Raw genomic sequence first — 72,089 nt, 5'->3', positions numbered from 1 at the left:
TATGAACACCCTAAAACAGTTCAAGGGTCAAAGTTCAATGATAAAGGGGGGAGGGGTTAGGAGAGGGGCTGATAATGTGATGTCACTATATTACTGTTTTTTTCATTCGCACGTTTGACTGTCAAGGGTTCAGCCTCCAGGACACAAAAAACAATTCCAGGGTGTCATAAAAACGACTCCAGGGTGTCTAATGAAGTACTGTCACCTCATAGACACATGAAAAACTGGAAAAATACAAACATTTGGGCACAAATAATATATTAGAAGCTTTTTATCAAGAATTGATCCATGGTCCACAATACTGTACAGTGCACACTGTACAACAAAAAATAAATCAAAAGGGCACATTGCTGTCCAGAGGGCAAAGGGCAGGCTCTAGCACCACCTAGTTAGTGTCTATCTATGCACGCCATGCACTGAACCTTAATGCATTTCGCAAACCTTAATGCATGGTCGAACTAACGGGAGGTCGAAAGCGGTTTGTTGGACAACCCGGAAGTTACCTCCCTCATGTGTTCCCATCGGATCATATTTCCAATACTTTTTTTGCATTGGTGGCAAGGTATCGTTTTGCTTAACAAGATAATCTCCACAAATCAATTTAGATTATGCCAACAAAGGAGGCTGGGTTCTCCCTGAGATGGACAATCCTGAATACAGTTCTGATTCAGCCATCTATACAAGTGTGACAACATCAGTGTGTTGGGGCTGGATCAATCCTGAATACAGTGCTGATTCAGCCATCTATATCCTGAATACAGTGCTGATTCAGCCATCTATACAAGACAATCCTGAATACAGTGCTGATTCAGCCATCTATACAAGACAATCCTGAATACAGTGCTGATTCAGCCATCTATACAAGACAATCCTGAATACAGTGCTGATTCAGCCATCTATACAAGACAATCCTGAATACAGTGCTGATTCAGCCATCTATACAAGACAATCCTGAATACAGTGCTGATTCAGCCATCTATACAATTAAGACAATCCTGAATACAGTGCTGATTCAGCCATCTATACAATCCTGAATACAGTGCTGATTCAGCCATCTATACAATCCTGAATACAGTTCTGATTCAGCCATCTATACAAGTGTGACAACATCAGTGTGTTGGGCCTGGATCAATCCTGAATACAGTGCTGATTCAGCCATCTATATCCTGAATACAGTGCTGATTCAGCCATCTATACAAGACAATCCTGAATACAGTGCTGATTCAGCCATCTATACAAGACAATCCTGAATACAGTGCTGATTCAGCCATCTATACAAGACAATCCTGAATACAGTGCTGATTCAGCCATCTATACAATTAAGACAATCCTGAATACAGTGCTGATTCAGCCATCTATACAATCCTGAATACAGTGCTGATTCAGCCATCTATACAATCCTGAATACAGTGCTGATTCAGCCATCTATACAAGTGTGACAACATCAGTGTGTTGGGCCTGGATCTGTGGCAGGCACAATCTGGCACCATCTTCGACAACTTCATTATCACAGATGAAGTGAAGGAGGAAGAAGACTTTGGATAGGAGAGACGTGGGGTGCCACAAAGGACCCAGAGAAGAAGATGAAGCAGGAAAAAGATGACCGAAGCGAAAAGAGGAGGAGGAGAAAAACAAGGAACAAGACACTGAGGCTGAAGATGGTGAGGAGGGAAGATAACGAGTGGGAGCACGTAGAAACTGGAGAAGGTGATGCTGCTAAGCTGAATACAGGCTTTATATGTCTGAAAATGATCATACAAAATACAGTAACAAATTAAACCATCTATTAGTTATGTGGACCACGGCAAAAAAAACACATCTTAAACCCCATACGTGGTTGAGCGGAGTCCCGCAGGGCTCTATACTAGTGTATTTGTTTTTGGCCTACATTAAATATATTAGCTGAAAATAGCCGATCGACAACGACAATGTCGATGTGCTCTTTTCTACGAAAGTTTTCCCAGAATATACGCAGATGCTGGGGTTTACGTGGTTAAACACACCCATGGAGAGCAATGGACCAGAATGTGTGCACGACCTTGAAAATTACACCTTGCATTGAGATCTTCCAACAAAACCGTTGTGTGTGCATTAACAACATGGTATACTGTATCTGTGATGATGGAACAATGACAGAGGAGGAGCATGTTTCAGTATAGTAAGTTGGTCAAAAGAAAAGAAAGAAAATAACGGTCGATGCTTCTTTATGATGGGCAAAGTCACGAAGGCTATACTGCTCCCGATTTAATTAAGGAGATGGGGGCAAAACTATCATTCACACAAGGGTAACTACAGTAGCAAAGCTGAGGCCGCCCATCAGCGTGGATCAAAGTGCCATTACAATGCAGTTTTATTACGTAAAAGAAGGAAAATGACAGCCGATAGGAAGGTCATGCAATGGAAGAAACACCCACCAGCCAGGGGAGCTGGAGGTATTGTTGCCTCGGTCTCAGGATCAAATCGTTTTTCAACAAATGACTCAACCAAAGTTAAGACCATCCTTCCATGACCCAGAATCAGATCCATCCACATTATAGCTCATCTCCAGTGCATGGTGGGAAAAGTACCGCTAGGCTACTCACATTTGTGAACAATGTGAATTTGTAAACACAAACTTTGTCCCAACACAAACATTAAATGCCATTGACAATTTATGGACAATTTTGAGTGTTCGTGTAAACACAAACATTGCGTAACACAAACATTGAAGACGAAGGTGAGCACGCAAATTCTGATTGGCCGGAATGAGATGATGTACGATGATAAGAGCGCCCCTCACTTCACACAGGTGAGATTGTCTTTACTTAAGTAAAAGTATAAATAATGCAATATAGTAGTATAAGTCCAGAATTCAAAAAGTACAAAAGTATTGGTATAAAAATGTACTTAAAGTACCAAAAGGTACTCATTGTGCAGAATGTCTCATTTTAAGTTTAGAAATCTTTCAATCTTTTGAAAATAAATCCAACTCTACAAAGTAACAACTACTGTAGTAACTAAAGTTTTCAAATATTTGTAGTGGAGTAAAAGCCTCTGAGATGTAGTGGAAGTAGTAAAAGTAATGGAAATACTCAAGTAAAGTACAAATACCTCAAAATTGTACTTACAGGGTAATTAAGTAGCCTATAGTACTTAAGTAAATGTACTTAGTTACTTTCCACAACTGCTCATTTCTCATACCCACTATAAAACATTATGTGGACAAAAATGCTGTTTTGAGAAAAATGCTGCTCACGCACATGCACACACACACACACACACACACACACACACACACACACACAGGTGTGCGTTTTGAATCAGTGAATGTATAATGCACAATCTCTGTAAAGCGCCTTGGATAAAGGCACTATTTAAATGCACCATTTACCACACACACACCCCTTTACCAATTATTTTGAGATTGTTGTCAGTGTAAAATCCATTTGGTACCGTTTTTGACGGCAATTACTACATCTGACTGATAATTACAGAACAAAGTAATTATTGTCAAGAAAAACAAAATGTAGCTCACCAAAAAAAACCTAAAAACACTAAAATGGTTTACAGTCAAAAACATTCTCGCCACAAAACTATATTCAGACGTTTCATGGCGTAGTTATTTTTCAGTTGCAGCACCATGGTAATGGTTTGTGCAACATTATGCTAATCTCTTATGTTGTCTATTGTAAGGCTTTTTAACCAGATATTTCTGATTCATCTATTGCTACGGTGGCTAAAATCCTAAACCAGTGCAATGAAACCTATATGGATTTATATTTGATTCTGACTATGGGTCATCTCAGTTAATTATTATAAAAACGCTGCACTGCAAACAAACCAATCCATCAGAAATATAGAAAAAACAAGTTGTCTGCAGGGTAATGTGAAATGTCCTCTGCCGGTAATTACATTTTCCCTGCGTGGACTTTGCCTCCTCGCCTCGCTGTTCTGAGAGACAATATGCACTACATTGTTTTGGCAGTTATTCTCTCCAGTGGTGAAAAGTAACTAAGTACATTTACTTAAGTACAATTTTGAGGTATTTGTAGTTTACTTTAGTATCCCCAATTTCCAATACTTTTACTCGTATTGTCTCGGATCCAAATATTGTACTTTTACTCCACTACATTTATTTGAACATGTTAGTTATTAGTTACTTTGTAGATTTGGTTTATTATTACAAAATGAAAACATACAGTAACCACTTCAGCCCTATATACATTTCGGCCATTTGAAAGTTTTTTTATACATTTGAAAACTTGAAATGGGACATTCTGCATAGTGACTACTTTCTACTTTTGGTACTTTTTTATGCCAATGCTTTGTAGAGTATTTCTACATTGCAGTATTGATACTCTTACTTGAGTAAAACATTAGAGTACTTTTTCCACCACTGACAATATGCAGGACATTGTTTTGACATACATTGTCTCACTCCTCAGCCCTCTCTCATGAGCAACCATGATCTATCGTGACATCCAGATGGTGCGGCTTCCAACTGAACCACATCTGAGCCCTCCCTCATGAGAAGAGATGACAGATTGAAATTGTGATTGTGGTGCACACTTACTGATCTCTTCTTATCTCAGATAGGCCTATTCTCTATTATTATTTTGGTCGGATTTCACATTGTTTTTCAGCATGGCAATGTAAATAATCGTTGCGGTCAAGCAGAAACCTTGTACAGTATCTCCCTATTTTGACTTTTCTTTTTGTTTCTCGTGAATGAATGCCCAACTTCATCATACAACGTTGTCGCACAAAAGTAGGGAAAATAGCAGATGGATCTGAAGTGTATGCCTTCAAATGTTCTGATGAATTGAAAATGTATGTAAACAAGTCTTAGTGCCTTTTCATGGTTTTATCCTCTTAGCAGAGCTTGTATTGACTTGTACTTTCCTTGAACATTCTACACACTGTTAATAACATTTTCAATCAATCAATCAGATCGGCTATTTTCACAATTTTAAATAAATTTTAAAACAATCATAAAGTGTTTTACTGTTTTTGGTTTCCATCCGACAGAAAGGATATAGACTATAGAGCTTATATTTAAGTTAATGCTTGTGTTTTTAGGCTACTGAATCAAGTCCCGGCGGTCTGTCTCTAATCTGTCGTGTATCACCAGTTCTCTCTCTTTCACCCCCTTCCTCACTGCAGGCACTTCATTAGTCACACCATACTGGAACATTCCGCTCTAATGCAGTGGTTCTCAAAGGGGTCCTTCAGGGGGTTCCAGGGTTCCCCAGCTAAATGGACCACCAGGGGTCCTTCAGGGGGTTCCAGGGTTCCCCAGCTAAATGGACCACCAGGGGTCCTTCAGGGGGTTCCAGGGTTCCCCAGCTAAATGGACAAAGCATCGAAATAAGTTGAATGACTTTAAACCTACTTTACCCCTCGGTTATTTGAAAATAGGCAATCTACATCCTACAGAGAGGGGGTCATAGTTGTACCATGTTTGGCATTTTCACCAACCTGTGTGGTGGCCAATTTGCGTACAGTGACATAAATAAAAGAGTGACATATACATACATATCAACATACATTTCAACAGACACTACAATATAGTTCCCCACTTCCCCCTTCATGGCACCTCAACTAATAAATATGAAGAAATTCATAGTCAACATATGGCATGTTGTTCCTAAAGGTCTGCTTCTAAATGTTGTGTATAGACTTGCAGGAAACAGTAGAGAGATTTATGTTGTGGAAACTGAGAATGCAGCTCAACATTTTTATAGCAAGATCTATATGGTCACAGTCAGACACATGCAGACAACAAAAGTAAAGTACATCAAATCACTCTTGCACAACTCTGTCTGTACCTGTAATTGTGTTGTTTGTTGCCATGTTGATTGGAGTGACACATAATTTCAGTATTTTCTTTCTAGACATCCCACCCACAGAGACACACAGACACAAACAAATGAGATGCTCCTCTCTTCTCCCCAAAGACAGGGTAGATGAAAGCCAGAACAGAGGAAATTTGACATCAATTCTCATTTCTGTTACCTTGCCTTAAACACTCTCAGATTACTGCCTCTCTCTCACATCCCTTCTCAAACTTTCACCGGCCAACTCCATACATTCTGTATTTAATAACTCTCCCTGTATTTTCTTGAACCCAGTTCTTATATGACACAATCTAAGATTCCACCTATGGGAAATCCAAAACAAAAAATTAGGCCATGGCCCAGGGACAGGGGTTGTGCCTCAATTCAACGCAGGTACGCAGGGCCGTTGAGGGATATCCAAAGAGCACTTCCAAACTCCAACACTTAGCAAGTAGCTCATGACATGTCTACAGTGGACTTTTATGAAAGAAACACTTGAAAGAGGATAATTCAAGCTTTTCAACATTTTCGTACAGCTGCAATGTTGGTGAGTTATGTTGTTAATACAATCAGATAGGACTTTTCTGTTTGGATGTATGGGCTGTCAATGGCAAAGGTAAGGATAGATGTAATGATGAGAAGCCTCTAAGGATTATGAGCATGGGTACCCCATGGGAAATATGCTTGGCCACGACACACACACACACACACACACACACACACACACACACACACACACACACACACACACACACACACACACACACACACACACACACACACACACACACACACACACAAATAAAATAAGACCTTAGTAAGGTAAGTAACCTAGAATCACATTTGTCAGGGGTTGGGTACCTGCACTGTGTTGTGGTAATTCACAAACCAAAGCTTTTTACATAAAATCTGAATATTTGTAAAACATTTATAATATATGGGGTGCTTCGGGGTGCAGAAACCGGACAAATTGACAGATAATTGACAACAAAACACGAGTCAATCCCTACAAAGTGTCTGTCTGTTCTTAGAGGTATTGACGAGAAGTATTCACAATGGATGCACATGCTACAGTACTGTAAAACAACACTAAACTTATCTAAATAATTGTGCCAGTATTGGCTAAATGGGTGCATGTGTTTGGTGAGGTCCGACGTACAAACAGTCCGACAACCTACCCAAAACCCTAACCTCACAGGAAGTCACAGGGTACTTTTAACCTGCCACAGGTTAGTTTTAACCTGCCACGCATGTCGGAAGCCACAGGTTACTTTTAATCTGTCACGCATACAGCATGTCTAACCAACGTATGCACCCCGGCTAAGCATCATTGTGTGATTAATAGCCTAAATGAAGTCATGGACTATACAAATATTTGAATGGAATGATCTTTGCGTGCGTGCGTGCGTGCGTGCGTGCGTGCATGTGGCCCCCCGGAGTGACCATGAGAGAGAAAAGAAAATGAAACTCTCACTTTAAGCACTCAAGTTACTAACTTGAGCACTCGTGTTACTAACTTAAGCGCTGAAGTTACTAAAATAAGTTCTCGAGTAACTAACTTAGTTAAGTTAGTAACAATAAGTTAGTGCTCCAACTCGAGCGCTCAAGTTAGTAACTTGAGCACTCAAGTTAGTAACTTGAGCACTCAAGTAAGCATTTCATTTTTGCCACTCCGGGGCCCCGTAGCATGTGTGTTCACACTCTGACATTTAGATAGATGCACGCACACACACACACACACACACACACACACACACACACACACACACAGTACAGTCTACCTACACAGGCTCACACATGCAGGCACACAGTCAGTCATGGGAATAGATCCTGACAAGCGTGACTTTGGCCTCTCGTCTCTCCAGGAACGTGCTAATCATGGGAAATGAGGTCTGAATTGGAAAATAACTACACTAAAAGGTTATTCAAATTGGATGACATGCTTGAGATTCCAAACCAGCCTAGGAAATAACAGGGAAATGAAATAAGTCGCAGGAGCCTGTTAGCTCTTTTCAGATCATTTGGAAGATGGTGTTTTATTAAAGCCCTCTACTCCACGTATAGAGAAAGGCATTAAAGAGGCCTGTCTAATCTTGTCAAAGGCATGGGGTCAAAGCAGAATAATGTCTGACAATGACAGTTATCCCTGAGACATCAGGGGGCCATTTTTAACCCACACTGTGTGAATTATATTCACTCCAAGGCAAGCTTATTTATGTATAGCACATTTCATACACAAAGGCAATTCAAAGTGCTTTACATATACATACAGTACTGTATATACAGTAGGCTGCATATCCCTATCAAAACAAGACAGGGTCTAATCTAATGTCCTCCATAATCTGCACAAGTGGTGGAAAAAGTAATTTTTACTTAAGTAAAAGTCCGGAATTCAAAATGTACTTGCGTAAAAGTACAAAAGTACTGGCTTCAAAATGTACCTAAAGTACCAAAAGTAAAAGTACTAATTGTGCAGAATGTCCCGTTTAAAGTTTTACAATGCATAATAATCTTTTGAAAATAGCAGATCTGCAAGCTCACAATGTGTCACATCGCGACGCATTGTGAGCTTGTAGATCGGCTATTTTCAAATGGCAATACCTCCAAATTGTAATTTGGAGGTATTTGGTAAATTCCAGGTAAATTCCTGGAATAGTGGAATACAACAGGAAAAAAAAGGTTTCAGCACCACGGAGAGCGCTCTCCGCACTGACAAGGTGCAGCTGGCAATTGGCATGTGAAACTATATCGTGCTGTAATTTGCTTTCCATTTAATGATCATGGTCATGTGAGGAGAGAGAGAGAGAGAGAGAGAGAGAGAGAGAGAGAGAGAGAGAGAGAGAGAGAGAGAGAGCAGAGAGAGAGAGAGAGAGAGAGAGAGAGAGCAGAGAGAGAGAGAGAGAGAGAGGCGTGAATAGAATCATCGTGCGTGCGCATATATGGCACATCTCTCTCATGTTTAGGTAATTGTCACGGAAACTGTGGATATACACGATATACATGCCTTTATCAAATGATATAGAGAGATGGTAGGGTAGTGCCCAAGCCCTGTTAGCCATGCAGCCTATATGATCTGTGGTACGGCTTGCTAGGCCTAGACTCTCAATTAGGGATTTTCCCAGAGGTTAATTTCACTGATGTGTACTAGCCCAAATTTTTAGATTCTCGTAGAGGTTTTTTTCGATTTAAAAATTTGGGCTACATTGTGTTGTGTTGTGTGTATGGGTGGGTGTGTGTGTTTTGCCCCTACAGTTTAAACCTGAGGCAGTGTAAATGTTTAACATGTGTCCATTTGAGAATAAAATTACATTAAAACAAAAAAAGTATTTTATGTATTTGAAATACAGAAAATACTCAATTTGAAAGTATTTAGATACAAAATACATCTCATTTCTTCCATCCCAGCGAAATACAAATTACAAAATACAAAAAAGTATTTCAAATACGTATTTCAAATACTGCCCATCTCTGTTTGTGCCCACGCGCCTACTGTGGCCTCTAAACTAACCGTACACAGCAGATTAAACATCAAAATAATACCAAAAGCAAATAAAGTGCATAGCAGCAACATCTAAACCACATCAATCAAATTGTAATTTGGAGGTATTTGGTAAATTCCAGGTAAATTCCTGGAATAGTGGAATACAACAGGAAAAAAAGGTTTCAGCACCACGGAGAGCGCTCTCCGCACTGACAAGGTGCAGCTGGCAATTGGCATGTGAAACTATATCGTGCTGTAATTTGCTTTCCATTTAATGATCATGGTCATGTGAGGAGAGAGAGAGAGAGAGAGAGAGAGAGAGCAGAGAGAGAGAGAGAGAGAGAGAGAGAGAGCAGAGAGAGAGAGAGAGAGAGGCGTGAATAGAATCATCGTGCGTGCGCATATATGGCACATCTCTCTCATGTTTAGGTAATTGTCACGGAAACTGTGGATATACACGATATACATGCCTTTATCAAATGATATAGAGAGATGGTAGGGTAGTGCCCAAGCCCTGTTAGCCATGCAGCCTATATGATCTGTGGTACGGCTTGCTAGGCCTAGACTCTCAATTAGGGATTTTCCCAGAGGTTAATTTCACTGATGTGTACTAGCCCAAATTTTTAGATTCTCGTAGAGGTTTTTTTCGATTTAAAAATTTGGGCTACATTGTGTTGTGTTGTGTGTATGGGTGGGTGTGTGTGTTTTGCCCCTACAGTTTAAACCTGAGGCAGTGTAAATGTTTAACATGTGTCCATTTGAGAATAAAATTACATTAAAACAAAAAAAGTATTTTATGTATTTGAAATACAGAAAATACTCAATTTGAAAGTATTTAGATACAAAATACATCTCATTTCTTCCATCCCAGCGAAATACAAATTACAAAATACAAAAAAGTATTTCAAATACGTATTTCAAATACTGCCCATCTCTGTTTGTGCCCACGCGCCTACTGTGGCCTCTAAACTAACCGTACACAGCAGATTAAACATCAGAATAATACCAAAAGCAAATAAAGTGCATAGCAGCAACATCTAAACCACATCAATCAATATTAATAATGGCCCAGTATGCACCCATGTCCTCAGCCCAATCATTGCACATTAGGCCATGGGACAACGGCTTCTAAAAGCTTTAGATTTTGAGATAGTTTGCCCCCAGGCAGCACACAGCAAATAAACAAATTAATTAATTATTAAATAAAACATTAGGGCAATAATCAGTGAGGCAAGATACTAAGATAATAAAGTTACAAGTTTATAATTACTAGGGAACATTTGATTATTAAGGTCAAACAAGACAACATGGAAACAGACTAAAGTGCACAAATGAACAATATGGCCAACAGTGGCATGTGCTCAACCAAACAAAAGCCATTAGCAACATTGGCTGCAACCAACAAGGCCTACCATGTGCTTTCTCCTTCACCCTGCATGAGAGGGTACTCCATTTCCTGCAGCAGAGGCAAAATGGCTCTCAACTAGGAGGAACAAGACTTTTGTGCTTCCTGCTGGTCATGTGACTAGGTCAGGTGCAGTAGGTGCACCCATTCACCTGGATTCCCACATACATTTTGACCATATTTGAAAATAGCCGATCTACAAGCTCGCAATGCGGTGCATTGTTTGAGCTTGTACAGCTGCTATTTTCTAAAAAGATAAAAAAGAAATTCAAAAATTCCAAAAACGATGGCTATAACCCATCGTTTTTTTCGTTTTTTTCAAATCCTCAAAAATGATGAAAAACGGCGTGCTATAGTATGCCGTACGATATGGGCTACCTATAGCCCATGGTCAAAATGATGAAAAACTAGGATTAAAAAAAATGAAAAAATGAAGAAAAAAAACTACTAGTCCTACATACTTAAACCTACCAACCCCATTCTAGCCTACTTAGGTTCATCTTACGGTGGACATGTTTGCCTGAAAAGGAATCTTTGAAATGTTTCATATAGTTTTAGAAATATAGTGCTTTCAAATTTACAATGGGGATCAATGGCAGAAATTGGCATGTCAAAAATTACTTTCACCTAGAAACTCCATTCACACTTTTTATTATTCAACTTACTGTGGAGATACCCATACCCATACCCACACTTCACGTGGCACAGTCTAAAAGTCAGTCATACATACTGTACCATACAGTGTTGCCTTTTCTGATGCAAAGTTCCCTCAGCACACACAAAGCTTCCCTTGTAGTCCATTGCGCCTCTAGTGGCTCCAATGAAGTTTGTGCATCCATATAGACAATCTTTGGTTTTAGCCTGGGAGCATACCATTTGGGTTTATGATCCGGTCAGGAGCGGATGATAACTTCCATCATGTTGTAGTCTAATTTGTAGTCATCATCAGGCCGGAACGGACCCCCCAAACCAGATTAAAAATGACCCCAAATAATTCCCTGCATCATAGTTTTAAGGCCTATACCCAATAAAAGCCTTGATGTAACTCATTGGAATAGCTTGTTTGGTATATGCAATTTATGCATATTTTATTCCAACTCGTATAGCGACTGGCGAGACTAAAAACAAACAGGGGGACCATAACTCTATGGGAGGGGGAAGGTTTTTAGTTTTTTTAAGTTATCATCCGGTCTAAACCATGCCTAGACCGGATCACACGGACAACACAGACCAGGCTTTCCTCCGAGGTGGAGAGTCTGTGATGCGACATCATGCAAGGTTACTGTGTTGTTGTTGTTGTTTCCGGTGGTCACCTTATCACCTAAAACCCTATGAATAGGCCTTTATCATCGGCTCTGTCTGACTGACATAGTGCCCAATCTGCCCATCATATAGATATTATGCCAGCCTCATCCTTATCTCCCTGACCTTGTCTGTGACCTGCGGGAGACCCATGTAGATCTATGCATGTGTTTGCAATTTACACAATAAAAGCACTTAAAGCAGCTAATACTGCATACTATATGACCTCTCAAACGAGCTATATTGGGCATGGTTGTTTAGGCTTAGTATAATTTTAGGTGGAATACATAGGCCTATTCTAAAATGCTCCAAGCTGTTTCAATGACTCCCATTGAATCCTTTGCATAGGACTACAGTGCCATCTGTTGGAAAAATAAAGTTAATACATCAGGACTTGACTACTTCCCTGCTGAAAAGCAAAACCAACTTTAATATGATTTTTGGTTTTAGCTTGCTGCTTTTAGTTTGCCAGGCTGGTCAGTGGTCAGGCTGGTCTTTCTGGTTGGTCAGCTGGTCACCCAGTCAGGCTTCTGCTGGTCGAGCTGGTTGGCCTGCTGGCTAGCTGGAATGACCAGCAAAGCTCCAATTTGGTGTTTGTTGTTTATTTTACTTGAGAATTGAACAACTGTGGTCTGTAGCCTACTCTCCACCAAATGTGAACACCACTCATATGAGGGCAACATCGGGCAGGAATGGAGCTATACTACTGGTCAGATGACAATGTACTCATATTGTATGTAAGCTGTGATATTCTGGTCTGATCATGTGATAATAATAACTAGAACTGCACTCTGTCGAGTGCCTACTTGCTTGTTGCACACAAGTAGGTGCGCAAGCAGAGCGTGCAAGTAGGCTACTGTAGACAGCTACAAACTTTCAAATCTCAGCCTCTCTGTGAAGGAACGTTTGCAATATTGAATTATTAGGTTTAGCTATTTGCTACGTTTACTTTGCTTTTGGAGGAGAAAAGGTAGTATTTTGAAGTATGGTATTGATTACTTATGCCTGTTATGGCAGTGGTGTCACCTTTAGTCCACCCGACACTGAAACGTGTCATCATTACGTCACCATCGATAATGTCATATGCTCATATGTCTATATACAGTATGTGTATATGTCTATATGTATGTATATGTAATTTTCTGAGTGATTAGTGGTATAATGTGGTTACTCGGGTGGTTTGATGTCCCTGACACTGAAACATATCATCATTACATCACCATCGTAAACCAATTATACCCTGGCATTGGTATAATCTTCATCATGTCATGGGACATCCGCGTAAAACATACCTGCACGGCCTGCTTCCGTATGTCCGGGCCAGCATATGACGTCATATCATATGCATTCTAAGGGACATTGGTACATATCTTCATCACGTCACGGTCAGCTTCGTGCATGCATAATAATTAATAATAATAAATATAGCTGAAAACAGCTATACAAAATACACAATGAGCTATATAAACATTGATGACGAACAACTCTGCAGAAGGCCGTTCTCAGTTCCAGATCACTTCATACTATTGGTATTAAGTGATCCGAAACTGTGATCTTTAACTGGTCAGATGTGTTCATATCACAGGCAAAATATATAAAAATATTTTACCTGGGTCTGAATAAATACATGACTTAATTTAAGTTATTTTTGAGGGGCGCTAGCCTCTCCCAGGTCCAGCTTTGAGGGTTTGTGTAAACACAAACATTGTGTTAACAAAAACATTGAACGCCATTGGCAATGAATGGCCAGCTTTGAGTGTTTATGTAAACACAAACATTGATGATGGTGAGGATGCAAATAGTGATTGGCTGGAATGAGATGATGTGTGATAATGTGTGATGATAAGAGTGCCCACACAGGTGTGAAAAGTCCCCACACGTCTCAATATTTCTTGCCCCGGCTCCATATATGGAGTCCAACTTGCATCGTTCCAAGTAGGCCAGCGCCCAACGGGCACCGCTCTAGTATATTTAATTGGTTCTCCAGACAACTGCAAAGGGATATCCAGCCAGATTGCTGTTTGGTAATATTTGGTTGCTCTGATGAGATGAGGGCCCTTACTTCTCACCAAAAGCAGATATGCTTAAGGCAGGTGTACGTGGTTGCTGCCAAAAATGTACAAGACTCCAACTTCTCCATGTTCCAAGCAATGTTTCAACAAGATGCTCTCCATTGCTAAACTAGAACAAATCCGTCATGATGGACAGAATACACAAGCTAAGTTTCAAAAATGTGGATGCCATTCCTGGCAGTGCAGCTTGACAATAGTCGAGTATATGTTCTGTATGCCGCTATGGTAAAAACCATTCATCTTTCACTACTGGACTGATAACTATCCCTGCTTTATGATGGTCATCGATCCCACCCATGTGTCTCCTTGTTTTCTTCTTCTTTTAATAGTATGTCAAAAAATAAAAAGATATTTTCTATCTTTAGTAATGCTTTCGAGGCCCTTCTGGATTAGGCCACCTGTTGTTTCCTCATTGTGCACCTTCCACTTGACCCGTGTGTCGTTCTCCATCCATTTCGTTGTTTGTAATGATGTTCTCGTATATTTTTGAACTGTTTGACTCCTTGTTTGTCTCCTCTCACTCATTTTTGCAATTATCATTATCATTATCATCATTTATCTCGAGTTTGTTGTATTGACCAGAGAGAGCTGAAATCTCAAGCAGCCATTGCTTAGCCACTCCTACCGGAAGTCTCAGAACTCGGAACTTGCTCCCCTTTGCAAGGCTGAGTGAAAGGGGAGCGGGCGAGGTTGGAGCTGCCGTCGTCGGGGTACCACCATACCAATGAAGCCTCCGCCCCAAGCCCCTTTTCTCACTGGTACTACCATGTGACTGCCCTCTTCAGTCCCTCTCAGGAACGAGCTTCAGTACTATACCTCTGGCAATGGTCTTTCCTTCGTCCCGCAGAGTGAACCGTCCCATCTGTGGGAAATCTCTGAAGGTCTCGAGGCAGATGACTCGTGCTGCTCGCAGACGCACAATGCACTCCTGGTCCTGTTTGACAAACCGTGGCCGCGTTTTGCTCTTCTCACTTGTCTTCTTGTCCACTAGACAGATTAAGTTGGTGATCTGCACGTCTTCAACACAGGTGTGGATGTAAAGAACTGCATTGTAACCAGGGCAAATGATGGACTTGTGTTCAAGGATTTCAATTCGGGCATCAAAGGTGCACCCTGCATGGCAAAGATTCTCAGCGTCACACAGAATGAAGCCGGGTAGGATCTCGCCTTCCTCAATGCCCTTTAGTCGAAGCCTGAGGTTCTCACCTGGGGTGGCATGTACTGTCTCCTCGTCTTGTGGCATGTGGTAGAGGTCCAACACCTCCACAACATGCTTGCTGTTGGGCATCATAATGAGCTGCTGTCCTTTACAGATGGAACCAGACTCCAGTTTCCCCAGAACTATAGTGCCCCTATCGTTGTATTTGTCTAAAATGGGTAATCTAACCGGGCCGTCATTTGATGCATTGAAATTTGCCAAACTGTCCAAGTATGGAATGAGTGGTAATCCTGTATACCAAATGCACTGTTTAGTTGGTTCCTTGAGGTTAGCTCCAGTAAGACCAGAGCAGGGCATGAAGTGAATATCTTTCTTGGGGTTGAAGCCCACCTTTTTCTTTAAAAATGGCAACAACTTCTCCTTGCATTCCTCATATCTCTCATGGCACCAGTCGACTGTAGGGTCATCCATTTTGTTGATCAGAACAATGATGTGCTTCACCCCGACCGTTTTGGCCAGGATTGCATGCTCCTGTGTCTGTCCGCCCTTCTCAAAGCCGGTCTCAAATTCACCTTTCCTGGCTGAGATCACCAGCACGGCCACATCGGCTTGTGACGCTTCTCCTATCATGTTGGGCACATAACTTTTGTGACCCGGAGCATCCAAGATGTTATAGTGCTTTTTCGCTGTCTCAAAATAGGCCCGGCCCACCTCCACAGTCTTTCCTTTATCTCTCTCCTCTTCGTTAATGTCAAGAGCCCATGATAAATACCAGGATTCCCTGTTCTTCTCCTTGGCCTTCTCTTTGAACTTCTCCAAGGTCCTGTCATCCACCATTCCTGTTAGATGCATGATTTGTCCAGCGATAGTCGACTTGCCAGCATCTACGTGTCCGATGAACATGAAACTCACATGCTCCTTCCTGGCAGCGTCTGGAGGGGTGGTCACCATATTGTGTATTATAGGCACTTCCTCATCCATCCTCGCCATCATCACCGACATCCCTGGCCCCCTGTCGTCTCTTGGGCTAATTGACATTTCAGACAGCTCCAGGGTGGTTACTGTTTCAACAGCAGTGCCGGAATTACTATGGACAAATTCAGCCGCGTTCACATTGGGGACGAACGGCTTGGCACCCACATTGAGCGCCTTGAACGCAGACTCCAGCTGCTCAGTTGCGGCTTCTCTCAGTTCCAGCATGATGGTGGTGGGGAGCTTGGTGGTGGTGGTTCTTCTTGTTTGGCTCTTTCCTCTTTCAATGTGTCTCTCAATGTTCTTTTAGTCTCTACAACACCTTAAATACGTTGTCTAGACCTCTGGTCTGACATCACACACAACACAAACCGTCTCCATGTATCCACACTTTTCCTGGGCTGTGTGTGCTCCAGTTCCTGTTGATTTAATTGGATATCATTGGTCATCTGACCAGTTTCATTGGCTTTCATTGGATCAAATTGACAGGAACTGGAGCACACACAGCCCAGGAAAAGTGTGGATAGGCATAGACATAGGTGAGGGCTGCATAGCTGGCCGAACTCTAGGGGCCTCATTGCGAACGCAGTGATTGCGAATGCAGTGAGCACTTACTATGAGACCTAGCAGATCATGTCTGTCTGTCTGTCTGTCTGTCTGTCTGTCTGTCTGTCTGTCTGTCTGTCTGTGTGTCCCACCTTTGTGCCCATATATGGAGCTGAGTGATTTGTTTGTGATTGATGCAACACACTCCATATCTTCGATATTCATGATTTTAATTAATATCGGTATCGGTGCTAAAAACAAATAATCGGAAAGAAACGACCGATTATTATATTTCTCATGAATGCGCAAACATGGTGAAACAACCACTTTCATTGAAAATCCGGTTTTGATAAACTAGAACGGTGCCCGTAGGGCCTCTACAGCCCATTGGGCACTGACCTACTTCAATTGGTACGATGCAAGTTGTAAATTAATGCCCCACCCAGATAATCTGTCTCCCTTTTATGCCCATATATGGAGTTCTTTGTAAGGCATGCCCAAATAGGGAGTATATGCAGCCAGCTTGTGGAGTTCTGTCTTGTGTCAGGTCCAAATATGGAGTGCTGTGAGGTCAGAACAGGCCAGCTCCATATGGACGCTGGGCATGGGCCCGGTCCAGAGCCCGGTCAGAGGCCTTTTTGGCGCGGTTCTGGACAATTACACACACACACACACACACACACACACACACACACACACACACACACACACACACACACACACACACACACACACTTGGTGCATTCATAGATAGATAGAAAATTATATATATATGCTGCTACAGTACATGTTTGCGCTGTAGCAAAAAAAAAGCTGCAATTGATGGAGGGGGGAAGTGTTACTGAAACGATGTTGGTGCTTCCTGCACCAACAAAAAATATTTTTTTAACTTTAATTAATCGGCTCATAATATCGGCTATCGGCTTTTTGATTGTCCACTAATCGGTGATCGGATATATCGGCCAAAAACCATATCGGTCGGTCGATAGTTACATCCTGTAGGCCTACAGGAGTTACAGTGAGCTTGCATGCACTATTACTATAGCAGCAACTGTGACTTTGATTCTGTTTGACCTTAAGGGAATTGGAGCCTTAATTACTTATCATTGGTAACACATTTGAAGGAATATTATACAATATTTGGCTGCAGTGAAAAAGGGTCACTCATACCTACGGGCGCGTTCGGAAATACCGCACCGGAGCACACTCGCCTTCATGTTTGCATTGTAGGCTACAGTGCATATTGCAACACACCCATGGGTTAAACAGTAACGGCTAAACTTACATTTTTAGTTAATAAGGTCAGGTGAGGTATATGTCAGGTGAGGTAGCCTATAATTTTTGTTCTTTATGCTACTCATTTCACATTCCACACATTAGGCTACTCTTGTAAACAAGTGTAGGCCTAATGCTTAATTGGGTCGTCCACTCGTCCACTAACAGTCTTTGTATTGAGTTTGTGCTTGAAATGTATTGTAATTCTGCAAACTGTTAATAAATATTTCAATCAATCAATCAATCAATCAATCAATCAATCAATCAATCAATCAATCAATCAATCAAAGGTGTCTGTCTGTGCAGTCACACACAGTGTGCACACCGTAGACTGTAAAAGTGCACACACATGAACATGAACACTGTACACACATATTTGCATTTTCAATTATAATTAAATACTCCAGCCTATTTTAACGCGCATGCGTGTACCACCTGTGTCACGCGAAACCGCATTACACAAATTCATCCCTCTACCTTTCACAACAACAAAGTATTTGGTTTCTTTGCAAACACAACTGGAATGTGTACAACTTACAACTATGAACAATAATCAAAAGCATTGGGGATATTATTTCAGTAAACATAATTGCAATGTAATTTAGATCGATACATTTTTCGTAAAATGTCTCATCTGGGGAGATAACTTGTGGGACTACTTTGCATGCAGCCAGTCAGGCAGACGGAGGCGGAGGAGGACTTCGGTGGGATGGGCTGTGAGGTGTTCAAGATGGCGGCGCCCTGTGGAGTGCGGTTACTCTAACAGGTAAACAGGTCCATTTATTTGCGACTTATTGTTTTAAATGTGATATAATGCATGTATTCAACGTGAGTTGGATGGCGCGCGTTGCCGCAGAGCAGTCACGGGTGTCAAATGGATGATTCTTCATCCTCTACTACTCCTTAGTTGCAGCTAACGTTAGCTGTCAACGGCGATGGTGTGACTGACTTGTTTTTTTCATTAGGAAAATACAGTTAATATCAGACTGACTGATTTCTAACATGTAGTCATGTATTTATTTTTCCTTCGCCGCGGTTTCATAACTGCACGAACGTTGAAGTATGAGTATACCGCTACAATAATGCCAGCAAAGATAATCGGATAAAGTAAAGCGAACCCTGCCCATTGTTCTCTCAGCCAGGGTTGTTTACCAAGCCAGCAGTCCGTGGTCCATTCATATTGCCGAACACTGCTTTAGTTGTGTTTAAAAAAAAATCTATTCTATATGCTTGTTGTTGTCAACATAATGTTTAGAGGAGCTGCAAAGTGTTACCCGCACGGTAATTGCACATGATGTTTTGATCGCCATGAGTCATTTTGGTCGTTTCTTATGCGTCTCTCTCTCTCTCCGTGCAATTATTGCATCTTGTCTGCACAGTGCACACTGAAAAATAAAATTCCGATTAATTTTACTCATGAGAGAATCGACCCCGACCACGGCCTCTTGCCATTATCATTATTATTGAACCTATAATAAATTTAATTATATTAAATTATGCATGGTTGGGGCTTGACATTTTATTGCAGCAGTCTCGGTAATGGTGTGCGTTGACTTCACAATTATGACCTCAGTGACCCTACATTATGAAATGGACTGCCTTGTCAACATTACATGACACATTCAGCCTAACCTTTTAAAATTAAATTAATTATCTATATTGTTTACTACCACTTTCAGAATGTTGCGCTTAAGTTGCAAATTATATATATATATATATATATATATATATATATATATACACACACACACACACGTATGTCATGTATTGCCCTAGAGTGCAACACACACACACACACACACACACACACACACACACACACACACACACACACACACACACACATACATTTTTCATTTATGATCGTCTCTTATGTGGAATTGCCTATAATATGGACTGGATGCATGCGAAAGGAGGCTGTGCGTAACAGCTTGTACACGGCCAAATGCAATTTCCAGTGTTTACATGGAAGTGCTTCGGCAGCATAAAGGTTCTTTGTGTCCCCCGGAGCGTTCCAGAGCTGCCAGGAGTGGCTGCTTGAGGTCACACGCAGGGTGGATCCTGTTTGTGTCACTGGACTGACTGACTGACTGACCGACCATGGGTCCCCGGCCCCGCAAGACACTCAAAGCTACACAACATTCACATTGGCCTAAATCCACTTACAGTACAGTACAGTTACATGTCCCAACTACTAGCCCCATGACGGGGCAGTTAATTGATAACCCAGAAGACGATCGAGATGTGGCTTTTTTCTGTGAACCACGGCTATCTTAAGGCGTTAGCGCCTTCTTGTTCTGATTTGTCATGACACACACACACACACACACACACACACACACACACACACACACACACACACACACACACACACACACACACACACACACACAAACCACTCATTTCTTAATGTCTTGCTTACTGGCCAGAATGGCTAGTCTTACTCTTCACTGGATATTTTAGTATGTAAATACTTTGAGAGCCTCATTGAGATTATGCATCTGTCTGCTCCACTAAAATTATACACTGCTGAAAGAAACGGTCTACGGTACAGCATCTATTATGATCATGCCTGTATGCCAGTGTTGTCTTCATTGACCTGTTTGTCAGGGATTTTAAATTAAGTCTAGAACGCTGGTGAGCTCTCGTCCACTGATTAGTTACTATTGTTAAGCAATATGTAAGGATTGCTTTGTAGTTTGTAACTATTTGGATGGGCATTTGAAATGTCATTCTGGCTTTCTGTTACTTTGGTGAGCTGAGTCACTGCAAATCCAAATGGTATCTCAGAAAACCTGCATAGATTAACTCATTATGACCTATTAAGCCTTGTTAAACCTGTCCTAGATTTATTCTTTTAGAAGATGTTGGTGTGAAGGTTAAGCTAAAGGAAATCAGAATTCAGATTGTATACTACGAAGACTGGCAAGAAAAGATTAGATTCAAGCAAGCACCATAGCAACTTTGAGGTCAAATCATGTCTCAAACAACATTTCTCAGAAATCGTTGTGCTTCTTGTGTGTCAGGTCTGGTGCTTTAAAAGAAAATCATATTTACTCTTTGAATTTGGTGTTAAAACTAAAAGCCCAATGAGTATGCTGTATAAAATAATATTTAGTTGTGGTTGCATATCTTTTCTTCAATTTCTTGTCCTATGTCAAGCAAAATGACAACAGAGAGGCTAGGCATATTCATATTGCATATATATTAGCGTCCGCTAATGTTTGGCAGTGGAATGATGCATGTCTAATACTGACCGATTTGATATGGGTGGAGTAAATGGGGTTAGAGTTAGATATTCACTGTGTCTTGGGCTTGTGAGGCAGAAACTCTTCATACAGGCTCTGGTCCTGTGTACATACCTAGGAATTGGGGTCAACTCATCATGGTCCACTCGGTACATTTCTAGGATATACATCAATGGGAAAAGTTTGACTGTTGGTTGCATTTATACTGGACATCAGAGCAAAAAAAATCCCTATTGATTTTACCATGAACTAATATAAAAGTTTATTGTATTAACCCATTTTGGGTGGGAACCCATTTTGGTGTTAGCATTACGTTATGCTTTAGCTATTTAAAAATGGCAGATCTACAAGCTCATAGCGCGCATCCGAGTGGCGCGCTACGAGCTTGTAGGTCTGCTATTTTTGAAAAATCGACTGACATAGAAACATAGCTTTTTCAGAAAACTGTCATTTTCAAACAGACATTTTTAGAATCTGATCTCAGGTCAGAATGGGTTTAACACTTGACTTGCGTTTCCTGCAGCGGTGCCTGGAGACTGTAAAGGCGGGTGGCCCACTGGCCCTGGGAGCCCTCCAGGCAGGCAGGGAGGGACGTGCTGCGTGAGAGACGCCCCGTACTGCCACCATGGCCAGGGAGCAGCCCAATGTGGCCGACCTCCTCCCGCTTCTGGAAACCTCTGACCTCCGTCAACTAGAAGAGATCAGAGGCGTTGTCAATGAGCACCTCAGCACTGGTAAGACGGTTCACCTGCCTGTGGACACCATTATGATTTTGTGATCCCATGTTGTGCTCTTTTGGTGAGTCGAGCATGTCGCACGTACCAATGTTTATTTACCACTGACTGCCATGCTATAAGATTGTAGATCTGCTATCTTTGAAAAATTGTGAAAACGTGTACAAATCTTTGAATGTACAGTATGTTCTTTCACAGCGAACGTCTCATACCTAGCTATACTTCTGAGGGGCCTCTGGAACAATATATTTTCAGATGGGCGTCGGCGGCCAATTACATATAGTTTTGGGGTTGTTGACATGGAACGTCTAGTCTCAGGTCTCAATGGGTCGATGTTCTTCCCTCCTGCAGAACGAGGGTCCATGCTGCTGAACGTCCTGGTGGACTACTTCTTGGAAACTAACTCTGCCCAGGCCATGCATATCCTCAGTTCCATCAGAGAGCCACACGATAAGGTGAGACCTCGTGTATTAAAGTTGTCAGTCTCCACACTGCCGGACTTTGGTCGTTTGAGATCCATGATGGAGGCCAGAGTGTCTTTTTCTTGGCTAGATCTTGGTTTTCCCTTAAGGATGATCTATACATGGGTGCATGCCGATGTTCCACACGATGTTCCACAAAATGTCTGATCTACAAGGTCACCATGCAATGTGGTGTGAGCTTGTAGTGGTGCCACTGAATCCTTCAGAATAATGGCGATAGAGTGCCAGCCAGATGAACCACTTTCACTTTTCCGTTTCCCAAAAAGCAGGAAGCAAAATTTCCCATTTCTACATCGCGCAGATAGTTATTTCTCTTCAGAAGCGTTAATATTAAAGAGTATTTGAATTGATCAAACTAACAATATGTTGCATCTTCCATAAAAACCTAATGGTCTCCCATATTTCATAAAAGCAAAGGTTAATTCCTCAATCTATGATTTCTTGGAGAACTGGTAGAACAGTAGGAACACTAGGTTTGCATTGTTTAGGAAACGGCACTGGATAATATGTATCTGTAATTAAAGTGTTCTATATGATGACAGCTTAAAGGCACACTTCACCCTTTTTGCAAAAAAATATATGTTAATGACGCTAAATCTTCTAAACGTCATGAACATATTTTTCTTTTGCAAAAAGGGTTTCCCTTTAAGGATGACAGGATAAGGAAAGCAACAGTCAAGCAGTTGTGTATTGGTCATCTTTCACGCTGCTTTACAAATCACTGATGGGGACAAATCCATATTAATTGTGGGCGTCCTTGACATGAAAAAGTATCACTGATATAGCAACATAAGGATTTAGAAGACTGCCTCAGGTCTCAATGGGTTAATCCCTGAGCCCTCTTTATTGCCCCCCTTCTTGAAATGCCAAAGCGGGTGTTTCGAGTGTTTACATGAGCGGACACAGGCCTGAACCTCCCTGTGTGCACATGACCCTTTCCAGACGCATGAATGTAGGCCAACATCATTTATTTCATCCTATTTGGTGTATCTTCCTCGTGGTTTACTAGACCAATGAAATGCACTATTGGTCATTCACAAATCACATCTCCTCCCTTTGGAGCAGCAACTGTACATTGCGCCCAGACACGCACAACTATCACTGAAACACAAAAACAATCCATGATAAACGAGATGGTTAGCCTTGGATTCTGGCAGTAAAGGTCTGCAATCGGTCTGCATAAATACAGTACATGAGCAATCTATCAATGTGAGCATATCACATTTAATCTTAAAACATCAGTTGTCTAGGGATGCAACAGTTGATTTAATCTATTATAAAAAATAATCGATAATTTAATCAAATAATTGATTAGTAATCACTCCCTTTTTCGGGCGTAGGAAAAAAAAAAGAAAAAAAAGAGATAATGGTCCATTTGTGATCCCTAATACAATACGAGAATCTTTTAATGCCCTCACCAGCTAGCATGGAATCCTTTTCGCGTTTGAGTAAGGATGCACTGTGATTGGCCAGTGCACTTGTGAAAGGACAGTATCCACTTTGAGTGGCAGTCGGGGCAAACGCTCTTGCAGGAACATGATGCACTATTCTGTGCCTATCGGGTTGCAACTCGAACGGGGCTGAGGTGCCTAAGCGAACTTCACAACGTTCGACACAGCAACTCGCACGCTTTAGCGCGCCCGGTGGTGTCTCTCGTTGCTCAAGTTCGCTTGAGACGACGCTACTTTATCCCCTACTACTAGTAGGAGTGGGGCGTGACCATTTATTCAAACGCAAAGAAGATTCCACGCTCGCTCCTCACCATGGATCCTCTCAAATAAATCCCAGTCAGTTGTCCAATAGCCTTCTGTCAGTTCCTTCTCTACCAGCTCAGACTACTGCTGAACAGCCCTGGTGGTGGCAGGCTGCGTTCTTAACGTTGGCATACAGCATGTTAATCTCTCTTGTGTTTCCCAAGTCACATACTGAGTGAAGTTTCTCGATAACAATGTTAAAATCTCCAATGACTATTACACACTGAATGTGCTGGAGTGTTGTCAGTAATCCAGCAACAGTAGAGAGGCTGACGTCATTTGCGTGCACCGCTACAGTTGATGGCGGGAACATGGACAATAACTTCTATGTTCAGTTGAGCGAAGATTTCTGCCAAGAGGCATGCCCCAATAATACATTATACTTGCTGTAATTGCAGTAATGTCAAACTGCATCTCTCTCTCTCTCTCTCTCTCTCTCTCCCTCTCTCTCTGTTCATGTTGACATGTTTCGTATGTTGGTGTTAATCAAAAGTGAGCTTTAACTGAATGGCATCTCTTACACAGAACTGTGTGCCGCACTGTGTGGAACAGACAGACCGCAATCTTTATTTAATAAACTTCACTGAGACTAACGCCAACCACAATAATAATGTGACAAATGTTGCTGCTGAAAAATATTTTTTACACGCATGTTGTAATGTTGCAATGCTATCCATACACCGCCTTGACAGCTTGTACATCGATTGGTTTCTCACACTCCATGGCGCTATGCCCACGGCACATAGCCTGAATATGAAAAGCTGCAACCAGCAAAGTACTTGTCTGCTTTTGAGTTGAGTCAAAATAGTCTACTATTGACATTTCGTTTGTTCTAATATTTCTCAAATGACTCTGGGACTGTAGTTTTAAAAATATACCCTCTATTCCTCTAATACCTATACTCTATTTTTGGCACTGTACATTGCTATAAGCAAATGCATCATCTAAAATGTCTCTCTCTTTCTCTCTTTCTCCTTTATTGATCCATAGCACCTTCTGGACAGGATGAACGAGTGTATGGCCAAACAGTCCTGCCGGCTGCCCACCCTCACCCTGCTGGGACATGTCATCCGAAAGCAGCCGTCCTGGATCCACAAGATCGCCCGCTACCCTCTTCTGGTGTCGCTGCTCAAATGCCTCAAGGTATGACCCAATGTCCCACGGTCATTATTATTATAATTATTATATTATGATCAGGTGGTGTTAGAATAATGTGTTTATAATTGTGGTTATTTTTTATTTTATTTAGCATTCTTGTCATCAATGTCTTGTATCTCCACTGATGACTTTTCCCTCTTCCACTGGTGTCAGACTGACACAGATGTGGTGGTCCTGATCACCGGACTGTTGGTGCTGATCACTCTGCTCCCGATGATACCCCAGGCTGGGAAACAACACCTGTGGGAGTTCTTTGACATCTTCGGCCGCCTGGCATCCTGGAACTTGAAGAATCCCGGTATGAAGTGTCCCCGAGTCGCATGCTAAACATGGATCTGGGTGTTAATAATGACTGCTTATAGCGGGGGCACGGTGGCACAGTTGGCAGTGCTGTGGCCTCACAGCTAGAAGGTCCTGGGTTCGATTCCCGCTGGGGGTGTGCTCTCCCCTCCGCGTCATCAGTGGTTGGCGAAAGGGCCTTTCTGTGTGGAGTTTGCATGTTCTTCCCGTGTCCCCTAGGATAGGTACCCCCACAAAAACATAAAAAAGTAATCCTGGTCTCTAAACTACCTCCCCTGGCCAGCAGAATCGTGGGATACGTTATTGCACGTCGGTATACTATGTCTCAATAATGTCACATTTTCTTGAATGTAAGTATTAAGTAAGTAAACCAAGCAAAAGCGGTATGCGCTTTTATTTCATTTTTCAAAAAAAATTGGCATGGCATACTACGTATTTAGCATATAGTGGTAGACTACACCAGTGATAAAAGCTGCTATCCAGAACTTTGTTACTGAATAACACGTTATGTTGACCAATATGGTAGAGTATGTTAACTATGCAGCTTGTCATGCGTTATCGCACCATATGTATGTTGTCTTTGATGTTTTCTTCCATCCCCCAGGGCATGTTTCAGAAGTGTACCTGATACATCTGCACGCCAGCGTCTACTCTCTTTTCCACCGCCTATATGGCATGTACCCCTGCAACTTTGTTTCCTACCTGCGCTCCCACTACAGCATGAAAGAGAACATGGAGACATTTGAGGAAGTTGTGAAGGTCGGTATTGATACTTTGTTTCAATTTCATACTTGGTTGTGCGCCCCTTTTAATCGCACAAAGTGACATTTTCAACAGAAAAGAGTCAAATGCCACTTTTCTCTCCAGTTGAAATTACTTTTGTTGAGTAAGGAACTGTGGAATGTGCCTTTACAGTTCACTTAGAATGGATAACATATGTAAACGCTCTCTCTCTACTCCCCATACATAGCCGATGCTTGAGCATGTTCGTATACATCCAGAATTGGTGACGGGAACCAAGGATCATGAGCTTGACCCCAGCAGGTAACTCCATAACCACTCTAACCTTTTAACTCCATAACCACTCTAACGGCTTTCATTTAGCAAAGTGGCATTCTGTATAACATTGTCCTCTAATTCAGGTGGAAAAAGTTTGAAATCCACGACATCGTCATCGAATGTGCCAAAGTGTCTCTAGATCCCAAGGAGGCCTCGTGTGAAGAGGGCTATGCTGCCATGCCCGAGAACTTTTACTCCCACCTCCAGCTCCGGCCCCAGGACTGCACATCCAGCCCCTACACAGACTTCCACAGTAGCTATGGTGAGGAGGACACAACAGAACATAATGTCAAAGTGCATAGTGCTTCCAAGGTGTACTTTATGACTTCTTCTTCATGACGACTAGTGACCACTAGAAAAATAGTTGTCGGAAGAAGCACAAATGCAGTTGAGTGTAGCTTCAGAGGTTGACATTTTTAAAATCTTCAGATCTCACGCACAAGGAGATCATAGTTAATCTTAAATATGCAGTCTTGTGATGGGAAGCAACACGCAGTGAATAACTCTTTGTGCAGTCAAAACAGGATGTGCATTTGCCTGGTTTGATGTGTTTTTAGTGGGGTTTTTCTGTGTGTTTTTACACTAACATCTATAATGAAATCACATCATGGTATCAAACGTCGGTTTGAGTACAATGTAATGAAAAAAGGTATGTATTTGTAGACGGTGCAGACAGTGTTATGCATTAAGTAATCTGTGGACTATGTTCAAATAAAAGATAAACTACTATGGAATTGCAGACAAAAGCAGGTCTTGATAAAAGCTAATAGTAGCCAAGAGTTGTGTCATCTGCATGTATTTTGCAGGCTAACTAGAGACGTAATGGTCTCATTTAAATATCGTTTTAATCTAACAAAACCTTGAGTGGATTTGTGGTTACCTAGCAACATATCTAGGAAAAAGAAAGCGACACTGCTTTACACTTGAAGATAAAATGTGTTAATGAGGCCAACCTTTTGGTGAAAATGACCTTCAGAACAATGGCCAACCTTTTCTGGTCAGGGCCCACTTGAAAACCTCCACAGTGTTTCCTATCTGACCACTGTTTTATAAATCTCAACAGTGTTTGCGTCCCACCCACCTGACCACTGTTTTAAGTGCACATATGGGTGGACCATGTGCATTGTCGGCGTGTTTATTTGAACAATTAATCAATCCATTGTTTATGATAAACATGAGCCCTGACCCACAGGTTGGGAATCGCTGAGATTGAACGAAAGGTTGAGAGAAAGGTTCCATTTCTATTTAGAAAAATGTCCAGGAGGATAGCAAACAAATGTAAACGCAAATGTAAGTTGATTTCCCCATGTTGCTGCAGATATCATGGTTGTAAACTTGAACAGAGGAAGAATTGATTTTTGAGCACGAATTTTAGCATGGCTAAATATACAGTACTATTGAATGTTTCTGTCTTAACATCAACAGGAAGCTCTTCCTCAACACCCTTCTCCACTCCACGACAGCCACTACTCCCACCCCTGTCCTTGCCCCCTTTCTCAGGGACACAGCCCTCGTCCTACCGTAGCCCACCCACCTCCAGGCGGCAGGTAGGGACAGCCGTTTATTAGCCAGATTACTGTATGTTCTTTGGTTCATCAACAAGAGCATGAGCAGTTTGTGTCCCTAAACGTGGATTTGCAGAAGGTAGTTCATTTCTTGTTGTTTGTGTGCAGGGCTGCGTTGTTTACACGCGACATATAAGCTGTGTCAGTGAGTTGGATCGTTCTCCTCTGATCACATGCTCGTCACCCTCCCTCCCGTCTACCAGGCTATCGAATAGCCCCCTTGTTTTCGTAGCGGCAAGGAGGGAGGGAATGCAGAGTGTGGGTGGACAGGGTTTGAGTCATCGAAGCGGGCAAGCTGGCAGGCGGTCGAGTCAGGCTTCAGGAGTAACAAAACATGCCCTCGCCCCCACCCTTGTCCTGCCACCCCTGTGTAGTCTGTCCAAGGGGTTGGTTGCCGTGGCGATGCTGTCTCTCCCTCTATTTCTGGGCCAGCCATGCATGGGGTCTGCTGTGTTTTCTGTCTGGGGACTTGTCAATCTGTTAACTCTCTTCGAACCGAGGCGGAAATCCTGGAGAGGAGAGACAAAAACAACCTAACAAAAATAGGGAGACTTCGATTCCATGCTATCACCGCTTCGAATGAGATAGCCTGTCAGTTCATGGGGTTCAAACGGGTTCAGTTGCTGTTTTCTCTGGCATATGCGGAGGTGAAAAAGATTGAATTCCTTAGCCATAAAGTATGGTTGATGGTGGTACAATGACGTACCGCTTCTTTCATGACTCCTTTCATTCGTTATTCATCCTATTCTTGTAGTTAGAATGATGGTAACGGATATGTAATTATGATAAAGTTAATTATTCCCTATAAAACAAAGAATACTTTTATATAGAAGGCTTTATTTTTAGAACATGTGTTGGAAAGAAACCAATATATCGCGTGCAGACCGTCTCAACCTAAACCCGTGGGTCGCAACCTCACGGGGGGTCGTCAAATTATTTCTGGGGGTTCACCAGATTATTTTCTGAATGTGTAAAACAAATATAGATATTTTATTTTTTTGCAACTGAATGGCTGGAAATGAAGAGTTTACATAGACAATGTACATACAGTACATATATACACTTTAATAATTAAAGCCATAATCATTAACAATTATATCTGGTTTATGTATTTTCTCTATTATTAAGGGCATTGTAAGCCGTCAATTTGTATGGGGGGGATGGGGTGGGGGTCTCGAGACATGGCCAAATCATTTTTTAGGGGTTTTTAAGGTTGATTACTAATACTAATCCTAGATTAGTATACAAGTATAACTCGAGCTTTAGTCAGTATTAGTCTGGAACTCTGGATATTCTATTACCGATACTACTGATATCTTCTAATTATTTTGTTAATGAAGTTGCACTTGACACAGCTGTCGAGGTCAACCTTTGAGGGTTGGGCTTCTTTTTTTTGTCTTACTATAAACACATTTGAGTTGTAATATGGTGCTAGTGAAGTTTGGAAGCCATGATTGTGGGGTATATTCTGTCTTAAAGCTACACTATGTAACTTTTCATTTTGTCCAATCTGTATGGTAAATGGTAGACTACAGTATATAACATACACAATTGCAGTGGTTGTGATGTTCTTCCTGCTCTTCTATTGAGACACTTATAACCTGTGGTCTGGGTTAAGCACTAGTGGTTGACACGTGGTAATGCCTGAAGGTCACAAAATTCTGTGTTTTCCCCTGAGCAAATGGGCATGCTCTATTAACTCAGTGGTAAAAAGAGAGCCAGCAACAAAATGTTAACACAGTGTAGCTTTAATGTTGTCCATTAATTTGTATGTCCCCTCGTCAGAACTCCAGCTGTGAACTGAACTCATGCGGGGGTAAGGACTCGCTGTGGAGCCCCTCCTCCTTGTGTGGCATGGCCACGCCCCCTTCCTCCAGGGGAATGTCGCCCAATTTGGAGCTCTCCCACAGTGCCTCTCACCTCCCCGGACGTTTCCAGTCCACCTCAGGTCAGAGTTCATCTTTAAAACCCATTAAGACCCGAGACCAGATTCTACAAAAAATGTCTTCTTAAAATCCTGACAGTTTTCTGAAAAACCTATGTTTCTGTGGCAGTGGTTCTCAAACCTTTTCATGTCAAGGACCCCCAGAATGATATGTAATTGGCCGCAGACCCCCATCTCGAAATATGATGTTCCAGGGACCTCCCAGAAGCAAAGATTTTATATATATATTCAAAGATTTACACACGTTTTCAAGATTTTTCAAAAATAGAAGACATAGCTTGTAGCACGACACTCTGCTATTCATATAAACTAAATAGAAATGTAATAATATATATATTATTTTTATTGTAGTTCTAGTTAGTGAAGTTTTTCTCTTGACTCAAACTCATGTTGTGTTTTTTTGCCCAGCAGGAGGTAAAGGTACACCTGCTTCCAGCACTCCAGCCACCACCTCACCACCCCCGACCCTGTCGGACGACTTTCCCATCATCTCCCTGCCTTCTAACACTGTCCAGTCTAGTCCACCAAGAAAGGTACCGCATGCCTTCGCATGATTTCACACTTTTCTTCCACACATTTGTCTGACTCGGGAAACTCAACGTTTTATTTATGTTTTGTGAGCTTGTAGATCTGATATGTTCTCACTAGGCAGTAGGCACACAGGACTCTTTTACGTTGTGAGCTTGTAGATTTGCTATTTTTGGGGGCCTAAATGAAGACGAGGCCCAGTACACACAGTGTCTGTGGTGGGGTTTATGAATATATAACCAAAGAAAAAAAGCTTGTAAATAAATAAATAACTCGGTGCCAGAAGTGTACCTCCCAGCCCTGGCAGAGTAGTTCTGGAGTAGTACCTCCAACGGATTGTGTGCCCCTGGTTTTTCCCTAATGGGACTGATTGAGGGTAGCTACTGGGACGTAAGTCGGGACTTGATCACTCCTGGCTGGGTCGCCTGATTGAGGGGTATGATGATGCGAGACCCACTGAGGATACGTCCCAGGTGCATCCATGAAATGTTTTTTGTTACTCCATCGGATATCATCGCTCTATGTCCATATTATTATAATTTTAATTTCTATTCGTAAATGAATATCCTACTTTGGCCTACTTTGTCAGACTGTTGTGATGTGATGCATTGTGAGCATGTAGTAGATGGACAACTTTTGAAACATTTTGGGAGTGAAAGTGGTTAAGTCTGCCTGTGGGGTTGGCTGAGCTTCGGCAGGTACTGTGACGCGATTCCTACTCCAAACAAAACCAGACAACTTGTTGCTGTTAAGGTGATTTTATTAACTCAAAATATAAAGGTCCAAAAAATGTTGGGTACTGAAACGGTCGGGTCAATAGAAGATTTTCTCACCGACCCCCTTCACTCACTGACTGCCTAGCTGCCCGACACACAACATAAATGATAAGATAATTAGGAGACACGCAACTGGAGCTAATAAATCAATTCGAAAATGAGACATTAAAACAAAGCGTTTGTGTTTTTATTATCTCTGTTCAACTCAACCATGTGTTGAACAGAGTGCAGAGCATGTTTTTCTTTGTTTTTGTTTCTGTGCAGTCTGCTTAGAGATTTGTCTGAAATGATTTATTTTATTCATGAGAACATTGAAAGTCTCTTAACCAATGTGTTCAATTTGGCAATAATTGTTAGGCACATATCCGGTAATAATTCTATGAATTGTTAAACTTTCAGGATCGCCGACCAGGAGATTCTACTAAGCCTGCACTGGTGAGGCAGGAACCAATGAAAGAACCAGAGAAAGGTGGAGGAGAGGTTGCCAACATCAGAGGTTAGTCATTAAGTGAATATTGAATATTTATTGTATAGACTTTTATAGTTCAGATATGCTGCTACATTCTGTATACCCCATTTTTATAAAGTATAAAATAATGTAAGGAACAATGGGGAGGAGGGGGGTGGTTTCCAATGCGCCTCAAGACAATTCCAGACTGGTTCTTCAGTGCATCTCAGGAGCAAGCCTCGTAAGGCACAAAGAAAGAAGGAACTGGAGCAAACTCAGGCAATTGAATTTCTTTCATTAACAAAAAACGTCGTTAATAAAAAAAGTCTTCAATTGTTCTTTAAGTACAATGGTGGCATACAACATTTGTGAAAATAGCTGATCTACACATTGGGCTTCTAGATCTGTTATTTCCTTTTTAACCCATTCAGACTGTACGACGTCATAACTAATCCAACCGACGGATCCAAAGGACGTGTACACGTGTCCTAGCTCATTTTCATTGATATCAAACGAGAGAGAATTATTCTGATTTAGTTTTTTTTTAGTTTTTAGTTTGCCTCTCCTTCTGCACCATACTCCTTGCTCTTCGCATGCGAGTTGTCGTTCACTTCCCTGTTTACTGCTCACAAAGAAAGGCTCTGCCCGCGTAATCTAAGGAGCTCTCCGTGGTTTTGACCAGATGGATATACTAAGCACTTCATTTCTGACTTCAACATGTGTCTCGTTCAAAATATGAAGTGAGGGATTATTCAGCGATTATTCAGCGATCGGAATGATAGCGAGGTAAGCAAGCAAAAATATGTCTCCCGGTTTTTGTCCGGAACGGAAGGGGGGGGGGGCTTACAGAGTAAAAGCGGCCATTTCTTCACGGCACCCCAAGCTTCTATTTTGAAAGAAATCCCGGTGCTGATTGGGTAAAAGTTTGAAATAATCGTGATATTGATTTGAAGTCTTATGGCCCAGCGCAAGTGTTTAAAGATGATTTCAATATTTGCATTCTATATACCTATCATGATCATCAGATACAGGAGGTGCAGGGAACATCCCCCTGACTCTGACAGAGCTGTCGGTCTTCATGAAGAAACAGGAGCTTGACCTTCAGCTGAGAACGGAGAAGGAGAGAGAAGAAGGTGAGTAAAGCCTAATGCAGTCATTCTCAACCTGTGGGGCGTGGGCACCAAAATAATTGGTAAACTAAGTAACATAATACTTTTCATTGTGATGCAATGAAAAGTAGGAACTGAAAGTATACTGCGTTAATATTGAGAAGTGTTGACCCTGTGGTAGAGCACTACTAGTCCACTACTGGTTTTCACTACCACTTATTTCACTCCTGAGTAAGGCCGGGGCTCCATTGAGTGCGTCACGTTGTGTTTGGACGCCGTGCAGTTGCAACCGTTGGTGGTGGAACACCCTGTTTTCATTAACCCTACATGACTCTCATTTTACACGTAATAATAATAATTACACTCAAGTGAACCAAACAAACCTTTGAAATCAGTGCAGTTTTTAATTTATTTTAATTTAAACAGCCACCTCCGAAGTGATTGACCCCCTTGACAAAGATGCAGAAACGAGACGGAATAATTGTTTTTTAATAAAACCCTGCGGCCATATCGATTTAAATTTAACTTGGAAAATGTTGACTTTGTTAAAGTCAGTGGAGACAACCAAATTAACTTGGAAATGAAAGATTCTACTAATAAGAAATGGGGAATATTGTGTCCTCATTCATCACCATAAGAAACACCATGTAATTGAAGGTTCTGAACAGACAAATGGTTTATGATTATGAAGCTATATTACAATACTACACTAGTACTACATACAGTACACGGTAATATCTTTAGTACTATAAACTTTCAGGGTTAAGTTAACACACATGATCTTGCTGTCTGTGGTTACCCCCAAAGCAGCTGCCATCACGGAGGAGCTGCTGAAAATCACAGAGGATAAGCGAGACCTGGCAAGCCTGAGGGGATTTGACTCCCCATTCTACCACACCACTGAGACCCTGACAGGCAGCCAGGCTCAGGAGAAGACCCTATCCAACACGCAGCCCAGAGGCTCAATCCGGGACAGCCATGATAATGTCATCTGCACCCCAGAGAAAGCGGAGAGTGCGCCAGGTACGGGTGTGTTCGGCAGCGGTGCCGGTGGAGGATCGGAGGACAGCAGGGGGCCAGGAGCCCTGGGTCTGGAGGACAGCAGGGGGCCAGGAGCCCTGGGTCTGGAGGACAGCAGGGGGCCAGGAGCCCTGGGTCTGGAGCAGCCCTGGTCTTTTCAGTCCGTCTTCACGCCCATCGAGCACCATCTGCACCAAAGCCCTTCCGCCCCGGAGGATGAGGCGGCTAAATTTGGCCTGTTTTCCCCCAGCCCTTGCAATAAGACCCCGTCCTCGCTGCCCTACGAGACCCTATTTGACCTGGCTCTGCCCAGGGCGGCCTCACACTTTGTGGGAAAGAAGACCTTAGAGGCTGTGCACCGGGCCGCGATGGAGAGGCTGTCCCAGAGGGAGGACGTCCTGGAAGACTGCGAGGAGGACGGGGTGGTGTCCCCTTCCCCTCTGGAGGTGCTCGATCGCCTTGTTCAGCAGGGGAGCGATGCCCACGATAAGGTTCTCAAGAGGTGAGTGCTTAAGCTTTCTAATTCCAAGTTGTCTTCAAGGCGCTCTGTTGCTAATGGCAGAGAAATGTGTGTTACAACATGTTCTTTCATTATGTAGCCAATGTTGAGTATCCTGGCCTGGTAACGGGCAACAGTGATGTCGTGTTTTGATGCTTACTGTGAAGGATTTGGCTGGGATGTTTACTTTCCTTCTGTTGAGCCATTTGAGAACAACTACGGCCTTTGTCTATTGCCCTGACCCTTCCCCACACACACGGACACACTCACGGACAGTTCCTCTGGTCCAAGTACTGACTCCCTATTACCCTCTAGCTTTTATAATATACCAATTAATTGTACATTATGCTAAATACTCTACATTTATTTCTGTTGCTAGATTGTATATTGCTCAGACAACCAGCTATGTTTATCTATGAACAGCAGAAGAACTGTCCCTATCACCCTCTCTACCTTTTAATCTATCTTCACCAAAGGCTCAGCTTGCTGGATGGAATTTAATCAGCTGAAACAGAGAACCTATTCCAAAGAGCTGACTGAGGTTGTGTTTCTTAACCAGTTGCACCTACAGTAGCCTTGTTGCCAGGCGTTCTCATCTACAAAGGAGAAAGCCTGGAACTTTAGTAAAGAGAAGCTAAATGTCCAGGTCGGCATACCAGTTTTATCCGATCAGGAGAGACCACTCCACAATCGGCTTCGATTGTAATAGCCCATTCTGGGGATGGGTGCAGGTGCACCCAAACAATGTGCAGACTAGGTTAAAGGCTTCCTCAGTCCCTGCATATTCTATGTGCAATTTCAGATCCACTGAGAACATAAATGCATCGGAAGGACCCTATTTAAGGTCGAATGATTAAGTCACTGTAACACACTTGAATGATGCCATGGCTTTTAACTTTAATTACAGCATCTGTACTGTACATGAGCGACAACACAGGATTATACTCTGTGCCCAAAGTCTATATAATATAATTATACAGTATGTGTGCACCATATGTTGGGGGTGGGTTCATTACTTATTGCATCATTGAAGGCAATGTACAGCATTAAAGTGGCTGTAGTGTAAACGGGAAGTAGGTGTACCGTGTACGTGTACAAGCAGTATTGTGTATTCAAATTTTGTCAGACCACAGATTTTTCTTTTACCACCGAGATCGCCTTTTGACGCCTTCTGGTCCAAACGCCCCTGGCTGCGAGATCTCCTTTTTGATGCCTTTTTAAAAATATGAATTGATTACGGTTCACAACTGTGTTCTCTACGTGCTCATAACACTCCGGGTGCGATGAAAAAAAATCGGAAGTAAAAATTCTGCAGGCTTATGCTGCCTGCGGGAATGCAGTTTTTAGAATTGTAATATCTCTACTTATTTTCACTAGTTTCGGGGGAACATCAAATTTCTCTTTTCGTCCTCAGGCTACAAAGAGTAGACACTGGAGGACAAAATATACAGGGTTCAAGTGGTTTAAAGTTAAACAGACCATTTTTGCTGGAATGGAACTAAGTGCTGTTTTTTTCCCCTCTCATCCACTCTTTTACAGGTTACCTTTGCCAAGCAAGTCAGCTGACTGGACGCACTTTGGAGGTAAACAATCTGTTTTTGATAAAAGACACAACACAGTTCAACGTTGATAAAAGCCACTATCGTGATGTCTGCAGCAGTAGCGTTTGGTGTCACAAGGCATGGCCAGAGATCTGTCACGATGTCAACCTTTACAAAATTATACATACTTAAAAATATCACAGATATTTTCATGACTTTTTTTTTCTTAAGCCACAGAAGTGCGTTGTGTAAAGCAGTTTTCATTCCAGATCCAGTTACTTTAGAACGAGTCACAGATTCCAGAGTAGATGACTTTAACATGTTAGTGGGGGAAAAGACGATTGGAATATGGGGGACTGCGCATTAGTCCGTTAGTCCTACAGTTAAAACTCACCCCGTGGCTTCTGCGTGTGGTTATTGATTTGGTTACGGTTAGGGTTTGGGATAGGGTTAGTAGTATTGGTAACGGGTCGGACTAATGAGCGGTCGGAACAATGACACGTTACCAGAATATGGGAATGAATCGGCTTGGAATTAAAGTAAAACTTCTAATGAATTTAGTCAGAAAGACATCTAGTAACAACTTGTCATGGATTATTCAGCATTCAAGGGGTTAAGACTCTTGGGTCAGGGATTGTTGAGTGAATAAAGTAGATGACTGTTCGGATAATTTGCGCTATGCAAGTCCTTCTCCCCACTTTGTGCACAATTCTGAGTGGAAAGATTTATCCCCGACGGTGTACAAAAATATCATTTACGGGTCAGTTGTCACACTAGCTGTGGTTAAATGAACACTCAGGGTTTTCTTGTGTGGCCTAGCCTCCCTCCACACAGCCCTCCCTCCCTCCCGCGCCCTTTCGCGCCCTCGGTCAGCCAGAAACAGAATGTCTGTCTAATTTCCCCCAGCTGCAGATCACAGTAGCAGCGCCTTGTCCTTTTAGCCAAAACTCCTCTGGCAGACTCATATAGGACTTCTAACATCAGAATTGAATCACTTCACCCTCGGTTACTTAAATGATAGGAGTCATGTATTTTTGATTGTATGAGAAGAAACACACTGCTCCTGAAAGAACTTAGCATAGTGCTGTAATGAAAATTAAGCTCCCCAGGTGACTGTCAACTTTGGTCTTCGAGCGAGTTCTCAAGATCTTTTTTCCTCAACTCCCACGTGCTATGTTGGAGTATATTCACTGTAAAACTTGTTTTATTATTTTATTTTATTCTTTAAACCATGGCTCTGAATATAATGTTGGAAGTTGTGCTCTTAGATGTTGGCCCAATGTACGCTTTCTGTGCGTTTTTTGTTTTTGGGGAGGGGGGGGCGGCACTATGTCACAAAAAGGTATTCACTAGGGACACATACATCTACCTTCAGGGACTTGAGTGTTTCATTTTAGGATCACCGCAACCATTGTATCCTCCAGAGTCAGACCATATAGCCCTTCATGTTGGACTTGGTAGACTTTTAGAGTCACTGAATATTTCTGAAGAGACACCAGAATGCAATTTTAGTATGCTGAGTAAGTTAGGTAGGGTAATTCTTTTTGAATTATTTGTATTAATTAATTAATTCATTTTAATTATTAGGTAGGATAATTATTTTTGCTCCCTTTATTTATGGAAAATGTATAACGTAATATTTATTACTATCACTGGTGTGGTTATCAAACTTTGAGAACCACTACTTTAATGCATTCTTTATGTTGGCATGGACCATGGACATTAAGCAATGCATCCACTAGAGGGCAGTTTAGAGTAAAAACATCTTTCACAACAAACAATTTTACTACATTTACTAACTGTGTTAAAAGTTGTCCTACAGATTATGTTCAGTGAAAAAAGGTCATATAGTCTGAAATGATGTTTTCAATTGGTGGTCTGTGATGGCATTGCATTCAGTAATAATTATCTGATTGTATCTTATATTGGAGAAACTCGGACCACAGCTGTTGGTATTTTGATGCAATCAAATATTTATTACTGAATGCAATAAAGTACTCACATTTTATACTTAAAGGTAGAGTAAGTGATTTACTTAATTCAAATATCACTTATTTTTTTGTTTTGTTGTGATAATCCTCTCTACTATAGAGTGTGCTGACCATATAAGGAGTTCCTCCCTGTCCCCATTTAACCCCTGGGGGTCAAAAAACCTTAGGTTTCGTTTTTGACTCTCTATCCTGATTGGACGAAGGCTTAGGTCCCACAGCCAAAAACGAAACGTACGGTTTTTTGAGTGAAATCACTTACTCTACCTTTAAAGGGGAATATCACTCATTTTCAACATTTTACTAATATACCTTAGAGGTGTTGTGTGGAAATAATATTGATTGGATATATTGCCCAACAGCGCTAGTTATTATTATTATTATTATTACTACTACTACTATTCTTACATATTATTGGTTCTCCAGGCTCGGCTCCCCTAGATGAGCTCCACACACTGCGCAGCCAGCTGCTGCTGCTGCACAACCAGCTGCTATATGAGCGCTATAAGAGGGAACAGCATGCCGTCCGCAACAGACGCCTCCTCCGCAGAATCATCAACGCCACCGCCCTAGAGGAGCAGAACAATGCTATGGTAACGGCCCATACTGTCTGTGTGTGTGTGTGTGTGTGTGTGTGTGTGTGTGTGTGTGTGTGTGACGGAACCAAATGTATTCCAGGGTAAACTGTTGAGCCCTTCTCTGTCCTTCGCTCAGGGTTGGCTGTAGGTACGGTGGTCTCCAAAACACAAGGAAAACTGCCAGAATAAGACTCGCTCGGCTCTCTACATAAACTTTTAACGGAAGACTCCTTCCTTAGACACAGACTTAGGAAAATAGTTAATTTTATTTCATTGTAACATGCTCATAGGTGTTCATACAGCACTGAAGAAGGTACTGTGACCGATAACATGTGCTGCTTTTTTAACTTTAAGACTGAGGTTAAGAATGAGGTTAGGGTCCGACCCACATGGCCAGTTCAGATCGAGGGTAGGGTAAGGGTTAGGGATAGTGTTGGTAATGGGTCTGACTAACTTGACTGACTTTTAACAGTGGGAGAACAACAGTGAGCGACACATTAATTCCATGTGTCCCATTGACAAATAATGCTCTTCCGCAAAATTCGCCTGGCCGTCGCCCGCTGTTAAAACGCACTGTAACGGGATGTGGGAACAATGACACGTTACCGTCTCCGTCCGTGGTTTGCTTACAGAAGGACCAGCTGAACCTGCAGAGTGTGGACATCGTGTCTCTGCGGGAGAGCCTCCATGTGGAGCAGCAGAGGTACAGGCAGCTCTGGGAGGACAGGGAGACCGTGGTGACCAGGCTGCACAGCCAGGTCAGACAGCTGCAGCAGGGACGAGACGACTTCTACACCAAGAACCAGGAGCTGCAGGTAGGTACTAGGTACACGCATATATACTGTATGCATTTAGTTATACGTACAATACAGAGTTCAATTTGCTTGAGTCTATGCCTATGCTTTTGATATAGGGATCGCCGGTTACAAAATGTATGTTTTGGGTGATTTAAATAACCTTCGTGGGACCTGTTAACATAACGATAATTCACTTCCTGTTTTGGGAGATCAAAATAAGACGGTTAACATTGAAGTGAACGGCGTCAACCGTGAAAGTATCGGATTCAGCCACCAGCTGGCGGTGTCTGAGGCGAATGAGTTAAAAGCGTCTAATAAATGCCAAAATTGTAATTGTAATGATGCATTTTATCCCTGCTTGTGGTCAGACTTGATTAAATGCATGCCATTTAGACTGTCTGATTTGTTTGTTGATGTATATATTTTTTTATGTTATTGATTTATTCAAAAATGTTACAGGGAGAGTAGTGAATGAATTGCTTCCACAGTACACACCATATGCCCACAGCGGCCATTTTGCCCTGGGTTTCCCACCCTGAGTGTGATGTACAGTACGTACTGCAAAATGGCATGCTGTGTGAATTTGGTCAATAGATACACACTCTTTCAACACACTCTTTGATCAGCATTTGCACAGCTGACATACAGTAATTTAAATTTCCAGAGCAAGTTGCAGGAGTGCCAGAAGAGGATGGATGAGCTGGAGGCAGAACTCCAGAGAGCCAACAACAAAGTGTGCCACACTGGTCACCTCCTCAACCAGATGACCATCAAGGTAGGCCACACAGTCACTGGAGCAGGAGCACCCTGTTGGCTTAGCCAATAATGCTCAACACCTAACCCCAACATCCCCCTCTCTTCTCCTTCATATTCTGCCTTCACCACTGTCCTATCTATCTGTAAATGCATGAAATCTCCTATTGTATCTGTGTGTTCACCCTCCGCATATCTTGAGAACCGTTCGACCGATTGACTCCCAACTAGGCGTACTCGTTGCACCTGTTGATAATCCTGTCGAGGATAAATGCACAAATCTCAGTTTCTGTGTGTGTGTGTGTCCCTTTTATGCCCATATACGTTTAAAGATCCCTGATGTGATTAAAATGTCATACAAAGAATCGCTTCCAAGTACTATCATAATGCTTACAGTACTCTGAGTTCTGACTACGGGTATTGCATAGCCAGAGGGGCATGTAATCCCTATCGATTGACTAAAATAGAAATGAATGAAAATGGCCTTTTGGGTGACATGGGGGTAAAGTCCCTGCCCACCACCGTGGGCACTAGGACCTAGGGAATCCTTCACCTGTGCCTCCCGTTTGGTTGGGCAGCCACACTGGGTGGATGCCCACCCAGACAAACACAAGCTTAACCCATTTAGACCTGACCTCAAAATTAAAAAAAAAATCTTCTAAATCCTCCAATTTTTTAGCAGACCTAGAAGCTCATAGCGCACCACTCGGTGGCGCGCTATGAGCTTCTAGGTCTGCTATTTTTCAATAGCTAAATTATAACATAATGTTTAAAACACCAAAAGGGATTCCTGCCCAAAATGGGATAATTGACTGTGTTCTCGGGAGGGAAGCCGGGTGACTGAAACGCACACACAGGTTCACGCTGTCTTCCCCAGTTCCCCTCCATGCAGGACAGGCACCCTGACCAATGAGCAGGGGGTCACTAGTACGGGGATAAGGACATGATCCTTATCACAAACACCGATCTTATGTGGGTGTCGGAGCTGCTGGGAATTTACCTTGGGTCTGTGGGGTGGTTGGCAAGTGGAGAAATAATCATCTAACTAACGGGTTCTGGGTGAAACCATCCTTTAACTAAAAGGTGCTGGATGATGTTAAGTGTTTTAGGGGAACAAACTGAATTTGTACTTGGTCCACTTGTCACCTCAAAGAGCCCAATGCAAGGCAATTCCCCCCCCCCCCCCCCCCCCCCCCCCCCACACACACACACACACACACACACACAAATCTCTCATATTAATATTGCATAAAATATCACAATTATTTGGGTTAGTTTGTTTTTTGGCTCATTAGCCGAGCTCGACTTTGAAAGGCTCACAAAGCTCTCTATGGTGTTGCCCAGGCGGTGTGATGCCAGCTCATATGAATGACTAATCGCGTCGGCTGCCGACAGATTATTTATATGTTCACAAATGGTTGTGACAGGTTTGGTTTGTAGCGTAATTGCTGTTTTGTCCTCGCTCGTCATTGGCTGTCTTGCGTGTCCTTCAGCTGAGCAACAGTGAGAGCACCCAGCAGCAGATGAGCTTCCTGAACAAGCAGCTGCTACTCCTTGGGGAGGCCCATAAGCTGTCCATGCAGGAGTTACACCATGCAGGCCCTGACAACACAAAGGTATATGTGTGTGTGTGAGAGTGCGTGCACGCATGCGCCTGTTTGTTTGCACGCTTGTGTACTTTGCTGTGTGTTTTTGCGCGTGAGCATGCCTGTGTGTGTGTGTGTGTGTGTGTGTGTGTGTGTGTGTGTGTGTGTGTGTGTGCGCGCGCACGAGCGTGTGTGTAAGACGCTGCGCGTGCGTGCACATTTGTGAGACAGGATGCTAAGGACTGTGAAGAAGGAGACAACATACTGAGGTGAAAAAAGGGACACTAATTGGGTTTGTTGGACGTCTAGTAGAACTCTGCGGTCAAAGCAGCCTGACATTTAAGAAGTGTAATAATCCCTTTCAGATTCATTCATTGATTTGACATATCAAATATACTGCACTTTCTATTAGTGACATTGGCGCAGAAATGTGCAGAGACCCATACTGTAGATATGTTGACACCATGCAAACTATAAGTCCATTACGCAAAGCATGATGGAGCTGTTCAAGACATAGTGCTGATAGAAGATTGTACGTTTCCAATTGAATGGTAAGTGATGGGAATTCATACATATTTCTGAAGACAATACATATAAAGTGTGTTAAAACGTTTTTATTTTTTAAGTAGCAAGTTATTGTTTTTTTTACCAAATGTAATGATGGCAAAGTACAATTTTTACAGGGTGGCTAAAGGCCAAGCCATCCAGTACTGGGTTTGTCTGTTATGTATGTCTTCTGTGTCCCTCAAAAGTAGACAAATCACAATAATCATAGACTCCGGTACAAACAGGAAGTAACAAAGTGAAACTAATGAAAGAGTGTGAAGTTGTGGTGATCTGCGCCTTTAAATATGTGCCCCTACGTCACACAGTTAAAAAAAATCACCCCTGTGTGAACCGAGTGGTGCAACCCCCCTCTCTCTTGATGGGGTTCCAGCCTCCAGGTGGTCATCAGCTAAATTATAGAAAGGTGGTAACCAAATGGACGCTTAAAGATCTTTAACTCTTGGGAGTATACAATGAAACCAAATGGACCCTTATGGCTCCATTTGGTTTTATTTTACGCTCTCAAGAGTTAACCCATTTTGGGCAGGAACCACTTTTGGTGTTTAAACATTATGTTATGATTTAGCTATTGAAAAATAGCAGATATACAAGCTCACTTGTAGGTCTGCTATTTTTGAAAAATCGTTAAAATGTGCCTCAAATCTTTCCAAAGATTGTCATGATTTAGAAAGAAAAAAAAAATCGACGTCAGGCCTAAATGGGTTAAATTATTGTTAAACAGAATATGCAGAATAAATAATGGTCGGACCTTGATATGAAAACCTTTAACCAAACTGTCTTGCCGTGTGTCCAGGAGGCCCAGATGCTGCAGGCGTCCTGCAGGAAGGAGGTGGAGCGTCTGAGGCAGAGCATGCTGCTGCAGGCCCAGAAGCTGGAGGCGGCGCAGCAGCGCGTGGCCGAGCTGGAGACTCACCTCTCCAAGAAGGAGCACCTCATCGCAGAGCAGAAGAAGTTCCTGGAGGACGTCAAATGCCAGGCCAAGTACGTCGGCTTGTCCTGGTCACCGTTTTTACATAATCGCCTAATCGCAATTATTTCAGATAATCGCTTTTGTTTTTTATTTTTAATAATCGTCATAATGGTGATAAATCATTTCAATGTTGGAAGAATGTTCATATTCTTTCAAACATCTTCCAGTTTGTTAACAACACTATATATATATACACCACACACACTCGAGTGTGAGCAAAATGTATGTAAAAACATACATACAGTACCTATGTTAAATGTATATATCCGCCTTTTATGTTTCCATTCCCACAACACTATACAGAAAAACATGGCTTATTTTGGACAAATTAATTAATGTGATTCATCTGATTAAAATTTGTAATCATTTGACAGCCCTAATATATATATTATCTTTTGCAAGGACACACTCCAGTTGTGTTGAAACAATACTTTATTTTATACTTAAAAAGTCAAATTGTAGCTGTTGACATACTTCATTGTTGTCGGAGTACTATAGCATCATATTGCGTATTCCCCACTGAATCTTATGTTATGTTTTATTTTATTTTTTTACTTGGCCACGTGTTGATGATGATTATGTCAGTTGAACCCAAATGTTCCAAATGTACCTGTGTTTTTTCATAAACCCCCTCTCCCTCCCTCACTCTGTTCACAGGAATGAGCTGCATGCATCAGAGAGCAGGTACCAGGCCCAGAGAAGAGTTACTAACCCTCTCCCTCCCTCACTCTGTTCACAGGAATGAGCTGCATGCATCAGAGAGCAGGTACCAGGCCCAGAGAAGAGTTACTCAGCAGCTGCAGACGGAGCTCCTACAGCTCTATAGCAGAGTGGAGATGGAGGCTCCTCCAGGCGGTCCCACCACTTCACCACCAGGGGGCAGAGCCGATACACTCACTCCAGAGTCTAGGTATAAAAACAAACTCAGTCTTTTTTAAGTGGTGCAAACCACTTCCTTAAGTGAGTATGTGTGTGGGTGCCTGCCTGGCTGGCTGGGTAGGTAGGTATGAGCACGAAAACAGCCTGGTTGTTTTTCACCACCTGTGCGCAACCTAACACACACACACAAACGCACATGCACATATAACTGTATATATGGTGATTTCAGGTGTGCCAGTACAGTACAAGGGTACAGTGGTTTTTTAATCGGGAGGCCCCTGGAGGCTCAAGGCCCGTTTTTGAAACATATGTAAGGCCGCCAATGGCCCCGGCCCTACCTGGGCCCTCATCAAAGACTCAAGACACTGCCCCCGCTGCCACCCTTAGATCTCCATATATGGAGCTGACCTGTTCTGACATTCCATATGTTGATCTGACCTCATTAAACCCTGTACACTCAAGACACTCCATTGTACAGAATTGTTGATCTGATCTGACCCCCCCATGCCAAAGTGCCAGCAGTCTGCGGATGTGTGCACGCGACCGCTTCTCGCCCTCAGGGCGTCTTACAGGTACTGTAGTGTAAAGAGACTGGGAAGAGGGAGAGATAGTCTGGGTGTGTGACATGCAGCACATCTGCCGGGCTTGGGAACCGAACCCGGGACCCACCGTCAGGCGTCAGAGCATTTTGCCTTAACCACTTGGCTATTGGCGCCCCAACATGTTCATCTTCATTTTTATTGCACTTGTCCCTGAACCAGGCTTTGGTGACACTGTAACTTGCTTTGCTCATAAGGACACAGTCACACATGTGCGTCATAGGCACTGCCCACAGTGCCAACAACACGTAATTGACACGTGCAACACTTCGGTATGCGTTGGCTACTCCCTTTCCGATGCTTATGTGTGACCGGTACCTTTTTGATGGGTAAACGCAGCTGAAAGTAATAACATTAATTGTGGGTGTGATTTACTTAGCTGTGGGTGTGATTCATTTAGCCGATTTCTGTGTGCCAGCATGACGTTAACGGTACAGGAGCTGTCCATGCTGGCACACCTAAATGAAACACTCACAATAAATGTTATTGCCTTCAGCTGTGTTTAATTGTCATAATGTCTGTCACGAAAAGATCCTATCACAGTGACCTCTGTTCGATGCGGGCTGGAGACCTGTCGCATGTCTCTCCCCATCACTTTTCCTGCCTTTACACTGTGCTTAAATAAATAAATAAAATAATATTATTTATAGAAAATATTGTGATAAATAATTCTACTACTGTCATTTTCCACAGCGTCATGATGCCAGACGGACCAATGAAAACCAACGCCAACGAGGAGTTTGACGAAAGACCGCCTCACAGGTCTCCTCGGGGCAACGGCAGCACTTTATCGCCCGGGCAACCCAAGGCGACCAACCCCTCCAAGACGACGGTAAACTCTATCAACGGTAGCCAAGATGCTCCCATGCCCCTTCTGGTGGAGCCGTCTCTGTCCTGTCCCCATGGCAACCACCTGGCCCTGGGCCACCCTCCTTCAGACGCGCCCCTCACCGTGGGCTCCTACCCCAGCACCAAGAGTTTCCTGGGCATGCGGGCGCGGGAGCTGTTCCGCAACAAGAGTGAGAGCCAGTGTGACGAGGAGGAGCAGCAGCCACCGGCGCCGCGTCTGGCCGGCCTCGCCCACAGCCTGAAGACTGAGCTGTGCGTGGAACCACGCTGCCCAGGGGGCCCCGCCCCTGCAAGCCCCGCCCCCAAACCCGCACATATACACACCCCAGTCTCTGCCCTCACTCCAGCCCAGGCCCATGCCCCTTCCTCTGCTCCCGCTGCCCAGGGGAGCCCTTACACTGTGTCCAGCAAGGAGTCTGAAGCCAAGCCGAGGGCCTCCTCCAACCAGGACAGCCCCAGAAGGAAGGCTGGGGCCGGGCCTGGTGGAGGGAGGCTTACAACGGGCACAACGCGACCCAGGCAGCAGCAGCAGTTAAGAATCATGGACTACGATGAGACCCATCACGAGCACAGTTAAGCATAATTTATACTCCATAGTACGATGGTCTCTCACCAAAAAGAACTGATCTAGAAGCTAACAACGTGTCTCGATGTGACACGTTGTTGTTAGCTTGAAGTTAGTTATTTTTGGCAAGTGACACCCTCGCGCAATGGAGTATAAATTATGTTTTAGAGACACAACTGAGATGGGGAGAGGGGGGAGACGGGAGAAGTATATGGTGGAAGGTTGGAGGTAGACCTACAAGCGTAGATCAGCAAGAGAGTACAGGTCAACACCTCTTACTGAATTCAGTGTTATTTGTTCCATTCCCTGGAGTGGACAACAGGATTTCACACTTCCTGGTTCAACTGATTTCATTCCCCTGAAGAGAAATGTGACAATAAAAATGCCTGACCGCTAGGGAGAAGGAATCTCTCAGGCCACTCTTACCCCTGCTGTTAACATGCATCATATATCTGGCCTTGATATGAAATGCATGTTAATGCTGGGTGTAAATGCAGCGAGTCTGGCCTTAAGCTGCTCAAAGAGACAGACACCCATAGTATGTGAGCCTTTTTATCAGTATCATTACAGCCCAATTGATGCTTCTTCGCACAACGGAGTCGCTTGTTGTCGCTTGTCTTGACAATAATTTTGTTTATTTCTCCACTGATATTGCGATGTGATTAATTTAGACCATAAAATGCCAGTGAAATTTATGTAGTATTTAAAAAAATAAATGACAAATGCTCATCATAAGTTATCTAAACCAAAACAGACAAGACAACTAGCTTAATATTTACCCAGCAGCAAGAAAACTTATTTCATGTTACAATATGATGATGAAACAATAACTTTGAACAAAGACAAGCCTTCACATTTTGGTGAAGTTGTAATTAGCAAATATTAGACATTGTTACATGATAGATACATCGCTAAACATTTGAAAACATTGCTCAATTATTTGATTAATCTTCTCACCCTTAAAGAAAGAATATGTAGTTTATAACGATAAAGCCCTTGTGGGTATATGTACCAGTGTTGCACAGTAAAGTCCTGAGTGTTAGTAAGTAGTTCAACCTCTTAAACTCCTTAGGCTTATGGGAGACCGGGTCTCCCAAGGGTCTATACTTGGTGTCCTGCTTTTTCCTCTACTACACCAAATCTTTTCGCCGATCTATAAGCTCACAATGCGTTGTTGCATTGTGAGCTTATACTGTAGATCTGCTATATTTTGTTTCTTTTTCACCCATTTCTTCTGAATGTTCCAACTATTATGACATGCACAGAGTACGGATGCTAGGATTCACGTAGCTAATTTAATGTACACACATGCACCTGTAAAGGGTCCATTTAGTTTGATTTGTACACTGGTTAGATTTGACACTGTCAGAATTAAACGAACACTCAGGATTTTACTGTATACATGAAAGTAGGATAGTACAGTGAGTATGTAGCAAAGTTGGAGTTTGTCCATGACAGACCTGAAGTTATGACCAATATGTTGTTGGACTAAAAAAAGAAACCTGGCCTAGGCCTACCTGCATTTCCATACGAAAAAGGTCATATACAGTGCACGGTAAAAAAGTGTTAATTTAACGTTTAATGAACACTTTATTTTTACTGTGTACACTTTCATTCCATAGTAATATATATAACGTATATATGTGTCTGCAAGAGAGACTGTGTGATTGTTTGAGAGAGACTGTGTGATTGATTGAGAGAGAATGTGTGATTGAGAGAATGTGTGATTGAGAGAGTGTGATTGTTTGAGAGAGACTGCAATTGTTTGAGAGAGAATGTGTGATTGTTTGTGACTGCTCAGACAGCTATGAGTGTGTCTTATTTATGACTGGTCATACTTGTGTTTCACAGGAATGTGTATGACATTTTAGGATTTTCTTTTTATGCATTCCTGGCGTTTTCTATTCCTTCATGTTTTCTTTTTTTTATCCAACCTTTATCCCGGTACTGCTTGAACAATAACGGGTGCTCACAGTTACATATCTAATTGAAATCAGACATCGGTAGTAACAGTTTACATTCTCTCAAACTATAGGCTACTGAGCAGCATTTTCTTTTTCTTTTCTTTTTTTAGTTTAAATGTACCAGCTGATATTTTCAAAGTGCCAAGCTGATATTGCATTCTGACGGAGTAATTTGCACTCTTGAGAAATTTAAAGAAAACTAATTTTCATCGGTTCCTCATTATGCTTTTAAAAGTAAAGTATTATATTATATACAGTAAACTCATCTTTTGAAAGTGGCCTAACTCCTGTTGTCCACTGGGAACCTACTGCTGTCATTTCCTTCTGCCTCGCTATCTAAAGCATGTTCAACAATCCACTGTAAATGCCAACCATAGTAACTACAGCAAACCAAGTCAGATGGTACAATCAGTGCTAACTGAATGCACAGTTTGAAAACCAGGTCTCCACTTGGAGCTGGAGGATTTAGGACAAAAAGGCAAAAAAAAGGAAGTTCTTAAAGCAGTTGCTTGTGTTTAACTGTGAACAATAAAGATCGTCTTCAATGTTTTGCACTACAATTCAACTGTTGATTTGTTTTTTAGGTTAACCGCCCTCAGTTACACCAGTTTTAAGGGTACTGAACAGTCAGGATAGGTTAAATGCAGAATTAAGTTATTTGATTATTTTAATGAAATATTCAACAACACCCCTGATGAAGGCTACAAGCTGATATGTGTTGTAATTATTTTTAATGTTTTAAGTAGTTTGTGGACACGTCAATCTGTTTTTTGGTCCATGAAAAGTATGAACTAAAAAGCATATCTTATAACTCCATTGCATCCATTGGAAAACAGAAAGTAAACATTTTGGATAAGGTTTCCATCCGGGAGCGATATATTATTATAGTAATACTTTATCTTTTGGCTGCTCATGACACCGAGCAGTCATGAGCTCATCAGCATGAGTGTCTGGAATTCAAGCTGAATTCATGTGTCACCTAGAGTTATATGGTGGAATGAACAACATGACAAAATAGAAAAGAACCACACAGAAAAAGATTTACATTCCAGAGTCAATGGCCATGGCCATCTGTTCTTTAAGAAATATTGGTGTCATTATGGCAATGAAACAAATATCTTGCAATAATATTCACAATAAAATAGCCCAGGCTACTTTATATATATTTGGAATTATACGGTATATAAAAAGGCTACATTTATTCTAAAAAGGCTACATTTATTCTAGAACAAGAAGAGCAGCAGTATCTTAACTAAAACGCCAAACTCCACGAAGCTACTTACAAAGAGAGCAACAATTTGTTTCTGGTCTTGTCCCCACAATCTCAGCGTCTTGTCTATTCACGGTCTATACCACTAGAGGGCACTGTTGTTCCAAAGAACAGCACAATTGTAGCTTTGCTGCTATCAACAGGTAAGGCAGTTGATGGTGTGTTAAGTGTTACATAGTTGATTGAAGATAACAACTCCTTAGGCTATTGCAGTGTTACTGCCTTCTGTAAGGTCAAAAGATGATGAAAATATTCATGATGCAAGAGAAGTCTTGTTATGCGGCGTTTTGCCAATCAATATTGACATGATTGCACTAGCATGGCCTACAGAGCACTATAATGCATTGACAGCAGTCAGTGAACTGCCCTGAAAGTGCTTTTTAGACTGACAGTCAAGTGGCTTGTTGCCTTAATTAATCGCTAATCTCGGAAAGAAAATTACACGTGTGTGTGTGTGTGTGTGTGTGTGTGTGTGTGTGTGTGTGTGTGTTTCATGACACCATTCCCTGGGCCACGCCGCTGGGTCTGACACACTGCTTCCGGGGACTGAATCATTTTTGTGAGTATAACCGACCAAGTATGATTAGTTTATCAAACGCGTGCATATGTATTTCACGAGAGAGACGGGGGGGGAAAGTGGTATGATTAATTTACCAGCATTCCGCAGGGTCAAGGAAATTGATGCAGGTTAATTGGGCACATAGGGAATCCTTGGCAATTTGTGCTTTCAGAATCTACTTGAGAAATTAGATGTCAGTGCAAATGTGAAATTGCTCCTCAATGTTCTCAAAGATTTCATGAAATTTTAAATATAAATCTTAAGTATTTCCAGCAAAGGGATTCTTCCCCCTTTTTGCCAACTTGAAATGAAGCACTATGAAAATGATCTGAATGAGAGAAAGTGTATAGTAGCGGAGGAGACAATGCTATGTAAAGTTAGCACTGCGCTCTGAGGAGAATGTCAGAAAACCCTCATGACATAATTCATCGCATTCTTTTGACAAGAAGTAAAGTTTGAATTTATCTGAAGATATGTAATTATAATATTCGAGATATGTATACCTATGTTTAATGCAAAAATATAACTTAGATAGCCTACTTTTTTCAGCGCACTGTAGAAGTGTACTGTAAAGGGTACAATTACAAAGCATACGACACCCATGTTCATATGAATGAGAATAAGTAACATATAGGGGTGAATAATTAATATAAAGGAGCATACATTTGTAAAGTTTCTCATGGTCAGTGATTGATAAAGTTGCTATATTTTATGCATAACTATACTTCCAATCTTCCTAATTGGTAGGAACAGAACGTGTGTGTGTGTGTGTAGATACTTTATTAATCCCGAAGGAAATTAGTTTTGTCCAACAGCTCCAGTGCAATACATACATACAGAATAAAAAGAAGCATGATGAACATGTAAAAAATCAGTAGAAATAGAATGCAGTAAAAAAAAAAATACAATAGCTACAAGTTAAAAAGGCCTAAGTTAAGAATACAACACAACTAAAAACAGAACAAATACATGAACTGACCAATCCCCTCCTGCCTCCCCCAAGGCCCCCATTGCCCCTATTATACTTAGGCTATAATGCTTGTGCAGTCACTCAGTTTTGTTGGTGATTGTGATTTGCTCACATTACACAATTATTGTGTTACAATTATCTGCATTAGTCACTTAAAAGCAAGAGAAACATTTTAAAATGATACATTTTACTAAAGCATCGTCAGTGAGTCTCATCAGAATGTATTGTAAATCCTGTATTCATGCAGAATCAAGTCGAAAGTGATAGAGTTACTGTCTTGCACCAAAATCTTAGTTTTATTTAAACGTTAGTGTTTATTCCTCATGGAGCACGATGCAAACGAAGATGCTAAAACAAGAATAATTTTTGGTACACATACTACATACTGACACTCTGGCAAACGGCTTCATTTGTCCTCATTAAAAGCTTAAAAGACCATGAATAAATAATCATTAAAGAGGATACTTTTCCCCCCTTTTAAAAAAAATCTAAGGCCTTATGCAAAACACACTGAAATAGACTAAATAAATATTCACTATATAAAGTCTGTTTATAAACGCGCCCTCCCTCCCTCCCCCACCATGCACCACCACCACCACGTTTACATGCCTGTTATGCACCTAAACATCAGATCCTACATTGACTGCTGGTTTTGGAGGGAGAAATTGGACCTTCGAGAGTCTACTTAATGCAATTAAACGAGGATGATGAGTCTTCTGTCTCTCTCTCTCCCTCTCTCCTACACATACACTTTCATACACCCCCCCCACCCCTCTCTCTCTCTCTCTTGCTTGAATCAGTAAGCAAAGCAGATTCAAAACTTAAAGGAGAGAAAGAAGAAAAGAAAAGACAAGATGAGATGAGCATGCACGGACCAGTCCCTGTGGTTTAATTATTTTAATTATCTTTCCTCTTTCAGCTTTCCCTAAAAAAAAAAAAAATAAGGAAAAAAAGAGGCCATTAAAGGATGCCCGTTTGGGTTAATCAGATTAAAAAAAACAAGATGGTGGAAAAGATGAAAGGCTGCAGATGTCAGTGCTAATCAGGGGAGTTAAAACTGCTATTTGTGAACTGGGCCGGTTGTTCAAGTGGGTAGAAAGTGTGTGTGAGTGTTATTTTTCTTAATACATTTTCCTCACTTCAAAACACCTCTTTCCTTTAGCCTCTGCTGATAAAGCTCCCCTCCTGCATTCCCTCAAACCAACACTGTGCTTCTGCTTGATATACACTGCTGTGCTATATAACTGCCTTGGCAGCAGGACAGGCGAGACTTGGTACGACTGTAAAGAAATGATAAAATAATAAAGAAGAAAGGATAATGTTCTTCCCTCGCTAATGATATGCCTTAGTTTTCACAAGAGGACGAGGCCATTTGGGGGAAACGGTCTAGTTGCGGTTAGCAATTAAGATCACCAGAATGGACATTTACTAAAATCTGCACTATAGATATTATTCCTGTAGCCATGCAGACTTCTGATGCAGAACACAACTTTGAAATGAATGTACTATTTCAATCACAATGGTGTGTTTGTATATAGGATGATCAATATAGACGTGTACTGTACACAGACATAATGACAGTACGTACACAGACTAGACCTAATTTGTGCCCCCGTCGTATGGCGATCTACAAGCTACTATCTGATCTGAATCAAGCTCACAACGCGTCGCAGCCGCAACGCGTTGTGAGCTTTTCGATGGCCTGTTTGCCGGCGCTTGACCCAGTGGTACGGCGACGTATAAAGCGGGCATCAGCCTACAGTCATTCAGGAGAGCAAACGGAACGCTGTCAGGTTTCATAACGTGGGGAGTTGTTAAAGTTCCTCTGACTGCAGAGCTTGACATTTGTTCAGGCCAGAATGAGCACAAACCCAGCACAGGTGTTGAGCCACAGCATGTTGAGAGGGGGGTGCAAGGGGGGGGGGGGGGGGGGGGAGGGAAAAAAAAACAAAGATCTACTTTCAAACTAAATCAAGCAGAAGGAATGTCCTGAGTGTGTAGAAAGATGGACGGGAGCCCATGCAATATTAAAGCGCCATGTCTGGCGATGCCAACCATGCCACTCCTAGCCGCGGCTCCCGCCCTCCCCGTTTCCCGGCCATCGGCTCTTCCCTCAAGGTGACACTTCAAAGCGGGCACACAGACGTGGCAAGCCTGGTTGTCGGCATGGAGCCAGCCCCCGCCCGTCTCTCTCTCTGTCTCTCTCTCTCTCCCGCCCGCCCGCCCACCAACCCTCCACCGCACCGCACTCCACTCCATCCCGCTGCCCCCCCCCCCCCCCCCCCACACACACACACCCCACCCCCACCTCAAAGACACAGTGCCTACCCCCGCAGGGACAGGTCAGCGCCAAGATCCACACCGCTTGCCACTCGGGAGCCGCTGTCAAAAACTCTACCCCACAAGCTTAATTAATAACAGCCCATTCCTAATGCAAGGCTTCTGAATCAGCAGCCCGTTTTTTTTCTCTTCCCGCTTATTGGTGAGTTCTGAGGCCTCGACAGAAGGCAGACGAGAACAATTAAATGGGGAAGTTTGGGGATGCATCCAATTCATTTGAATTTCGATGATTGGGATTCACATGCATTATTCCCCATGCTTTGTAACCCATTTTCCTGCGGCGTACTGGGGTGTGGCTGTGTTTTGCAGACGGTTGTCTCCCATTGGATGATTGGAGGAACTCACTTTAATTGAACCTGCAGAATATGAGGCTGCCCTCCTAGACTTTGCTCAGTTCGCTGACACAGAGTACAAAACAAACGGAGGAAATACAGACATGCATGTACACGTACATACGGCGGTACTATACTGTGTACAATTACACACACACACACACACACACACACACACACACACACACACACACGTGTGTGTGTGTGTGCGCGAGACAAAACTATATCAGCTGGGCCCGGGCCCCATGTAATCACCTCTCAAACCTGGAGGGAGAATTTTATGGAGCGCGCCATGATCGATATTTGCCGATCCGTCCTCCCCATATCAACCTCAAATAAAAGCAGAGAGCAGGAGAGACAGGTCAGCGGAAGGCGGGTCACGGGGAGGTCTGCCGCGGGCCTGTTTGATGTCTGCCAAAGTGCTCATCAGTGTGTGGGAGCGGCCTCATCTCTGCTGTGCAGGACACAGCGGGTCACCGCCACCTCACCCTGTGCAACGCACGGCTGATTGTCTTGCTGTCGGGGCGATCGGATTGTTTTTGTGTGTGTGTGTGTATATGTGTGTTTTTTGCAGAGGTGAGAGGACGTGGATCTTTCCTGCAAGCTGGGCTCCGGTTTTTAATGGGGCCCCAGCTCCAGCACCTTGTGGGCCGTACAGCTCGTCAGCCCACTACTCGGAACAGCCTGTTGATGAGGAGGGGGAACCCGTATAACCCCCCCACTCCCCCTCCTCTGCAAGCGGATGCGCTGCCAATCCTCGGCTCGTGTGGTTACTGTATTTTTATTCACCGCATGCTGCCCGACCGCGCCGCCGCCTCTCGTCCTTGCGCATTCTCCAATGCGCTATACTATATATGTTTGCGAGGTCGGGTGGAGAAAGTGCGATATCCTCTCCAGCCCGGGCCGCTCACGCCTCAGAAGAAGCTGTGGTTAAATGGTACATGGCTTTGAAACATAAGGTCTGTAAGTACGAGCTCAGCCACCAGAGCATTATAGCATTTAGGGCAGGATATTGGCTGTGTTCGCTGACATGGTGATATAATTAGGTCGTAATAAATAAGCGAGGCAACGGGGAGTGAAGCCACGTCTCTGCAGTGGTCATTAGAGAAACCACATAGGCTGTTTAAAAAAAAAAAAAAAGTCACCTGTCTACCTAAAGTACACACGCACGCACACTATTTCTCTCGCACGTGCACAGACACCGCTCCTTGTTCCTCTTCCTTCTCTCTTTCTGTCCTTTCTCCTCCTTTTTGTGCTCCCTCTTCTCTCTTTCTCGCTCTTTCTCACACACACGCACAGTCGCACACACACACACACACACACACACACACACACACACACACACACACACACACACACACACAGTGGCCTACTTGCCAACTCCATATAGCCTATCAGGAGCGCTCTGAACTCTACCCAGAAGCCTTGGCCCTTTAAGTGTGCTAACTGGGGTGGCTGTAGGCTCAAACCACTTTAATTAGTACACTTATTGCACAGCAAGGGCAGGTATGAAGGAGAGGCCTCACAGTGCAGTTTTTTTTCTCCCTCAGTTTAAGACTTGTTTCAGAGAGGGCTGCAACCTCCTGCACTGACCCGGTAATTAACTTAATTTAGCTTTTTTCTTCTGTTATTTTTGGCAGACGCTCTTCTTGTCTGACATACATTTGTGGTAACAGTTGCAGAATTAAGTTAATCTCGTCTGTCTGTACTTTGTCTCCTGCGTTCCCTGCACAGCATAGCAATGTTCATGTATTTTGTGCGTGCTACCTGCTGTTCGTCTTGGCGCCATGCATGTGCATGAGTGGGCTGTAATGAGTCAGGCATTGGGGTTTTAATAAGCAGAGCTTTACCCAAAGATCCTTCAGTGATTTGCATCCATGTCGGACAAGACGCACAAAGCAGGGTGATTGATTTATGGCTCGTTCCATATTGGAGCGGGCGTTGGAGTGAGAGAGATGGTGAGAAGGAGGGAGAAAAAGAGATGGAGGGAGATAGAGAGAGAGAGAGGCCATAGATTTATTATCACACTCAGTGACAAAGGGAGGAAGAGAGTGTGCATATGTTAATCCGCTGGCTGAACGATGATCAAAGAGTGGAACAAGCTGAGCCTTGCTGATCGCCTCGGGGCAAACAATGCTCGCCAAGCAGCTGGGAAAGTGTGCAGACGAGGAGTAAACAGATAGTTATAAAAATCAATAGCTGAGGTTTGGGCCGCGGCATGGTGTGAAGGTCAAAAGAGGATGTTGTCCAAAGGCATGTGGAGAGAGAGCGAGAAAGGCTTGGAAACCAGGGGGCACCTTTAGACCAATTTAAGAGAAATGGTGTGTTTACAGTGAAGTTGGTGGGAGGCCTCTGTAAAGTTCAAGCTCGGGTTATGGCTCTGCTGCCCGGCTTACTTAGGAAAAAAAGCAGTAAAAAACAAAAGCCATCAGCTTTGGCTCGAGAGCCAAACATCTAAGAATGTGTTCTCTCCCCGGGTGCATTTCGTGGGCAGCGCCGCGGCTGTTTGATCGCGCTACACGTCATTGGGTGGAGGACCTTACGTCAGCTCATTTGGGTTTCAAAGAAAATAGGATTTCTTTTTGAGTGTCAAAAAAACACCTTGTATTGGCTTTGTTTATTCATTGTATGTTATTTTCTTCTTTACACTGACCCAACGTATTCCCCGAAGGCTGCTGCCTCTGGCTCTCATGCTTGCTTTGGGAATATGTGCTTTTTCTGTGATCCTGCCCACTATTCCCATTTTTGGTTGGAATGGGTATTTTCCCCCTTCCCCCCTAAACTGTGTGATTCTTCAGCATGTCATCGTATAAATAGGATGGATAGGTGATGATCGCTCTGTCTTTCATCAGGAATAAAAGTAATGCTTTAGCTTTCCTTGCCTAGAGTAGCCCGTCTCTGTTCAAAGATCCAGCTGTCATCACGCTGCGTTTATGTTCTGTGAGCGAGTTAATTATAAATTCACTGCATTGTTTTCCTGAAGTTGAATAATTAAGATGACTTAGCTTTTTAGCCCCTAGATTTGCGTCTGTTGACTTTTTTCTACTTTTGAAGCAAAGTGTTTTGCGATTAGTCATTTTGTTTAATCTTGTAATGATGCCATCCCCTCAGGCTAAATGCCTGATAGTGCTTACCAGTTTATTTATTCATTTGTACTTTTTGACGTGTTAATCTGCATAAACGGCGCAGGGCTCCACCAGGACCTCCTAATGTCTCTCTCCACCTGCCAATCACAACAAATTCCAAAAGCAGGAACTGAAACCTCCCCCTGATCGGGGCAGAGGCCTGTCTGTCACTCAACCTCAGTCCAGCTTCTCCTGTCAGGGAAAGATTGATATTTGGCCATTCATCTCCCTCAAACGACTTCAGCATTGATTAAGCGTAACACTGTTTCATGCCACTGTACACAGTTATTAGGCTAAAGTAAGCGTTAGGCTTCACTACTCTGTAGGATAGTCGACTGATGTTCCAAACAAAATTGATTTTGCGAGCTGGTGCTAAACACCATCATGCAATCATAACCTACCCGTCTGTATAAATCAGCATTCATAAGACTGGACTGCGAAACTTGCTAGAATCTGTAAGCACAAGCTGTGCGGCGAGTTGACAACAGGCCATACGTCAAAAGGAATTGGCTGACCTCTCGGTGCAGAGCGGCCTGACCATTAGCAAATCCCCCAGAATGTTGTTGGACAGTCGGAGACCTATAATTTACTGTAGCGTACGCTCAGTTAGCCCTACAGCAGGCCTCTGGTTATCTGATGCAAATGTTCCCCAATGAAACGAATGGGGAAATATCAACAAGCTCTTGAGTAATTGTGGCTGATAAAAAATGCATGGGGGTTGTGGTGTGGTGGACCTGCTTCCCGCAGATACAGAAGTTATCTCTCATTACTTGGACTGTGATAAAGTGTACTGACTTCAGCGTCAAGCTAAAGCAATGCATTCAGCTCCATCTAATAAAGCCTTCTTGCATACCTCGCACTTACTCTGGCGATCCATTTGCAATGGTTTGTTATGGAGGAGAAATATTGTTAGTGGCTGAAACCATTAATTCTCTCTCTCTCTCTTTCTCTCTCTCTCTCATGGTTAGACGCTTGTCTCCGTAGTAAAAAAAAGAGAAAAAATCCTGCATATGAAGTCAGGATGTTTTATTCATTGTAAAAAATTTAATTCATATACAAGCGTGCATGTACACCATGTCAGGCTTTTTCTCAATAACAACCCCCAGAGTGCACTTTAAAACGTAGTGTCTGCACCAATTCCTCATTGGTGTTGTGTGCGGTTCTGATGTCTATTAGCTCATTTTCAACAGTGACTTGACTTGAATAGGTTGTTGCTGTATAGTATACAGTGTATACTGTATGTGTTTTGTTGCAGAACCACCACCGTTTCCTTTCCCTGTGTGTCAGGACTCAGGACAAACGCTCATTTAATCTGCCACGGAAAACAGCTGTTTGCAGGCAACGCTCCGCCGTGTGACAAAAGAAATGTGAATCATAATGAGGGTGACACAACACCTGTCACTGCGTGCGTAGCAGGTGATCAAAACTCAACAAATGGATGAAACTATTACAAACTGTATACTGTATAATATCGTTTTAAAATAAGTAATGCTCTTTATAAAACCATGCACTACACAGTGAAACTCTAGAAATCTTACTTTACAACTCTCACAAATTCAAGTATGAAAATAAATATTGCTGTATTATTATTAACATTTATTTATTTTGTTGGTTGATGTGTAACATTTAAGTGACCTTTTTTATATATGCATGCCACATCTGCCACACGAAACATCATTAGCACACATTAGTCAAATCAACTTATCCATTTGTCACACGTTCGTTTGTACACTCAGTCTTAAATGAATGAGCACTCAGGGTTTAACAGTGTAGCCCGACAGAGGGGGAAAAAAAGACTGAAATTAAAAAAGTTGACTTCCTCAGATCGGGTTAATGCGTGTGGCAGTGTGCACTGACGTCAACAGCTGTTCTCTAACGAACCGACTCTCTGATGACTCATTGACAGAGAGCGCTCCTGATTGCCACTCTCGCTAACTGGGGAAATGTCAGTGTCTGTGCTTTTGGCGGAAGGCAAGATCACAGAGTCCCTGCAGCCTCCTGGCTGCCACAACCAAGCCATGATGAAATAGTCGTGGTGTTAATGGATGTGAGAGCCACCCTGACCCTCTCCAAAGAGCGGCCTCTCTGTCTCCATTAAAGGGGAGGGTGGGGGGGGGGTTCTTTTGGTATGGATCAGAGAGTCATGGCGCTCTCTGTGCCAGAGGGACTCGTACAGCGAGACAGCGAGGTCTCTCTCATGCTCTTGAGTCTCCGCCACGCCGGGACCCGTGCACCGCCACCCTTAGGGAGCGCCTGTGGAGGACAAGGCTTTTTGCAATAGGAAAACACGCAGATAATAATTAGGTTATTAGCGTGAGGGTGACTAATTACCTAATTGTACTGTCAAAGGGGGCTAACAGGAGGGGGGCCAGGTTGCGAGGTGAGAAGGGGAGCCTGGGGGGGGGGGGGGGCTCTCTCTCTCTATTCTGCAGACTTGGCTTGCTGGGTGGGTGGCGAAGTGCATGGTCCCTTACTCTGTGTCTCTCTCCCTGCGGCCTCCTTCCCCCCAACCTGCTGTTCGGGTCCCGGTGACATCTGCTCTGTTGCACGATGTCCCCCCCCCCCACCCCCAAAAAAAAACACCACCTTTCCTTCTTCGGAGGCCGGTGTATCCCCTCCACATGCACACGCACCTCCCTGTGCAGATGTTGCGGTCCCCGCGTCCTGCCTGTGTGGAGCACGTCAGGCCTGTTTGATGTGTGATGAAACGGAATGGAGCGAGCCGCTCGGGGGCTCTGGGAGCACTGGCGGGGCGTGGAGCGTGGAGAGGCTTACTGGGAAAGAGTTGAGGGAGCGGCGGTTGATGTCGAGGGGAATGGTCTCATTACAATATCAATCGCAGCTCGGGGGCCCAGGGTTCGGACTGGGACGTCCCTCCCCTTGCTGCTGGTCAGCGTCCTCGGGAGGCGAAAGGTGGGGGAGTTGGAGGATAGGACAGGAGAGGAAAGAGAGGAGCGATGAGAAGAGGAGCGATTGGAAGGAGAGGAGAGAAAAGAGAAGTGTACTGTATGAGGAGAGGAGAGAAAAGAGAAGTGTACTGCATGAGGAGAGGAGAGAAAAGAGAAGTGTACTGTATGAGGAGAGGAGAGAAAAGAGAAGTGTACTGTATGAGGAGAGGAGAGAAAAGAGAAGTGTACTGCATGAGGAGAGGAGAGAAAAGGAGAAGTGTACTGTATGAGGAGAGGAGAGAAAAGAGAAGTGTACTGTATGAGGAGAGGAGAGAAAAGAGAAGTGTACTGTATGAGGAGAGGAGAGAAAAGAGAAGTGTACTGTATGAGGAGAGGAGAGAAAAGAGAAGTGTACTGTATGAGGAGAGGAGAGAAAAGAGAAGTGTACTGTATGAGGAGAGGAGAGAAAAGAGAAGTGTACTGCATGAGGAGAGGAGAGAAAAGAGAAGTGTACTGTATGAGGAGAGGAGAGAAAAGAGAAGTGTACTGTATGAGGAGAGGAGAGAAAAGAGAAGTGTACTGTATGAGGAGAGGAGAGAAAAGAGAAGTGTACTGCATGAGGAGAGGAGAGAAAAGAGAAGTGTACTGTATGAGGAGAGGAGAGAAAAGGAGAAGAGAGAAACAGAGAGGAGAATCAAAGAGGAGAGGAGAAACTAGATGGGCTCCAACAACGGCATGGCGTCCCTGTGTAATCTGTTGCTAGCTATACTATGTTTGCAGTTCAGTGGAGTGCATTTCTCCGCCAAAGTATCTCGCATCAATTTGGGTCATATTTAACGTCTCCATGCGGCTCCATATTTAGGGAAAGAAGTGAATTCATGTGTAAAAGATAAATAGGCCTGCAGTATATATGTTTAAAAAAGAGGATTCACAGATTGTGAATAATATTCGGCGATTGACGTCCTTACTTACTGGCAGCATGCACACATTGGTGTAGTGTTTTGCAAGATTAGCCATGGAAAGATAGAAACGCACACACATGGGGACATACTGTACATCCAAGTGTACAAATGGAACCATGTGTACACTCTCAGTTATTGATTTTACAATATAAATTGGGGTCTCAGAGATAGAAATGCCATTAAATCACTGCTAGAGCTGTAGAAAGCTTCTCTTATGGGGGTCCTTGGCATATATTTTCAAATGGGGGGTGCGGTGCAGACTATAATGAGAAATGAAAAAGTTTGGGAACCATGCACTGACTATAGGCGGCTGCTGTGTTAATGGTTCTCCCTGCAGCTCTCTGTGTTCCTCTGTGTCTAATCTCGCTCCCCTTGCAGCATGTTAATTACTGTTGTGAAAGCACAGATGATGGTGGTGATGGTGGTGGTGGTGGTGATGGTGATGGTGATGATGGTGGTGATGGTGATGGTGGTGATGGTGATGGTGGTGATGATTACCATTTAGTGCGGGCAGCGCCGCGGCAGGTAGGCACACTTTGAACGGGAGGAAGTGGGTGGAGCTAGCAGGGTGGATCAGGGTGGAAATGACGGATAGGTTAGCAGTTAAAGATCAAAGTGAAAAACAAAGGCAGAGATTTCAAACGGGCCCAGAGAGCTCGGCAACAGGCCCCGCATCTCCTCTGATAATACTTAGATCTATAAATGTTTCTCCCTCTTTATTTATCTATTTATTTTCTTATTTATTTTCTTAAAATTATTCATCGCCATAATAATTTGGGCCTAACAAGCACTTGAGGGAGTCGGCATTCTTTTGCATCTTTCCCCTTCCCGTTTCCTTCAGTTCCCCGCTCCGTGGTGCTGCTGCATGGGAGCTCTGGGATTTGGGGCCACTATTAGAGAGAATTTCTTTTATTTGCTGCTAATGAATGATATGCGTGATGCTATTTTTCTTTTCTTCTTGTGTACTTTGTGGGGGTAACTGCGAGGATTGGGGCAGGAGCTGGAGAATTGCACTCTTTTCCAAGGCTTTGTTCATTTAACCCATTCTGACCGGGCACCCATTTTGGTGTCAGCATCATGTTATGCTTTACCTATTGAAAAATAGCAGATCTACAAGCTCATATCGCGCCACCGAGTGGCGCGATACGAGCTTGTAGGTCTGCTATTTTTTGAAAAATTCGAAGAACGACTGACATTTTTAGAATCTGATCTCAGGTCAGAATGGGTTCATCAGACCAGTGTGTGTCCCGTGGAAACCTCGTATGAATCTGATCTCAGGTCAGAATGGGTTAACCCTCTTCTTGGCATCCGCGTTAGCGCGCAAGGTTGTTCTCATCATCATCTTTACCACATTTCCAATTCAAATGTGCAATCGCACTTCACTTGACTCCGCCGCTGCACAGTACTTCTTTGACTTTGTTTTTCCGTGTGCCGTTGCTCGGCTTGTTTATGAAATGTGGGTTAACTGGTCAGTGAAAAAAAGGAAATGCGAAGTTGTCAATATTCTTCCTGTGCACCAACAATACATTACTGTACATGTACTGTACACAGTCAAATCCTCTGTGTTAATTAAACACAGAGGAGAATGTATATGAATGGAACCAAGTGGTTCTGGTCAAAATGTATTCTCTGTACTCTCTCAGAGTTGCAAATGGAATAATTAACACTGGATTTGACTAGTTTCCAGTGTTTCCCCTAGCCAGAAGCTGATTGTGTGGGAGGGAGCTTTCACGCATGCATGCTCGTGCAGCGTCCGTGCATGTGTCGGACCCGTGCACGCGTGAGCATGAAATTTATGTGATTTCTTTTTGCAGTCTTTTGCGGTTATTTGCCTTTTTTTTTGCCTATTCGACGGCCGTCTATACTAAAGATCATACTGTGGAGGCTGGTCGTGATTGTGTGGTGGCCCGGCCCGCCACACAATAATAATACATATAGGGGAAACACTGTTTCCCATGCTGACCCAGGAACAAAAAAAACATTGCATGGATGCACCACGATCAGTCCCACTAGGGAAAGACCAGGGCCACACAATCCGCCGCTCCGGGACTTGGAGGTCTGGCTCTGGCGCGTGGAAGGACTATAGGCTCTGTGGGTTGACTCGTGTCCGGGCCCCTCCTACGTCTCACCAGGTCCACTCCTGCTCTCACCAGGTCCCTGTGCGTTGAACCGACTCCCAGCACCAGACACTTCATTCAGGAGCGGCGGATTCTTGACCCGCAATGGTTCCGCAGGCTCCACCAGCAGGGGAACGGTGGTGCCGTAGGCTCGGCTTACGGCTTGAATGGCCCTCCTAAAGGCCTCACCATGGGCTGTTGGACGACCTCCTCACGAAAGACACAGTCTGGGGCGCCAACCCATACTGCTCCCGGGTGCCGTCTACATTCCGGCTGTCACCCGTCTCTCCGGTGGTCACCAGACTATACCCGGAATAAAAGGTTTATTTGTGTGTGCTTTATTTACACAGTCGAGGAACAGGAAACAGAGTGGGAGGGAAAGGACACTTAACTCCAGGCCACTGCGATTACACGGGCAGTGCTCTGTCCATTGCACCGATACAGTGACTCTGCCTGAAATGGTTGGCTGCTGTCCCTGCTGCAATAATGAATCCATTTGCCTGTCCCAGGATGTCAGTATCAAAACATCAGCACATAGTCTCTGTCACACGTACTGTAGCTTCAAACGTTTGAAAATATGTTTCCTCCAATCGAAGCAGTGACATGAAGTGACATCTCTCACTGATCATATTTATTTAAGCTCTCCCTCGCTACATCAATAATAATAATAATAATAATGAATTTTATTTATATTGCACTTTTCATTCACAAGGAATCTCAGAGTGCTACAAGGTTAAAAACATATGATCTATCATAAAAGGTTAAAAACATCAACACACCCACACACACACACACACACAGAGAGAGAGAGAGTGCACGCACACTTACTCGCTCACATAAACAGACATGGACACAAGCAGATATACAGTAAAATCTTTAGTGTTTATCCATTTGTAACTGACTTTGAGTCATTTGTACATTTTATGCAGTGTCAGAGCTATACTAACATTGAGGATTTTACTGTGTACAATCGTGCATGTATACACACACACACACACACACACACACACCGTGGCAACATAAACTATTTTGCCCGCCGGTGGTGGCTGCAGTAGAACATTCCTAATGTTAAAACAGCAGCACACATCAGTGTGCACTGTGTGTAGATGTAAACATGGCCTAGTAATGACCTCCCTACTGACTGGAGAGAGATGCTCCTGGGCTGTCCCCCGCCCCCCCCCCCCTCTCCCTGTTCCCCTCCCAACTCCTGCTTTGTGTGCTGTGTGTCTGTATGTGTGTGTTTTAGTGTGTCCACACTCCACACCCGGGGGCCAAAAACTTTGAAGTTGCTTCTCTGCCACCTCTGCCTAAATCGGCATCTTCAGATGGGAGTTGATGGAGGCGCTATTGTCTCCCTTTGGAGGGAACTGTGTGTGTAATGAATGTTTGAGCAGCGGTGATATTAAAGCCGCTGTTTTCCCATGCTGAGAGTCATGCCAGAGGCTCCACACACACACACACACGTCCCCCTGCCTGGTCAAGAGGGGAGAGTCCGGCTCGCCCGACCTGATCTTTAGCTCCTACAGTGAGTGGACCGTGGATGGGGCTTCGGGGAGGGTTGGGGGGCCTATAGAGGTCTGCTGTGTAACGGTGCAGTGCTGAGCCATAACACACCTGAGTGGAAGGAAAGGCTGCTCTTTGTAGAGCTGAGAGTACTAAAGCCTGATTTATACTCTGACTAAAATACTGATTTATATTTAGACTAATAACACACCTGAGTAAAGAAAAAAGGCCGGTCTTTGTCGCCCTGAGAGTGCTGAGGCCTGTATTGTAGTTAGGCGCCAGTGTCACACACCAGAAATAGTAACGTCTCACAATGAGTCGCTATGCATTGTGAGCTTATACAGTAGATTGGTTATTTTTGTTGTAACCATAGGTCGCATTTACTATGAAAACCTGCATTTTCGTGTGTCACGTCACACCACCATATGACATCACGCCTCCATATGGTCACGCCTCGTGAAAATCAAGCCTCCAGCTCCATATATGGAGCTGACCTGTTCTGACATTCCATTATGTTGATCCTCCCCACCCGTCCATCCTCTTCAATGTCTCCCTTTTGACTGATACCTGTCCAGTCAAACTCTACTTAAGGCCCGGCCCTACCTGGGCCCTCATCAAACCCTGTACACTCAAGACACTGCCCCCGCTGCCACACTTAGATCTCCATATATGGAGCTGACTTGTTCTGACATTACATATGTTGATCTGACTTCATCAAACCCTGTACACTCAAAACATGCTCCATATGGCCAGACCTCATCAAACCCAGTACACTCAGTCAAGACACTGCCCCCGCTGCCACCCTTAGATCTCCATATATGGAGCTGACCTGTTCTGACATTTGATCTCATCAAACCCAACCAATATGGCCAGTACAGAATTCATTCCATGTGTTGATCTGACCCCCCATGCCAAAGCGCCAGCGCTCGCCCATAGCACTCTGAAGTCACCTAAAGGCGGATGCGTGCACTCAGGGCGTCTTACTGGTATTGATAGATGGAATTCATGCCACTTCCCTTTCTGTTCTGTACTCCAGTGCCTGTGCATAAAAACAAGGTACATTTCCCAGGTCTCAGCTAGGTTCTTCTTTCAGGACGGGAACCCCTTTTGGGGTCTTTACCCTTCAGGACGGGAACGCCTTTTTGGGTTTTTACCCTTCAGGACGGGAACCCCTTTTTGGGTTTTTACCCTTCAGGACGGGAATGCCTTTTGGGGTTCTTGTTGCTAAGCTTAGCAACATAACATTTTAGATTGTTTTGGAGTGGTGCTAGCCTCTCCTATACGCACATTATGCAGCAATGTGTGTATGTACTGTATGCATCTCTGTTTCTGTCTGTATGTATGTCTACATACAGACACAGTGTCACTGTTGTGCAGCCTAACACACACGTACAAGTACGGTACACGTACAGTACAGCACCACTCAGTTCAGACGGCAGACGGGTCTGATTTTAATAAATATTTAGAAGTTTTTCATAAAACTTCTTTTCATGAAAGCGTGTTTTAGAATCGTCCTCAGTCCTAAATGGGTTAAAGCCCTTTTATTATAGGCTTGACGCCGAAACACGTACGTTTCTCTCTGCTCTGCAACATATCATGCCTATACCTAAAATAAATAACTGTTCCCTGAGTGCTGGTGTTCTCTTTGTTAGAGACTTGTAAAGTTACCATTTCTGTCCACTCACTCAGAGGTGGGCTGTGGACATTTCAGAAGCCTTAGTACCATATTGGCATCAGCGTTAGGCAGGTTTGGTCATTAAAACGAGATTTCTTCTTTCTTTTTTGACGCAAGAACAATGGCTTCTATCTCAGCATGGTTACTTTCCAGGAAGAGAAAGAAAGGCAGTAGTTTCTATTATTTTGAAATGCCTATCGATGATGTAATTGGTAGGCACTGGCATGAAGGTTTCTGAACTGTCCTTAGCCCAGCCCACCTCTGACAGCGTGGTGGCATCCTAAAATAAGCATAAAGTAAAGTTGAAAATGGCTGCGCCCTCAACGGTGAGTGATATCTTAGCGTTTATATCCTAATTGAAAGGAAGCCATGTTGATTCCCCTGTCTTTGTTTGTGTCTTCTGCACAGCTTGTTGCTTCCCAAATCACAACATCTGTGTGGTGGGGTGTGCGTTGGGAGGGGGGGGTGATGGCAGGCCACATGGGGAGACCCTCCTATCCCTCAGTCTGTCAGCCCACCTGAATGCCGCTGTGGCAGGCCTGCCCAAGGCAAGACCACAGGCTAGGGCCTCCTGTGGGCCTCCAGCACGGCTCTCCGACCTCCCCAAGCCCATTAGAGCACCCCTCCCTCCCCGACACCCGACCGGCCCCCACCCAGCCCTCAAGCCCTCTGCCCCAAGATGCCATCGCTCTCAGTCCCCCTATACATGCTAAAATGACTCTATTGTTTTCCACTGAGTATGTTGTGTGTTATGAGAGCGGCTGGGGGCATGTTTTCTTCTTTTTTTGTGTGTGTGTGTGTCTCTTCTACTTACTTATTTTTTGCCTTTGCCTGCCTTATCCCCAGGCTGCATGATTTAAAACAGGCTCTGTAGCCTTCTCTGCCAATGGTTTGAGAGTCTTTTTTTTGGTGTCTCTGGTAGGAGGCGGGCCGTCTACGAATGGGTCTGTCTTGTCTGACGGTGTGTTTGTTGTATCTGGGGCTTAATCTCGCAACCCGCTGGACCGATCAGTGCTACATTTGTTGTTCACATTGTCAAGTACCTCAATGCATTTTTCCACATGTTTTATATATTTCTTCAATGGGCGTCTGATCAGGTTTGCCCTTGCCCAAATTTGTAGTCATATATAGTATAGAGATGACTGATGTCATTGACAGACTTCATGTGGCCAAGTCTGAGATCCACATGAGAGCCACCCCATCTTGTGAGGGAACAAATCCCCAAAAGATAGTTTTCCAGGTATAGTGCAAAAAGACTAATAACTTCTTGCATTTTAGTCCTGAAGCCCCCCCCCCCCCCATTTTCACAGAATGTTTGTCTATTTTAACCTTGAATCTCTTGAATCTTCAACGAACGTTCTCCTATATTTCGACTAATGTTCGCCTATCTTACAGTATAGGCATGCCGGTTCTTGAGGTTAACCCAGTTTTAAAATGTTGCAAGACAACACCAACAGAGAATGTTTTCACAACACGCACCCCGCCCCGTGCACCCCGTTCTCAGCATCTAACTTTGCTTTAATGAGACACGAGGCTCCAGAGAGCCAACGAGATGCCGAACGGCAAGGTGTGCAGGAGATGATGATCAGATATTCTGTATATCCTTCTGATGCTCTTGTCTGTTTGAGTCTTTTTGATGTAGCGTAAATGAATCCACAGTGTGCGGAACGGACGGAGGCTGCATGCGAAGCAGACCCCGGGACCGGGCGAGCGTGTCCACGTACCCAGAGAGGCTGCATGCGAAGCAGACCCCGGGACCGGGCGAGCGTGTCCACGTACCCAGAGAGGCTGCATGCGAAGCAGACCCCGGGACCGGGCGAGCGTGTCCACGTACCCAGAGAGGCTGCATGCGAAGCAGACCCCGGGACCAGGCGAGCGTGTCCACGTACCCAGAGAGCGCTCTCCAAGTTCAACCCCAGTCGCGGATGCAATTTGTGAACGTGAGCTTGCGAAGCACGCCGTAATGGTTCTATTTATAATTAATCACATCTGATTTGCCAGATTGCAGCAAACTTGGGGAATAGAAAATTGGGGGAAGCTTGGTTTTTTTTAATTTTATCTTTTAACCATTAAATATTAATGGTACTTGATGGATATATAAACTGTGGTAAACCCATTTCCTTGAATATTGATTATCACTATTAAAAAATTCTGTTTGATAAGAAGGTTAGCCGTTATCTCCGGTCAGCCTTGTACCATTTATTTTTCCTACGAGTATACATATATTATTGCTTTATTTCCTGACCTCCTTGCGGCGTCTTCCCTGCTTGTGGTTCAGTGTGGCAATTAGCCGTTGAGATCTTAACGAGCGAGTCATTAGATCTAATTAGGACGTGGTTAATTGCAATGCATTAAAAGGAGAAGACCCATCATGTTGAAGGATGGTGGTGTCGCCACTAAACCTGACTGGAAGCAGCTGTTGACTTTCCTGAGCGGGTCACGCTACAAACAAACACTCCCCTGGTGCACAGAGACAATGTGACGCTGATGGAGGAACAGGGGATGCACCCCCCAACCCCCAAACTACTGACGAGTCAGCAAACCAATCACAATGCCCAATTAAGACCAATTATAGTTCAACAACATTTACGCAATTAATTTGCAGAAGTGTAATTGGTAACGCTTAAAGGTCGGGTCTATAATGCATTATAATCACATTCGTAATGCAATATAATGTGCTTAGAAGGCGTTATCATAACTTTTTAAATGCAGTCACTTCTCACACAATTTCCACTATAGTGAAATCAATTAATTGACACCTGAACTTCTAACTTTTTTGTTAGCTGTTCAAATTCATTTAAAAAAAGGAAAAGAAAAAAAATAATACTTTTAGTAGTTGCATGTAATAATCTGTTCTTAAAAAATTAATAAAAGGCTTTTCATTATTTAGCGACAGCTCATTTACAGAACAAACAAAACATTTGTTTTGGTGCCAAAGCAATCTGTATCTTAATCTGTCATCAGGCTGTCAAACAAAAAGACTGAAATATATTATTGTCTGGTTACAAAACCTTTTTTCCCCCCATGGAAAGCAATTTTGACTAATTCATATATAGATAGAACCCTCATAGAATGGTCCTGTAAAGACCTGTAAAGACCCTCTGGACAGAAACACACACAGGGTGTTCTAGCACAATGCAGAGGCCTGTGTGTTGCCATAAGACACAGCAAGGCAGTTCTGTACAGGTGGAGGACATGAATCTCATTACCTGAAGTCAGAATATTTGGCAGACAGCTGTTGTGTGTGTGTGTGTGTGTGTGTGTGTGTGTGTGTGTGTGTGTGTGTGTGTGTGTGTGTGTGTGTGTGTGTGTGTGTGTGTGTGTGTGTGTGTGTGTGTGTGTGTGTGTGTGTGTGCGTGTGTGCACGGCTGTGCAGATGCATGGAGTGCAGTGAAGAGACGTACACACAGTGAAGCTGGAAAGGAACTGGATGAAACACAGAAGAAGAAGGTAATGTATACTATAGAATTACATCACTGAGCAAAGCGGAAGTCGGGATCGCCGTGAATCGTTGTAGATTACGATATGTACCGTGAATCGTTGTAGATTACGATGTGTACCGTGAATCGTTGTAGATTACCATGCACTTCAGCCCTGTATACATTTTGGCCATTTGCTAATAGCCGATCTACAAGCTCACACTACGTCACGATGCAACGCATTGTGAGCTTGGAGATCGGCTATTTTCAAAAGATTTGTATTGAAAACAGCTCTAAGAGAACTGTGTGTTGTGCATGTGTTGTCTGTGTGTGTTTGCATGCTTGTGCACGTGCATGTCATGTGCCTCCGTGCATCCATGTAAATGCACTTGCACCTGCTGTGTAAGTGCGTGTGCATGTGCACGTGTGTGCGTGTGTGCACGTGTGCGATCATGCATAGCTAACTGTGTGGGATATGGGTGTCCGTGTCTCTAATGTGTAAATGAATGTGTGCCATGTTTGTGTTTATGCATTAAATCCATTTTAAGACTCCTAATAGTGCTTTCATCAACTATTGCTATCAGTCAATTACTATCTTTCATCTTGTCGTACTTGCACGGTTGTGTGGGAGCATGCATGATGCGTGTTGATGTGCACGGGAGCGAACAAGTGAGCAGCAGTATATAGGCCTATATGTGTGTTACTAAATAGCTCTGTTTACATGTGATGAGTGTGTGTTTACCCAAAAAAAGAAAGGGGAAAAAGGGGATCTGCGACTGTTTCTTTGTTGCTCGCCGCTGTCCCACATTAGGAATCAGCTGCTATTCCCCAGGCAGCCAAGGGGTTTCAGAAGCCCACTAATTGGCTGTAATCTCCTTTTTAAACTTGAAAGCCAGCGAGCCTCACAGTCTCACAGTTTACAAGCAATTAATGCGCGGAACACCAATATCGCTGGTCACAACTGGTGTCTCTCTGTTCCGGGTTCTAGGGGCTTTTTTCTGCCTCGCATGTGATCTCGCCCCCCCACCCAGCCCCCCCCCCCATCTCAGCGGCAGACTGACTCCCCCCTGCATTGGGGGGGTGTAAACAGCTACTCAGTAGTGGGGCGTTCATGGGGGAGAGAGGCGCGCGGGCAAGGGGGATTTGGTCGGAATCTTGAAGTGTCCGTGGGGATGGTGGCGGCGTGTTTGGGGATCGGGAAGGAAGGGGCCTTCCTTCCTTCTCTCTCTCTTTTAGGCATGCACTGATGAAATAATAATGCATGGATGTTGTTGGCGAGGCTGAAATTTGCACATGAAGATCCTCTTGCCTCGGCGGCTCCTTGCGTCTAATGTGCCGACAACGACGGCGACAATCCCAGCCTCTTTACAGTTTATATGCAAATGAGTCCGCCCACCCCCGCACCCCCACCCCCCTCCTCTGAGAGGAAGAGAGAGAGAGATAAAGAGACAGAGGGGGGCTTTTTTGTGGTGTTTTGTTTGTGTTTGTTTTGTTTATTTCTAAAAGGATTTTTAAAAGATGATAATATATTTTAATTTTTCCCTTTGTTTTTGTTTTTTTGTTTCCCCCCCCCCCTCCCCCCCTTAAAGCGGATATGCAGATTCCCTGAAGAGTTTGAAACGGCAGATCTCTTTTTGTGTTTAATTAGAACATAACGCTGCTACGTCTAAATAAAGTGTTTGTGTGAAGTAAGTAAAGGTTGTACTCAACAAACAAGACTCATTTTCCCCTTCCTCTAAAGCACATCTCTCTCTGTATCTCTCTGTATCTCTCTCTGTATCTCTCTCTCTCACACACACACACCTCTGCTTCCTCTCCTCCTGTCCAGAGGTTTCAGTGTCAGCGTCTTAAGGTCTGAGGCCTACGACTCACGAGGAGAGGAGAGGAGAGGAGAGGAGAGGAGAGGAGAGGAGAGGAAGAGGGGCTTCATGTCATGCTGCCCTCCTCAGTCACGGCCAGTTAGTTAAAGCAAATGTGGACGTGGACCCTGGAGAGTGCGCAGGGTGGCGGAGACTATAGTGCCAATCACGGCCGAGCCCTGGGCATTCCCCTGCACTGTTCGGCGTCGCCTTGAGCAACTTTTGATTCATTTAATAAACATCCCACAGAAACGGCGTGCAGGTGTGTGTGGACTGTGGACCTAACCTACCCTCTCAGACAACAGTCCAGCTCTGGCCTAATGAGACAACGCTGCACACACACACACACACACACACACACACACACTCACTAACACACAAGTGTGTGCGTGCACACCTGCAACATGATTTGAACATACATGAACAACAACACACACACACGGACCACATAGTTAACTAGCTCAATAAACAGGGTGAGTGTAACCACCGTGTTAAACTGGCATCCGGTCTTTGAAATAAACTTCTTCATCCACACACACACACACACACACACACACACACACAACCCTTCCTCAGACAGCGTTCATTATAATTCTGTGGGCAGTATAGTGCTAATGCACTAGGGGTCCGACTGTGAGCGCGAAAGCATTATGAAAATAATAACGATCTCACTTTTCACTGTTGTTTCTTCTTGGCCCGTGTCGATGGGAGTCATTAGAAGGGTCTGCTCTCCTCTCAAGTGATGAGCGGCTGGAACAGAAGGGACCAGGGGAGGACAGAC

At 43.4% G+C, this 72,089-nt stretch overlaps 2 protein-coding genes across 3 annotated transcripts; one reads left to right on the top strand and one right to left on the bottom strand.

Moving 5' to 3' along the window:
• Positions 1-14,857: 14,857 nt before the first annotated feature.
• Positions 14,858-16,435, bottom strand: LOC308309618 (eukaryotic peptide chain release factor GTP-binding subunit ERF3A-like; the record flags this gene model as incomplete). The annotated part of the gene is made up of 1 exon (XM_080755529.1): positions 14,858-16,435. The coding sequence occupies one exon, from the start codon at positions 16,433-16,435 to the stop codon at positions 14,858-14,860; it is 1,578 nt and encodes a 525-aa protein (XP_080611655.1).
• Positions 16,436-18,718: 2,283 nt separating this feature from the next.
• Positions 18,719-48,849, top strand: tsc1b (TSC complex subunit 1b). Of its 2 annotated transcripts, none has more exons than XM_080756807.1 (22): positions 18,719-18,794; positions 21,800-22,010; positions 22,362-22,465; positions 25,237-25,389; positions 25,558-25,702; positions 26,309-26,463; positions 26,675-26,748; positions 26,847-27,025; positions 28,189-28,310; positions 30,114-30,276; positions 30,685-30,806; positions 31,977-32,073; positions 33,051-33,158; positions 33,945-34,656; positions 36,193-36,236; positions 38,609-38,775; positions 39,393-39,575; positions 40,222-40,332; positions 41,804-41,926; positions 43,257-43,444; positions 44,173-44,343; positions 45,605-48,849. In XM_080756807.1, the coding sequence occupies exons 2-22, from the start codon at positions 21,902-21,904 to the stop codon at positions 46,335-46,337; spliced, it is 3,963 nt and encodes a 1,320-aa protein (XP_080612933.1). In that variant the 5' UTR covers positions 18,719-18,794; positions 21,800-21,901; the 3' UTR covers positions 46,338-48,849. The 2 variants fall into 2 exon arrangements, with proteins under 2 accessions (XP_080612933.1, XP_080612932.1); XM_080756806.1 differs by having other exon boundaries at positions 33,942-34,656.
• The last annotated feature ends 23,240 nt before the right edge of the window (positions 48,850-72,089 follow it).

The sequence above is a fragment of the Protomyctophum bolini genome (genome assembly GCF_963924005.1).
Source record: "Protomyctophum bolini genome assembly, chromosome: 22".
NCBI classification, from domain to species: Eukaryota; Metazoa; Chordata; class Actinopteri; order Myctophiformes; family Myctophidae; genus Protomyctophum; species Protomyctophum bolini.
Note: the sequence above shows the minus strand (reverse complement) of the source record. Positions and strands in the feature narration are given on the sequence as shown.

Excerpts from the sequence above, each read along its gene's own strand:
- tsc1b (XM_080756806.1), top strand. The coding sequence starts at position 21,902 with ATGGCCAGGGAGCAGCCCAATGTGGCCGACCTCCTCCCGCTTCTGGAA. Across the intron at positions 22,011-22,361 it reads CAATGAGCACCTCAGCACTG|AACGAGGGTCCATGCTGCTG; the intron begins GTAAGACGGTTC and ends TCCCTCCTGCAG. Across the intron at positions 36,237-38,608 it reads TGACTGGACGCACTTTGGAG|GCTCGGCTCCCCTAGATGAG; the intron begins GTAAACAATCTG and ends TTGGTTCTCCAG.